Here is a 72,089-nt window from a genome sequence, read left to right on the forward strand (position 1 = left end):
ACACGTTAAGCTGTATTATCTTGTGACCAGTTTGGGCTGAACATTTATTCTTCAAAATTATTGAATTAAAGTTATTGTTTTCCTTGAAAATACAAAAGTGCTCTGATAATTCATTGACAAAGACATTTACAAGAATTTATAGGAATTCAAAAACTGTAATAATATTTTTTGCGATTCAACAAGAGACTGTTGACACTTCAGTACAACACTGAATTTTACAGACGTTATTGCCTAACATCTTGAATTTTCATCGGGATTTGAACAGAGATTCACTTTGAACGTTTCATTGATTGGACTTGTGCTTTTTAATTCTTGGATTATTTTTGGATTTTATTCGTAAGGCCGTAAGTTTAATTTTCTCATTTTTCATTTTATATTTTAGGGAAATAAATTATTTGTTAAATTCTACAAAGCTGGTTGTCATTACTCTTTTATGTTACTTATTTTAAGAGCATACACTCATAACAATGCCCACCAACTAAAGGCCAAAATATTGAGTATATCAAATGTTGTTTCTCCAGGAATGTCAACTTCCAGGTAAGAATCGTCTAAGGACAGAAGAAAGTTGGTGTTTAAAAAAGCGTTTTGTTTATCGCAATATCCAGATAAAATAAGACGACTTCTCAAAAGAGAAGACAACAAGCAAAATGTCAGTTTGTAATTTTCTATCAAAAAACTTGCAAATCAAACAATGAATCATACAATCATGTTAAAACATACAACCGCATAAGAACATGATGAGTTTTAAGGCTAAGTAAACAAAAACAACAACAAAAAAAAGCAATATATAGAAAGAAAACGCATATGGCATTAAAAGGTCGGGAAGGATTTTGTTAATCTATTTGAACAGAGGGATGCCTGAGGATATATCAGAATTAATTTCGAAGATTGGAAAGCTGAAGAACATTCAGTTAAAAATACTGATATTTGAAAGTTAAACCTGTAATCCTGCTAATGTGGCGTGTACCGCATCAAATGTGTGACAAACTAGACAGAAAACTAGATGAGCAAGGAAAAACCTAGACATTATTGAGAGGGTGCAAAGACCTATATCATGTATATCTCCAGTGGTTTATGTTCCAAACGAAAATAATACATACCGTTATGTGTCGACGTGAGAAGGGCCTACCATTACAAAAGATCAATGTTTTGGCATAAGTTGTTCCACTGAAATATAAGTCATGCAACATATTTTGCAGTCATGTGAAGGGGCACGCAATATTGTAGATGATATTATTGTAAATGAAGACTTGAAAATACTTGAAATCTTGAAGGAAGCAATTGGATGATATCTTCTTGTTTGTGACGCTCTCAACCAAAATCTGCAGGAATGACAAGAAGAACAAGTTGAATATGCAGAAGATAAAGACATTTTTTTATATAATTCTGTTACAAAGGTTACTGAAAGAGCTGCAGAAGTTACTGAAGATCTTTTTCCCTCACTAAAACAAACTGCTGAGCAAACTGAAAAGATAGAAAGAAGAACCAAACAGTCAAAAAAAAAAGAATTTTAGATCTTCCAGCTGGAATTGCTGCAGCCCAACCTCAACCTGCTCCTCAGCTTTAAGAAAATATACTTGAAGGTGCTGTTGTTGGAGAACCAGAACCAAAACCATAAAAAGAAAGAAAGAATTGTTTGATAAATTTACCCCAGAAACAATTAATACAGTAATACATGGAGTTCCTGGTAGTTTTCATAATGAAGTAACTATATCACCACCTGTCTTCATACGAGAGGAAATAAATTTATATTTATTTTTACCACATTTCACACAAATGCCTGTAAGTGCATATCTTTTATTTGTTGTCATTATTGTTGTTAATCCATTTGTGGGAGTGAATGCTCTATAACGAACACAATATAAATCCATATCAGTTATTATATTTGTATGACATAGATGTCATTGATTTCTCAGCGACACGAAAGCAAGAGCCAGTAAAACATCATCCAGCACTACCAAATCCTATCACATCTATTATCATAGGTCCATCTGGGTCTGGCAAAACGCAACTTTTACTTAATCTGATAATGAGATGGCTTAAGTGGGATAAGTTGTATTTATTAGCTCCGTCAGTTGATGATCAGAGATGCTACGATGTGCTGAAAGATTTTAATGAAAGTGCAAAATTATTGGACGATGATGGTAATGATATTATTAATTTTATCACCGATATTGATGAAGCTCCATCTGTAGGTGACCTCGATGGATGTATCACTAATCTTTTAGTATACGATGATGTAATGCTGGACAAACAATCAAATCCAGGTAGAATATTGTCTCAATGCATACACAAAACACGGATGTGATTTATGTTACTCAGCGATATACACAAATACCTAAAGTGATCAGAGATAACTGCAATATTTTAGTTGTGTTCAGTGGAGTCAATTCACATACTCTGCAAAATATTCATCAGACTTGGTGTTGTGGGGATATGGACATAATTAAGTTTAAAAACTTCTTTTTAAAAGCACAAACTACTCCACACGGATTTATAACAATACATTTACATGATCCTCGATCACGATATCGTATAGGTCTCGATAAAATCTTTAGTTGAGAGATTGATCTAATAATGATTTAATAACTCACACAGTTATAGCAGCAGAGAGGATGCAACCACAAATACGTGTCACGGTGGGTAAACAAAATTTTGAAAAACGCGAACGACAAAGATAAAGTCACAAAAAACGACCCAATTAGAGTAACTCTGGACTTTTGTTAGAGGCTTCTGTTTGACATTATTGACCTTTTATATTCATTTTTCGTCGGAAGCTTGATTTTTCAAGAATGGACCTTCCAGCAAGTGGTCTGTTCACCCTCTTTGCTGATACCATAAACCTTTTGCGCGAATCGAAAGTAGGTTCTATGAATGCAACCCTAAAGGTATAAAGACAGATACATTAAGGGTTCAAACAATATCGTGGATTATTTGTCGCGTCTGTTGTTTCAACGGGAAAGTTGATGGAAATGGATGTTGCCGAAGAATACATACGTCTTGTAGCTTCAACCAGTAAGGATGAATACGTATGAAAAATGATTAGGCATCGTACGATAGTCCTGAGCTGGGGGAAATTCGAGACAGGTTACAAGACAGTAAATGGCATAACGCAAAGAGTATTTACCCATTTTCAGTGAACTGAATGCTATAGACAACCTGGTACTATGTGGAACACGGATTGCAATTCCAAAATCTTCGCGTGAACAGATCCTTGAGTTGGCACATGAAAGTCACCCAGGTATTGTAAGCATGAAGTATTAGTTATGATCAAAAGTACTGTAGCCTAATATCAGCTAATAATTTGTGAATGTTTCTAAAGGTTGTTATGGGTTCCAGTTGGTGTCAAACATTAGTAAACTTGAACCAGTGATGCGAACTGAAGTATCAACAGTTAGCTTCTGATTTCCTGAGACCGCTTCCTTCCGGTGATTATATATTTTTAGTTATGGATGACTATTATGTTTTTTGAGACTGAGATTATTAAAATAAATAACTTCTGAGAATATAACATTGTTCTTATCCAAGATATATCTTACTCGTGGTTCACCAATTTATGTTGAAACTGTTAACAATCCTAAGTTAATAAATGAGCATTTCAACATTTATCTGAAAGAAAACTGTATTACTCACCATAAAAAAAACTCCATTGTAGCCACAGGATAATGGAGATGGTGAGTGATGAAAGTGCAGTATCTTAAATTGTATAAGAATTGCGCAAGCGGAACATCGTGATTAGATGTCAGATATTCAATTATATGTTTGTTTCTGTACAGACTTACACCTCGCTCCACGAGAAGCATTAGCCATGCCGATATCCACGACGGCCGTAAGATTGGTACAAAACTTATATGCTGATGCCTACGAAAGCTTGTGAACGTAATTTAAAGACAGTATACTGTTCTTAAACCTCATTATAAAGAAGTTCGCTCTCTACTCCATTCAACCCATATTCATTCAAGGTGCTGAGAAAAACGGCTATCGTGTCATTATAGAATCGAACGACAATATGAATGAAACATAACAAATGCGAAAAGATTCATAAAGATGAGACTGATCCGAGATTTGGCAATGAAGTTGATATTGATGATGAGATTTCGGTTAAAGTATAAACACGTGAGGAACAAATTCGTCATGAACCAACACAATCTGACCCATCTGTCTCATGATTGAATTTTCAAAGTGACAAGTTGTAGTCAACCCGACCTTCAAGGGTCATAAAATTACCGGAATAGTTTAAAGGTATGGTGATATTATTTGCATAGATCAATGATGAGTGAAATGAAGATCATTTATGGCATTCTTCTAGTATCTAGTCATACTTGTAAAAAGCAAAAACATGTTGTAGCTACTAGTTTTAGATAGTCAGTAATTTATATTGTTCGGGCTTTTACATAGTTTTCACAAATGCTTTATTTCGTGTCCTTCTAAACAGAATTCATGTAGAATCTGCTATGCTAATTTTCATAAATAAGTATTGCCTAATGGATATAAAATAACATCCTATCCGTCTGTATTGCGAATGCGTATTGAAAATATAATATAGCCGTTATCATGTCGGCTAAACTTCGATCTCACTTTGTGTTGGTTTAATCCGATTATATCGATTCAGTTCATAGAAAACCAGACGTTTTAAGGTTCCACGTCAACTAAACTTCCATCAATGTGCTAAGTGTTTTTCAATAGACTTTAATGCTAAAGTTTTGTGGAATAAATATAACGTATACTTCAGTTCAGCAATTGTGACACACAGGCCCCTTAAGAAGCTCAAAGAGGCACGGGTCACTTAAATAGTTTGAAGCCCTAAGCCATGTTTGTATTGTAATTTGGAAATTAATCGAATGCCAAAACAAACCTAAAACATTTAATTTATCAAGATTTAAAAGACAACTAAGTACACAGTGAAGTATAATTTTTCTTACAGAATTATTTATTTATAAAATACTTTTGGAGGCCCCCAAGGAGCAGCAGGGAGGGTGAACAGACCACTTTTTTTAAGGGTCTAAAATAAACCCTTGTTAAAAAAGACGATTAAATAACGTAAGTAACGTTAAAATCAAGATATTTTAATCACCGGTGGAGCCTTCTCTAATTGGGATAGTTCATTTTATTATTTTGCTTTTTTCATGTACTGAAATATAAATGTGTACTCGTATATTATGAAACTGAACCAACTCGGTGATCACAACCTCCCTGCTGCTCCAATGTTCTGCAGTAATTGAATCATTGATGATAAAATAATGCCACCAGCTAAAGAATCTTACACAGCTAGATTAGCTCGAGAGAGACTAGAGGCAATAAGGAAATTTCTTCCTGTTCGTGATACTGTCAGGCGAAAATTACAGGACAAGAAGCTCAAAATGAATTTGCAGAAGGTTCAGAACAATTATTTAAACCAATTGTCGAACCAACCAAGAAAATTGTTACAGCAACTGAGGTGGTTCAAAAAATTCTTGAGACATTACCTGCTGATATTGCTGGCTGTTTTCCACCACCCCAGCATCCTCCTCAACAACAACCTGAAGTACCACAACCTCTGCCGAGAGTTAGAGTCAACATCATGGATAAATTCAAGCCCGAAGGTATTTCCGCTCTCAAAGACCCAAAGCAAGTAATTAAAGTTACCGCGTTTGAATATCATGATAGTAATAAGTATGTAAAATCCGAATATGTTAAAACGATGAGATCTAGTGGTTGGATTAGATATGTATATAGCATCTCTACTGATACTCCGCAAATCAGATCTGAGCAAAATATTAATACTTTTGGCATCTTTAACCGGATGTAGATGAGCATATTAAACATGCAATACAGAAAAGGGGACAAAGATACAAAAAATTAAGCATCAACTTAAAAAAGCAAAATCAACAAGGAAACCAAAATAAATAAAGTCGAAACGTAAAGAGGTTGAACAAGCAAGGACACAAAAGGAAGAGGAAGATGTGGAATCTGAAAGAATTAGATGAAGGAGGGATTACGTTCACCAAGTAATTAAGAAGTAAAAATAGCAACTGGAAGTGGTCTTGTTACTCGAGGAAGTGGTTTAATTACTTGTCCTATCAATGTTTTTCTGACGTAGATATATTAGAAATTCTGATTGGAGGAAAACGTGCTGGAAATAATTCTTCAGAAATCATTAATGAAATATCTGATATTTGCCGAAGATTATTTACTGGCGGCATCATGGACATTAATGTTTATCGATCTCTCATTGATTAAATTGCTGATGATTATTAAAGCGATTAAGATTGCTGAGATTAGATAAATGAATAACAAATAAGATGATTATACATAATGCTCAACATTGACCGATCATGGTCAGAGTAGTAACAAAGCGATTTACGGTGATGGACTTGGTGATGTTGTTCAAGGTTTATTTGCGAGGATGTTCCCAAAAGCAATACCGATTGCAAAACAACTAGGTATGACATCTATTGATCTTGTTCGTCAGAAAAGTCCTGGGGCAGTTAGTAATGTTGCTGGTAAAGCGATGTCGGCAATCAAAGAAAGACTATAACGATTAATAAAACGAAATCACAACCAGTGAAACTGGCCAGCACTGAAGTTATGCCTGCAAATGTCAGTAAAATAATAAATCAAGCTGCAAATCAAAAACGATCAGAGTTGGCTGGTGAAGCAGAAAAAATATAAATACAAGTCTGGTAGGGGAAAGTGGAATTTCCCGAAATAGAATTTCATGATGTGGTCATAGTTTTAGACGATAATAAATATAATAAAATGTTTAAACGTATATCTGATACAGCGTTTGACATGGACGCACCAGTTCTCAAAGATGAATTGATATGTGATTATCAGTATTATTCTTATGAAGCACGACAGCCAGATCATCGTGGTCGAATCGAGTTACAAGTTCAAGATACAAATAGATACTTCTTACCTGCTAAAACATTTATTGAAGTAGAAGGAGGGCTTATAACAGATGTCCCTCTCAATACAGCATATGGAGCTGACATCAAAGTTGGTTTTGTTAATAATGGTATTATGGGGTTATTCAGAAGTGCTGAGTACATGATTGATGGAAAAAAATTGAAACAATTCAGGATAATGTTGACGTTGCAACAACGATATTAGGTCTAACAAGATATTCAGATGATTATACAAGATCAGGTGGTCCGTCAATGATGTTTGCTAAGGATAATTCTGATCATCCTGATGACAGACCGTATAATATAAGGCGACCAAGAAACAATGACGACACCGCTGATGCTGCTGTGTGGACGGTGGTTCATGAATCCAAATCAAATTACAACTGAGGATGTTCAACGCGTCAATTAATGCTACGAGGTGAACGTAAAAGATTTTCATGTGCAATTCCACTGTCACATATCTTTGGATTTTGTAGAAATGTTAGAAAGGTTACTTAAGGAGCCAAGCATACAATTGTACTCGTTAGAAAGAGTGATGATAATGATGCTATCTGGCGTGATGGTGGTGTTGCTGGTAAGGTAATATTATTTAAATTTTCATTGTGGATGCGACAATGACTCCATCGCTTGCTGAAGAATAAAAATTACTTTCTTTTATGGACTCAGGCGGTAAATCGATATTACCATGGCTGACAATGACAAGTGATAGTGTTCAAAGTGCTGTTGATGGATTATTTACATGGCATATTGCATCACAGCAAGGTGTTTCTGCACCGCGATATATATTTGTTGCTTTTCAAAATGTTGTACGATTAAACTCTCAACAAATAGTAAAATGATATTTGACAAATTTGGAGTTAAGAACACTAGGATATGTTATAAAGAGTCATTTATCGCAAGGATTAACTATTGCGGATACTAATATCTGGATTATTGATGACCGTATCGAATGGTCAAATTTAATTTATCTTGCAGCATCTAGAGGTAGAAGAATATCTCAGCTACGTAGGGTTATCATAAATTTTACAGAAGATTTCGAAGACAACAACGAAGTTTCTGTTGATGATATAATAAGAAAAAAATTAGTTATGAGCACTGCAATAAAAAAAATAAACGCAATTTTGATCTCGATGTTAAATTTATCATGAGGTTAAAACAACAACAGAATAATCATTGTACGAGCTGTAACACGGCAATGTTGTGGCAGTATTCGATTAATAATCCAAAACAATTTACCTTAGATAGAATTAGTAGTAGTCTTGGTGACACACGCGAAAATGTAATGCTGACCTGTCTTGAATGTAATCGACGTAAGGATTCTGACAATTGCGGTAGTTTACAAAAAGTGAATGCGGAGGTAATTTTGTATCTTCAGGAATTACTTGTAATTGTTCACGTACAAATCGACGTTGAGGAGCAGTTGAATCTAATCTGTATATTGCAGATCTACCCGTGGATCTTACCACGTTAGACATTTTATGTGCCGTGATACTTTAAATAGGACCAGTCGCTCTTTTTTTACCACCTTCAAGTTCACCAGGTTCATATAAATATCTCACAGTAAAATTACCTAATCCTGGTTGTTTTGAAACTTCATGTCGCTGTATTGGTATGTGTTTATTTTGTGTAATTGCATTAATAGGTTTCATGGCAGTTGTTCGAGTAATTTCATTATTTAACGCAGCTATCACACTTGGTAATCTTGCAACCTTTCGCGAGATCTTTTATCTTTCTGAATTATTTAATTCGCATATTGATATCCAAATAACCGCTTAGCAAGTGTTCGATTAAATCTTTCAACAATTGCCTGATCGCGATGAATTGCGGTATGTCCTCGTCTGAATTTTACATTATGTTTTTTCATCAATGACGATACTACACCAAGATATTCCTTGCCAGGATTAAGCTGTAGCAACTGTGGAGACCATTGACCACCACGTTGATAAATTCGTTCAAATGCAGATGCAAATTCAGTTGCTGTTTTAGTTGATAATGGTTCTGCTTCTTTATACCTACTTGCAACGTCAATGACAGTTAATGCGTATTTGTAGGTTGACTGACGTATACCAGTTTTGATAGTATCGTGTGGTAAAAACAAAATATCTGCTTGATGAACTTTATTAGGAGTGCTGACATTAAAATGTACGAATCGAATTCGTTTTGGTAGTGGTAGCTAAATTTGCCATATTGCCTGTCTTGCTAACCACGCTGCGGCAGCAGAACGTGTAACATTTGCTGCATCGGCGAGTTTACTAATCGCTGCTCTACCTTTCCAATATCCTCTTGGGCTAAACAAAAATCGATTCCATTATTTCAATAATCGGTTGATTAATTACTGGCTCCGAATAATAATTTACCTTTCATCGCAGATCTTATCAACCAATTAGATATTGATTCTTTTAAATATTTACTTTTTATGGAATTTAATGCATGAATCAACTTCACATCTGCAATATGTTGTTGTTGTAAATCTTTATTTTTATAAGCTATATCAAAAATATGACATGCTTTATCAATAGCGTTTATTGGATATTCACCAGGTCTTGCTTGATATTGTTCATCACGTCGGATATCAAGTCGGGTACCAGGACCACAATAATTATATCCAGGAAGGTGTTTTTCTCCAGGGTATTTAGCCCATGGAGTTCCTGGTAATTTTCCTAATGAAGTAGCGATATCACCACCGCGAGTGCAATTACTGGTAGAAATGCATTTATCTATTTTGTACCATATCGCACACATGTTCATATGTGAGTGAAGGTTTTATGTTTTGTTATTATTGTTGCTAGTCCACGCGTGGATGTAAATGCTCTACATCGAACACAACATAGATGCATATTATTTCGCATATTTGTATAACATGGATGTCATTGATTTCTCAGCGACACGAAAGCAAGAGCCAGTCAAACATCATCCAGTGCTACCAAACTATGTCTGAATGATAATAATCGGTCTGGAAGTGGTAAGACGCAATTGTTACTTAATTTGATAATGAGATGGCTCAAATGGGATAAGTTGCATTTATTAGCTCCGTCAGCTGATGATCAGAGATGCTACGATGTCCTTACAGATTTTAATGAAAATGCAAAAGTGTTGGACGAACATGGAGATGACATTATTAGTTTTATAACTGATATAGCTGAAGCACCATCCGTAGACGACATTGATGGATTTATTAATATGTATACGATGATGTAATGCTGGACAAACAATCAAATCCAGCTGGGATATTTTCTCGAGGAAGACACAAAAACACGAATGTGATTTATGTTACTCAGCGGTACACAAAAGTACCTAAAGTGGTCAGAGATAACTGCAATATTTTAGTTGTGTTTAATGGAGTGGATACACATACTCTGTGAAATATTCATCAGACTTGGTGTAGTGGGGACATGGACATGATTAAGTTTAAAAACTTCTTTTCAAAAGCGCAATCTACACCACACGGATTTATAACAATACATTTACGTGATACTCGATTACGATATCGTGTAAGTCTCGCTTATAGACAAGACACGGAACGTTTTTGTAATCCTGACAAAAACTCAATGCCCACCCCCTTCACTAACATGATTCTGCACTGCAAAGACAAAATGAGATCTGGGTCCCCAAAATACTAGCAGCCTGATCTGTTTTCTTTCTATAAATAGTCCCCTCTTCCAGTACAAAGTGCATACGTTGTTGTTGTTGTAAAATTACATCAACCGTACCATTATTGGGCCACTTCTTCCACATCCTGGTTAATTACGCAGTGCACACGAAAACAGGTAGAAAACACCCAGAGCGTAATAAGGAGAAAACGGGTACGTATATTAATTTTCTTTCATTTTCAAAGATGCCGTTCCTGTATATATAATTACGGAAATAGTTTTCCCTACATTCATCAAACACAAATTCTTAAAAGCAAACTGTATTAGCAAAATGAAATGTAAGGGGTAGAATGGGAGTAACGTCATTTCGTTAATGTATTACTTTTCTCTCATATCCAGAGAAGCCGAACTTGAATTTATGTGATATTATTTATGTTGCTTACGAATCAACAATTCTTAAAACAAATATTTGTTAAGAAAAGGAAATGTACTAATGTCAATTTCAACTCAGCTTCCAGCCATATTTGTTTGCATTTAGAGTTTAAAAAAAGTTCAAATCGGTCCACTGCGTCTTATCTTCAACGGTGAGGGGAAAATTTCTTCAAAAATAAAACCTCATGATATTATCATCGCTGGCAACATGAGAAACGCATTTACGCTGCTAAACAGCGTACCTGGTTTTCGTTTGTAGCTTCTGATAATGCTCTATGGGAGAGATGCGCGGTATTGCTGGTATACCGTGGTATTTAAATATGGTGGAACGTAGCACGGTACATATTTACTGTACTGGTACTTCGGTAGTTTCCGTCAGTAAGGAATGTACTCAAATTACCGAGTAAACTCGTTGCCAATGTTATTAAAAACATATTTTCATTTCTCGTGACTAAATAATTGCCAAAATTAGTACTTGCTTCTTTACCAAATATTGTTGTTGTCACGGATTGATTTAAAATATTAGAAACATAATTATATTTATTAACCTTTAATCACATTTGACAAGTATTAAATATGCCAACATGGCGGCCGGATCGGATGTCGTGAAAAATATCGGAAGCAAATCGGACTAGAAAGAAGAAGAAAATGTAATTTTTTAGTAGCATATGTTTATGTATTTAGTACATGTATTCCTTTGCAAGACCAAGAATCATCCTGGATTTTTTAGCATAGGTGTTCTGTTCTTTTGCAATCGTAATGCCTCAAATGCACTAGATAATTTCTCTTCTGCTGAGAGAATGTTGTTATATTTATTTTCTCTCTCTCTCTCTCTCTCTCTCACACACACACACACACACACACACACACACACACACACATAAACATCTAGTCCTGGGTGTAAGCGTCCCACTTAAAGCCTCCCAGCCATAATATCAATTGTGTAGCATGTAAATTGTAGGCTTCGCTGTCAAAACTTCCTATTTTAAGGGATATTGGTAATGAACAATTCAGTGTAGGTGGGTGGGGGATTTATTCAGATTGTGAAAATATGGCTAAACCTTATGGCAATATTGATATCCGGTTTGTTTCAGTTAAGTATCATGCACCTTTTAGCAGTAAGTGTGTACGGATAGCTTATGATAAAACCAAATTCCAAATACTTTTTTTGTTCGCAGTGTACAGTATTATGGAGTATATATGTTATGAAAATGAAATGCCACTGAACTGGAACAGCTATCAAATCTATTACATCAAAGAAATGAAAAGATTTCCGACTCTCTATTAAGTTTTTTGTTGATTAATACCACAATTGTTGTGTCAGTTACAATCAAGAAAATAAATGAAAAAAAGACATCAAATGTAAGTGTTTTAGATTTTTAGTGCATCATTAACAATTTTTTCAGTCATATCGCTATAATATCTGCAGTGTGACATTTTGTAGTGATATCAAGCACTGGGGCATGATGCCGCAGATATGTAGCATCATGCCTCACCCAGTCACATTATCCTGCCACCAGGCCGATCAGTCCTAACACTAACCTCTTAATACTAAGCGCCAAGCGAGGCAGCTGCTAGTACCATTTTTATAAGTCTCTGATATGACTTGGTCAAATGTCATTCATTCTTACCAGCATGTACAATACCAGTGCATTGTCTATTTACTGAAATGTATTGATTAGGGCTGAAAGCAGCCACAGGTTTTGTAGATACAAACAATGGAAGCAGACAGTGTTGCTTTACACAAGAGCAAATTTCACTGACTGGAGGATAGGGTTTCCCCCAAGGAATCTGCTGTTTTGAACCAGTCAACTGATTCCTTGAAACCATTTTATGTGCGACTATGATGGCTTTTCCACAGAATGCATCTGGATGGATTGTTTTCTTATAAAGCCTGTGCAAGATGAAAAGTTGAAAAAAATGTTATATTAAAAAAAGGTTTAAACCTAAACCTGACCTTAACATGGAAAATATGATAAATAAAGAAATGGAACTTCAAAAATTCTTGGCTGGAGAAGTTTCTGTAGCACGATGCCAACAAAGATCAAACAATTTCAGCTTGTAATGCATGTAAGAGATGGTCCTGATACCAACAAAAACCATTGGATTGTTTGCAGGACAGGTAATCACAAGGAAAGATGCACTGTTTACAAATCAAAAGGTGCAAAGCACAATACATGTTAATTAAAATGTTTCAGTGAAAAAGTCAAATCTGATAAAGATGTTGTGGGTGATTTTTAGATTGAGTGATCAATAAATACAATATGAGCCAAACTGAGTTTTACAAGAATCTGTTTAATTAATTAAAAAAATTCACAACTGAATTAGTTAAGTAGGGTTTTCAGTAAAAAACAGGAAAATAGTGAAGTAGTACAAGTTTTCCTCATTCAAAACTGGTGATGACAGCCATAACCCAAGGACCCAAAATAAATATTTTTAGTTCACATTTTTATGTAACACGAATATGTATATAATACATAATACATTGATATTGTATTGTTTCAAAATTAATAATTCACATTTTCACACTCTATTCAACAAAGTTTATATGGAGGAAACAAAAAGCTGATTAGTTCTTTAAGAAAAAAAAATACTTTTGTACTTATACTCAAAAATGCAACCAATAAAACTTTGTATCACAGAAAACACCAAATATATAATACAATACAATTCTAATGCATGTATGGTGCCCAGATGAAGCAAATTAAATGGGCTAATTTCGAACAGTTACAGACTTGTTTACCCATACATTTTCTTGTCAGTATTTTAAGCAGTGTCTGTCAGTATTTTCATTCAGTGTTTCTAGCATCTTAGCACATATCACCTATGAAACAGGGCACAAACTGTAGACACTATAAATACACTATAATTACCATTATGTAGTATTGCACGACATACTGATGATACACTATTTTGTTGTTGTTGTTGTAGGGTTTAACGCCATTTTTCAGCACAAGATAGGCTATACATGGCGGCCAGTATATATGGTGGAGGAAGAACCCGGGAAAACCCAGGAAAGAACCACCAACCCACGAGAAGCTACTGGCAAGCTTTCTCACATGCACACATTGGCTGAATCCGAGACTCAAACCCACGCAGACACAGGTGAGATGGCAGTGATCCATAACGGAGAGCGCTTTAGACCACTCGGCGCCCCACACTATTCTGTAAATAACTCCTAGTTTGTAAAGACATTGATATTCAGGCACCTCTGTGTTCTAAGCAAAATCTGCAGATATTGACCATTGAATTAAACATGTTTATATTACAGTGATAAAAACCCACAAAGGAATACCTCCACACACCCAAATTCATGCTGTTATTTACCTCTGTTACTTTCTCTAGAAAATCTGTTTTCTCAGCTTCATACATATCCATAACATTTAAAATAAAGCCAGATCTCTACATTTTGCACGCATAAGGAAGACTTAATACAAAACATTATGACATAAATTGTTACCACCACCCATCCTCTCAGAAAATAATAAGTTCATCTTGATATGTGAAGGCAATCTTATTTATTTCATAAAATCTGATATCAGCTTTGTTAACATTTACAGTAATGGATTGCTTCTAAATACCTTTTGCAATTTTGGAATCTGGGAACATATTTGTCATTGCTTCTGTTAACTTGTCAGCTGTGCTCAATGACAAATTCATATTTATGATCAACTCACAGAGAATCGCCTCTGCCCGTGTTATTTGCTTTTGAAATATGTGTTGATCACTGACTTCCTTTCCCTTCATCACTGACAAAACATTTATATTTCCCTTCACTAATGATTCCAATTTTGCATGATTTTCCGATTCCACATGCCGTGAACAGTCATTCCATCCACCATGTGCACAGGAAAAGTCTAAGTTCTCTTTCAGACGATGGTTTAAGACATGGCCACAGAGTATTATAGACTGGTAGAAAATGCTGCTTTCTATTTTTAGAATTTCTATTTTCATGCTAAAACTTTCTTATCATTGACAATTTTCTTTGTTTAAACAACCGGATGCGGAGAATGTTAAAATCAATGATGTGGCACAGACTGCAGACATGGGCACGGATTGAAGAGATGATACAACAAAACAAAATGGAATAAAAACCACTTACAAATTAATTCAAAAATATTAATAATAAATGCATCCTCAAATCGTATTTTCCAATCAATGACCATACCGAGGGACATTATTCTGTACAAATACGGTAAAATATGGATGGGTAAACAGGTCTGCAGTTATTTCAGATTTTGCAATAAATGCTTCAAGAAACATACAAATCATCTCCATTTTCTTTCTATAAGGAACATGTCTGCACAATTAATGGTTCAAAATAAAGTCTTCGTTAGTGAATTTCACAGGACAACCAGGACAGCAGAATACCTACAATGAAAGAACAGTTTCAACAGTTATAATGTTACTGCAAAAGGAAAAGTATATACATGTTACCCATGCTGCATTTCAAAAAAATATAATAGCTTATTATTTATAATAATTCTAGCATAGTGATGGAAAAATTGATCAAATCTAAATATCAGATTTTACCTTCACTGGTCAACTGTAAAAGCAGTAGTTACAAACATGGTTCCCATGCTTTTCAAAAGATAAATATGGCAAGTATTATAATCATTATGTCTTTAATTCGCTGACAAACTAGACAAAACTACACCATAGATGAAACATGACCCGGTACTTGCCATTTGTGTTACTAGTCAGATAAATTCAGCCATGTGTCTTGACATCACAACTCCAACAACGATATCAGAAGTCCAATAATTATCTGATATCAACAACATACTTCTTTTTAATGTTGTTGTACAAATATTAAATAATATTAAATGAAAGACAGATACAGAAAGAACATATAATTCTCAACATATTTAATTCAAGAACAATGACAAGAAACCCGTCAGTTTCGCAGCAATCAGGCCAGTCTTAAAAGTGAAAATTTTCATGAATTGCGCAGACAAAATGTCTTACTTTAGTCTTTGCAGTTTCCACTTCAGGAGATGAGTTGTCACCAGTGGTAATTTTAACAGCATGAGGAAGCTAAAACCCATTCATGCGTCGAAAGCATGGATCAAATGTGTACAGGGGAATGGTTGGGTTGATGAGAAGATGCTGCAATGGATTAAAGTGTTTTATCTCAAGAACACACTTTAATACATTTTAAATTTGAGTGCATTTGCTGGCATGTAATTTTTGAATGATTTAAAAGTTGTCCCACAACCTAAAACTTGGAAAAACATACAGTTCACCAAAATATTATTTTAAAAATTAATTTAAGCTGTCCCAATGTATACTGTAAATATGGTATATTCAATGTTTTTAAAAAGAATATTAAAATAAAATTGATGTTGATAGGTTTTTCACTAACCTGCCATGACAGAATTTTAAATCCACTTGCCGATTCAGCACAATGGTGGACACAGTCAGCCCAGGGGACATTCTCCCAAAACAAACTGCCAGTGTTCAGCTAAATAAAAACAAATTGTAATACATGAACATCTTGATCATTAATGGAGAAAAAAGATACATACATTGTCCATCTTATAGTTAAATCAATGTATGGCCACAATATTGAAGCCATGACTGATATCTGGATAGTTTGACAAAGGAATGTAGGACTAATATTGTTTTATTATATATATTTATATTTATTCACCAAGGCTATTCAATAGTTCCTTTTCAATTTAATTGGAAAAGACAATTCACGCCTCTATTAGAAAGTCTATTGAACTGGCCACCAAGTATATAATTTATGTAAAGCTATGTGTATGGCTACCACATACCTGAACTGCGAAATATACTAATTGTTGCAAATGATTGCATTTTACAGCAACACTTTTCCTTATCTGAGAAATCCCTTAATATAATCATAATATCCAAGAGTTCTGTTTATATCTCTAAATGTTTGCACAAAGACATACAGTAATACTGCAGGACACACACTTTGAAGTTTAACAGGAAACATGATTATCATATCTATAATTAACATCTGTAAAAACAAAAAAACATGCATTAAAATGGCCAACTGATTTGATAGAACAGAGACCTCTGGTAAGACAATGCTGTTACACCTTGCTAATGGAAAAAGGCAGACTTAATAAGTAGTTTTTTAGCATGATTATTTAAGTAATGTGATTATCCAAATACTTAATGCTAAATTCGGACCTATCTTAGCTTTTGCCCACTACATCTGGATGATCATGAAACCGGCTTAATTGCTTAAGCATGTTAGTCTTTCAGGTTTCTGCAGGTCACTGTTGTTAAAACTTGCACAATGTTACAGTCCTTTATCTCCTCCAGAAACAGACATTTTAAAATAGATATTGAGTAAATATAATGGGTAACAAATCCAATCGATGATCTTTTTCTGTTCTTCACTCAAACAAGCAAATCTTTTTACGTTATGTTCAAACTAGTTGGCAAAAAACTGTATTAGAAGTTTGAAAGTGGATTTCTTACATAATGTCACCTGTTTACTGTTTATTTCCTGCAGTGTTTTGTGTACATCTGCACAGTATCATCGACTGTCTTAACTTTGCAGCAGTCCTTGATTTGTTACCCATGTCTCTCGCAACCTTACATCCCTGTTTCAAAATCATTATGTCACCAACTGAATCAGCACCCTTTTTTTTAATACTGATAGTAAGTGCTGATTAAGAAATATTTGACAAATATTTGAGGAAAGCCATGACGGATATTGTTTTGAAGGCAAAGGCAAAGCAAAACTTGGTTACTATAATATACACTTTTTATACCATGTTGTAGTATTCTTGCAATATCCCATTTGTTTCTAACACCTTTTAATATTAAAAGGCATCAAGAATATAAAAAATGCACAGAGCGTAGTCATTTCATTCATTGATTTATAATTTTTAATCTGATCATCAATAGGGGTTCCCAAACAGTCAACTTATTGGCATTTTCAATCACTGCTTTGTGGCCTAGTGGTTATAGCGTCCGCCTCGGATGCAGGAGGTCGTGGGTTTGATTCCCAGCCGAGTCATACCAAAGACTTAAAAATGGTACTAACAGTTGCCTCGCTTGGCGCTCAGCATTAAGAGCTTAGTGTTAGGACTGGTCGGCCTGGTGTTAGGATAATGTGACTGGGTGGGATATCATGCTACATGTCTGCGGCATGATGCCCCAGTGCTAGACATCACTATAAACTGTCACACTGCAGACATTGTAGCGATATGACTGAAAAATCCAAATCAGACGCATTTTGATTTTGAATCTCTAGCAACATGGTCACCATCTCCTTAGGCCAGTCAATGTTCACAAGCAATGTATGTGATGTAGTTCCTCCTCTTTGAAATCAAATCATTCCGTAAATTTTGGATTTACATCTCTTTGAACAAATGTATACAATAGTTCTTTCTATTTATGTGTTCACTTTGTTTTAGAAATATTAAAACTAGAAATTGCAAATATTGGATATAGACACAGTTTTGGTTGAAATAGACTATTCTAGAAATAAGAAATGGACACCGAGCAGTCTGTTTGTTTACATCAGAAGCTCCTGTTTGCATTGAAATACCAATAATCGGACAGTGTTAGGGACCCCTTGGTGTCAATCAGGTTAGGAATTATAAAACATTGAATGAAATGACAAACTTTGTGAATTTTTTTATATTATTGATGCTTTTTGTTTTTAAAATTGGTAGAGGTTACAAACAAATGGGTAAAGATGCTAACAGATACACAGGTATTCATCCACTGATAATAACCCAGGTAAAATAATGTACAACCGGGTACCCATTAAAAAAAATAAGTTTTCCAAGTTCAAATCGAGACACAGAAAAACGATTTCAGTTTGAAGTTTGTGTTGTGTGCTCATTTATTCATCATCGAAGGGGCTCGTATGGTTCCTTACAATTTACTTATCATACATGTACTATATAACAATACAAGGGAGGACACTTCTCTCCTTTCTCATGCGACCTATTTAAGAAGCAATGCTGATATTTCAGATTGTGTGCCATTTTTCTTACAACCTAAACGCACCTGTTTTGAGTTCCAGATGACATCAACTCGTCAATACCTCTCGTCAACAGCAACAGTAAGTACTGATTAAGAAATATTTGATGAAATAAAATTAAAATAAAAAAAAAATAAAACAATGCACAATAGAAATGCCCAGTTTAATTAAATGCCATTATTGCCTCAAGTTTGTGGCCCTGGAGTGAGTGTTAGCTGTTCAAGTCAGGGATGCTGCTCATATGTTTACTGTACGTTTTTTTTAATACCAGGAAACCTAAGTCAGATATTTTTTGTTATGGCAAATGTAACACAAAAATGTGGTTACCATAACATACACTTCTTATATCATGTTAGGAAAAATTGAACAAACTATACAGAATGAAATTTTTCACTGAAATGTTTAAAATTAAGGGTAAAACAATCTGCTATTTTATAACACTGAGAAAACAATTCAAATAAAAATTCACATGTGTAAATGTGTAATTTTTGCGTGATTTTTTTATATGAAACAGTTCCAAGAAAACAGGCGGGTTTCTCGCATCGAAACAACGTCAGATTCATTCTATTTTTATACTACACACATAGTGAACCAGTCTAGATTGAAAATAAATGGTGCCAGTCATTAATAATAATAATAATAATCTTTAGAAGCTCTAAGTGCTTTACAACATTAGACAACACCTATAAGAAAAAAAAACATATAATAACATTATTACAAAAACAAATACCATGAAATTAGAAAAAAAATAAAAAATAAAAAATATGCTGAGAATATTTCAGGTAGGAAACATTATTAGGTCTTTAAGTTTGTTCTTGCAGTTGAAATAGTTGAAATAAGTGAGTTTTGAGAGCCCTTTTGAATGTGATCACTGTGTCTTTGTGTCTAAGTTTAGTGGGCAATTCATTCCACGTTGCTGGGCAATGGTATGCAAAAGAACGCTGTCCATATGACTTTGTTTTCATAGTGGGAATAATGAGTATACGATTATCAGAAGAGGAGCGTAAGTATCTTGCTGGTGTCTACACATGGGTGAGATCGGATAGGTATGTTGGACTAGAGTCAGACAGTGAAACGTAGCACAGAGAACAAATTTTGTGTTTGATTCTGGATCAAATGGATAGCCAATGTAGGATACAGAGCAGCAGGGAGGTGTGCTCTGATCGTGGTACTCTAAGTATGATCCGAGCAGCTGTGTTTTGAACTTTTTGAAGTTTCTGGAGTAGATATTGAGATGAACCAGACAGAATTGAGTTACAATAGTCCAGTCTTAAAAGTACTAATGAACACACAAGTGTTTTAGTGGCAATATAATTAACCCCCAAACTGGGATGAATAGATGTGACTGATGGATGTTATACGACTGAAAAATGTTAGGAGAGGGATTTTGTTAAACTTAAAAACATGTTGCACTGGACTGCCGTTGAGGGACGAACCATGGCAGGTCGAGTATAATACAACAATCACCATTTGGACTTTGCAACTATTCACAAAAGTTACTGTAGACATGTAGACTAGTTAAAGTGAGTGTTACGCATAAATAATCTATGAATTTCTTTTGTCTCTACTATTGTATTACGGTATTTACAGTATGTTTTCAGATGGCAACAAATAATTACTTTTTTTTGTCGTCCAAAGACATTAAATTCTTTAATTAGGTGTCTGAAAACATACAGGGGAAGATAAATTTGTGCCCCCCCCCCCCCATCCATAACGAAATTACCGTTAGCTCACATGATGACATGCTGCCATAAAGAAAAATAAGTACTTTGTCCAATACCATGGAAAGGATAATGAATGAAAAACAGGTGTGTGTGTGTGTGTGTGTGATTTGGATTTTTAACCTAGCTTTACAAAAAATTAAGTCATATCATTACGATGTCTGCAGTGTGACAGTTTAATAGCAATGTCTAGCAAAGGGGCATCATGCCGCTGACAGGTAGCATGATGTACAAACCAGTCACATTATCCTGACACCAGGCCGACCAATCCTAACACTAACCTCTTAATCCTGAGCGCCAAGCAAGGCAGCTGTTAGCATAAGATGTAAAAAAAAATTATAGTGGAGCAAGATCCGAAAATTACAAAGCATATAAATGTTATATTTGCCCCCCCCCCCCCCCAACGGTGTCCAAAAACAAACTGTAAATACAGTGTAACTACTAATCCAAATGAATTTAGACGATTTGAGACGAAACTTTTAACCGCTGATCCAGGTAAGTAGCAGACCCACTTATAACATGGGGTCAGTTGTAGAGCCCATTTTATTTTACAAGAAAGTACCAAAAATCTGACCGGTATTTGTTGAACAGAGGAAATTGTGATCAAAGTTGGTAATTGAAACCTGTTGGAATTGTTATCGATCTCTCAGTGGTTAGGCATCTTGACTATAAAAGTCATTTTTACATAAAAGCAAATAACTTAATTAGACAAAGCAATTTATTGACAGTTATTGCCAACGAGATTTTAAAATGAATATTCAGCCATTAAACAGACCAGCTAGCCCTACCTCCCTTAGAGGCTTTCACAGTGTCAAGCAAGGATGGCATCATTTCATATAGTTATTGAGGTCCCTCGAGAAATTACACCCTTGCCTATAGCGCAGTCTGTTTTTGGACCCGTGGTGCACGAGTTATCAAGGGAGTGGTGTATATTGCTCTTCTCATGCTCAGATTATGCTTTTTTGCTGCTTATATTAGTAATAATTATGCTTATACCTTTATAGGGTGTTAGCACATGTGAACCTACAACAAAGCAGTTCAGGTTAACATTTAATACAATTTTCATTTGACTGGGTACCCAGGTAACTGATTGATAGGACTGACAAGTTCCTGGTAGAAATTTCCCAAAATTTTGACCTCTCTACATATGGGCGGATATGCAAATAGTTTAGGAATAATTAATCTAATTGAAAACCATACATAATGAAATCTTTCATTTAAATATTTTAATCTAAGAGGAAAACAACTCTGTTGTAACATAATAAAAAAAATCTTTAAAAAACTTCACTAAGTATTGTATTGTCATTTTTGGGGGATAATTTTTGTAATTATTACTTATAAGTGTATTATTGCAGATAATATGTGTTTGAAAGAAATAAAATATATTAAAGATGCAAATAATATTAATACAGGGACATAAAAAAAACGATCCATTTATATAGCCTGGACTAAATGTCGCATCTTATGTCATGTGGCATGTATTTGGCGAATGGAGAACTTACCAATGGAGAACTTGCTTAGGGAAAACTAGCCCTAGAATGGATGGTGAATTCACTCCAGGCTGACTGAAGAGAGAGAGAGGGAGAGAGAGAGAGAGAGATAGAGTTAGAGAGCTTCTTTCCAGAAGTGAGAGAGCTTACTTGTATACTGATTAAGACTGTCAAATTTATACCTTAAGTGTTCGCAAAGAAATCAATTAGTTATCATTAATAATATCAATTCTCAAAGAAGATGAAATTGTCAATAAATACTGGCATAGTTATCACCAATTTGCTTCATGTACCAGTTGCATAAGCTCCAGCAGGTGAAGCTTAAAACGTAGGTAACATTGCATGTAGAAATAAGAAAGCGCTGGATTTTACACCTCAAAAGCATCTTACATAGTTGATTGAGGGGGTAGGGGTGCTGATGCACATCTGTGAAGTTAGTGGACAAACAGATGGAGTGAAGCTTTCAGATACTCATATTTAAGTTATTCTAAGCCAGGTTTGTTTCTATAAAAAAGGGTATTTGGTGATATAATTTCGTTATTACTAAAAATATGAGGCAAATATTAAATTCCTAAGAAAATAATTGGGATCATTTAAAATAAATAGTTAAATAGACAGTTACAATGTTTTTTTGGGATGGAGACAAAGCTTATGAGGTAAATTATCAGATATATGCTGAAATAAATGAGGCTGCACTTAAGTTGTTACTATCTAGGATACCACAAAGATTATTATGTTATCTTGTTTTTGGTAAGTTTCAAACAAACAAGTCTGATATAACACCACAAAATGGTGACATTACTATAGTACAAGTCACATGGGTCATGTATGCGCATTTACTCATTTTTAATTAAATATAAATTCTTTTAAAATTTAACCCTAATTTTATTTAACCAAAGTCTATTCAATCCTAGTTACTGAATGCTCTCCACCTTAACTGTGTCCATGAATCTTCCAGACAAATATCTATCGCTATGGACTTTTACAATGGTGGCCATGTACTGAACTTGGGTCAAAATAAGAACATGTCCAGTGTAATCATCACAATCGAGGGTAGTACGAATTTGTTTATCAATATGTGTAGCTTTCATTGTGACATCACGGTGCGCACCATTCAATCCAGATTATACTGGATCACACCTTTAGGTTCATTTTGTCAAAATATATACGTACTTTAATATTGATTTTGCCGCTGGGACCTCTTGGGGCATCGAAATAATGTCCTTCCAAAGGGATATGGATGTATAAGAGTCTAAATGAAGTGAATACTTGCTACTCAAAGGTATGTATAATCAAAGTATAAAAAATGGCACCAATTACGGAAATAGTTGGTGCTGAATGCCTACATGTCTTACGTGACTTGTACTATATAAACAAAATCAACAAAAGCAAAACGTTATTCTGCAATGACCAGCAATAATAGTCCAACATACACAGGGCATAAGTAAACACTTGCTATAGAAATGAACAGGTGTGTGTGTGTGTGTGTGTGTGTGTGGTATATTTGAATTTAAGTGTGATTAAGTCCTAAATGATGTATGTATGTGTATATGATATGTTTGCATCATGGCAGTTTATAGTGATGTCTAGCACTGGAGCATCATGCCTCAGACATGTAGCATGATGTATCTCGGTTATTCGGTAACTGAACAATTCAAGAGGCGATCATATAAAGCGGTATCCATCATTGGGCGATACCTCTAAATTAGTATCTATGATCTTCGGGACACTTTTCCTGACACTTGGAATGATGATTTCTCCAAGTGACAGGTTCTCCATGGAGCTAGTCCTACATGTAAGACCATGACGCTGACATTTATGTTTTGGGCGTCAGGACTAGCACTAAAACAAAACCAACTTGTGCAGTGTCTTACATTGTAGAACTATTCATAGGGCGAGTAATCCCAAGGCGAGTTCTCGACTATTCCTGCAGCACGAACCATGGATACAATGAAAAATTCAATAGCTAGTACTGCAAGTAGCTAACATAAAACCCAACCATAATCAACGTTTCATTTGTCAGGGACCAGACCCATGTGATAGAGACCCCAGTTCATGAAAATGATTTAATTTTTCAATTGAAAGGGATTAATCATTAGAAGATCCATGACAAACTAGTTGAGACATTACAAGATCCATGAAACATTCGTTGAGATATTGCACGATCCAATAAAACTAGTTGAGACGTTACAAGATCCATGAAAAATTTGTTGAGACATCTTGACATCAAAGATAAGATCTTTTAAGGAAAGAAATGCTAACTAGGGACATTTTACAGAATTGATCAAGTCATGAAGCATGAAAATAGATTACCCACGGTACGAATGGCCGTGGTGAATTGGAGGTGGTTAACAAACCGATGCAATAAGATGCCGGTTAAATACTGTTGGCATTTATAAGGAATTCATTGAAGATTCTTTCAAAACAAATTGATTAACATGCACGATTGAAAAATATGTACTGAACTAGCACCAGAAAAGTGTGTAGTGAATTGAACTGAATGGGCTTTGTATGTTTCTCTTTGCTTTTTTTTTTTCTTCTTAAATTTACAATTACTATAAGAAAATATTTCATTCATTTTGTACGACGAATGACTTAGTTTTACAAGCAGGGACATGTGTGTTATGGACAAGCTATAATGTCAAAATTATCGATGTTTTCTTTTCATCTTTTTTAAAGCAAACTTGTTCCAAATAACAAAACACAAAATGTCAACGTTTTTCCACCGAATGAACACATCCTTAACTCATTAAATTCTCCAATAAACCATTATCATATATGCTATTTTATACATGGAGAAAAGAAGGAATGTATACACAAACTAACCTTCTACGTTTAGTTTTCGTGAACTGAGTGTTATGCATCTTACGCATTTCCTAAACTGTTCTTATCCTGATATTTAAGTACGTATTTTCGATTGTTACGGTGGCAAAAGAACTACAACTTTAGAACTTCTATAATTCAAATGCCGTTTTAAAATATAAATAGAAATTGATATAAAACAATATCATCGAATTTACTATAATTCCAGATTAATGTTCAAGAATATTATTTTACAAACACTGTCTTTCTAATGAATTATAATTTAAATGAATAATTCCACCCAAGATGAAAAGGGAAGAATGAGCAATTTCTATTGAACAACAATATATAAGACACAAAAATAGAACAAGGATGAAGGTCAAAAGTTCATTTCTAGAACATTCTAAATTGCCAACAAGATAAGGTCTATAACTAAAACTATAATATAGAAAATTACAAACATCAGGTACGTCAGGTTTATCCATGTGCGAGTTGTAATGTCCTAGACTCATTTTCATTACAGTCAGTCGTAAGAGTGGCAAACGTATGTTACAGTTAAATCCTGTTTATGTCTTCGTAACAGACCCTACAACTGGAAATATTTCATGATTCAATTACTACCACCAATATATTATAAACACATCAGCAGTGAGTAGCCTAAAACTGTAGTTAGGGAATTTACTGGAAAGATAAATTGCACCTGTGATCAGTGGACTCATTTTGTAATTTTATGTGCATTTAATTTGCATTGTTTGTTATTGAGTTTTTATAAATATTTTTTATTTCATTACATGCTATTATAATATACCATTGTATGTTGGATCTGACCTTGTCCAAAACTGAATTTATTCCTGCTTGACCTGAATTGAATTATTTCTGTAAACAACTAATACATAGTTTAATTATTATCTATGTGTATGAGTTTAAAATCAGAAATATTATTAATAGAAGTAAATATGTTTATTTAGGTCTCGGTCTCGGTTTTGGATTTCCTTAGATTATTTCATATAATCCCGATTTGTTTCTTATAATAATTAATATTTTTGTTTTGTAAACATCAGGCTCATTCCAGATGGTTTTTCTTTCATTTTTTAAAATAGTTATATTTAAGAAATGCTAATTGTTTCTAAGGTCAAGGAGAGAAATATATAATATTTTAGCTGAGAGGATTGTTCAGTCTAAATTTAAGATCCAGCACTGTCAAGTTTTATTATATGTTGTGTCCAGTAGGCAATACATTTATTTCTTCAAATTATTGTATTAGAGTCATTGTTTTCTCTGGAAATACAAAAGTGTTTTGATAAAATTATTGGATAGAGACATTCACTGGAATTTATAGTCAATTCAAACCTCGAATTATATTAATGATGTTCAACAAAATACTGTTGGCACATCAACACTCTACAAGGTACCACAGACACGTCCTCTCCTTCAATTTTGCATTTATTCTGGACTGCTACTGAATATGTTTCAGGACCTTAGGACTTGTGTCTGCAATTCTAGGAATTTTTTGGTATTTAATTCGCAATTCCGAAAGTTCTTCTTTTTCATTTTCAGCTTGTGTTCTAGGGAAATAAAGAAATTATTGATTGATGCTTTTCACTCTTTTCTGTAACTTATTTTAAGAGCATCGACTCGTAACAGTTAGAACGCTTAATGAGTATACGAGCGGAGGAATTGAAGATTTGAGACTGCTCTTACCCTCCCAACCCATGATTCAGCAACAAGAATTACGAACACAGCAGCAAGAATTATTATGACAACAGAACACAGCAGTACAAAATGACAGAACAAATTAGCAGCATTTTTCTAATTATTGCAGCAACTATTGCAGCAACAACAAAAAGAACAATATAAATTATCAAGATGACGAAAATACAACAAAGACATATAGCATCAGGATCGGAAGAATTTGGAGAACAACAAAGCAAAACAAGAAAATAATTTCAGATGCGTCATTGGTAAGAGCAGGTGCTGTGCTTGTTCAGCAACAATGAAATAAACACAGAATGACAAGATTTGCAAGCCATAATTGCTTGATACTGAGAAATGGTATTCGCGAACTAACAAATGCTTTGTCTCTAGTATGGGCTTGAGAAACGTCCCATATGTGTGTATATATATATATATATATATATATATATATATATATATATATATATATATATATATATATATAGCTGAGTTAGACCATTACTAACCATAAACCTCTTGCACAAATCGAAAGACGGGTTCTGAGAATTTAACCCTACAGGTATAAAGACAGATAAAATATATTCTTTATCGCGTCTGTTGAAAGAGACAACTGGGAAGTTCATGGAGAGGGATATTACCTTAAAGTACATACGTCTTTTAGCTCAGGAAGCTACACGATTAGGGATGAATATGCATGAATATTATAAGGCACCGTAGGATGGTCCTTAGCTGGGGGAAATTCGAGACGGATTACCAGACAGTAAATGGTATAGTGCAAAGAGTATTTACTAATTCGCAGTGCAATGAATGCTGTAGGCGAACTGGTACTATGTGGAACACGAATTGCAATTGCAAAATATTTGCGTGAACAGATTCTTGAGTTGAGAAAGGTAAAGTAAGCACGAAACATCGCTTATGGCCAAAAGTATGGACATTAGTGAAGCTGAACCGATGACACGAACTATAATGTCAACCCGGCTGTATCAACATTTTGCCGCTGATACTCTGGGACCGCTTCCCGCCCGTGATTAGGTATTTGCAGTCGTACATATCTGTAGTCATGGGTGACTAGTCTACGTTGTTTGAGACTGAGTTTAACAAATGCCTAGAATATAACATCGTTGTTATCCAAGATACTTCTTACTCATGGTTTACCAATTTCTGTTGAAACTGATATAGGTCCTCAGATTATAAGTGAGCATTTTAACACCTGTAGCTGAAAACGGTATTGCTCACCGCAAACCAACCCCGTTGTGGCCACAAGCTAATGAATAGGTTGAGAGACGAAAGCGCAGTATCTTAAATTGTAAAAACATTGCGCAAGGAGCACATCGTGATCAGAAGTCAGATACGCAATCGTATTTGTTTATGTTCCATTAATGTTTTCAACATCAAACATTCAGTTAACCAACCCACCCATAAACATGGTCACATTTTAGACTGGATTCTTCACAGACCCGATGATAACATTTAACGGTCCTTCCTGGTATCCCATTACACTGCATCAGATCACCTCTGCATTATATGCCCTCTTGACGTATCAGTCCCTAACCCCAACTTTATCTGCTACTAAGAGATACCTCCGTATGATAAATATAATCAAACTAATGCACGACATCCAAGCTAGCCTAACAACTTGCTTACCTCCTACCGCAGAAAAGCTCGATAACTGCCTGCGTTCATTGTTTGACAAACATGCCCCAGCTACCAAGTGCAGAGTATCAATTCAAAAGTGTTCTCCATGGTATAGCAGTGTGAGGGACCAGCTTCGAACTGCTAAAAGAGACCGCCGTAAAGTTAAGAGGCTCTGGCTTTCCTCCAGACTCACTATTCATAAGTAAATATATGAAGCCGCTAAGAATAATGTCACAAATATAGTCCATGCAGCGAAATCAGCACACTACACTACCAAGATCATGTAAATTTCCAGCTGCAAAGAGCTCTTCGAGATTACTAACAAGCTAATGTCAAGGAACAAATCTACACCACTTCCAACTATCTTCTCTCCAGTCGACCTTCTGGACATGTTTGCAAATTTCTTCCGTGACAATGTACAAACCATTAGAGATAAGCTTGACACCACAATTTCAATTGATTCGTCGTCATCATAGAGTTGGGATACAGAATTTGAGCGGCAACCATTAGCATCATTTGAACCTGTCTCTATGGATTTCGTACGTTCAATCCTGATGAAGAGTAAACCAAAGTCATGTGAACTTGATCCAATTCCAACATCACTGCTGCTTGAGTGCTTAGATCCAGTATTGCCTACACTAACTGATGTTATTAATACCTCTCTCTCATCCAGTGAATTCCCATCATTTTTCAAAACTGCCAATGTAAATCCTTTGCTGAAGAAACCAACACTAGACCATAACGATTTAAAGAACTACCGCCCAGTTTCTAATCTTCCATTCATATAACAAATCTTCGAAAAGGTTGTTCTATCCCAGCTTGTATCTCATCTAAATTCAAACAGTCTTTTTAGCAATGTACAATCTGCATATCACCCTTGCCACAGTACTGAACCTACTCTTCTAAAAGTAGTTAATGACATGATTACAGTCCTCACCTTCCTTGATTTGTCTGCAGCATTTGACACAATAGACCATGATATATTACTTCACCATTTCCAGCATGTATTTGGCATTCATGATACAACCTTACTATGGTTCAAGTCATACTTGGTCAACAGGACACAAATTGTATCTGCAAATGGAATACACTCTAGCCCAGTTGATCTATGTTGTGGTGTTCCACAGGGGTCTGTTCTTGGACCTGTTCTCTTCATTCTGTACACTCACTCGCTCTCAAGTGTCATAGATCATCATCCAGTGTCTTACCAATTGTACGCTGATGACACCCAAATATACAAATCTAGCCACCCAACTTAAGTTGATGCTACCATCCAAGGTGTAGAGAGGTGCATTTCTGATGTGAAATCATGGATGACATATAACAATTGCAGATGCAGATGAATGATGATAAAACGGAGGCCATTCTGATCACAACACAAAGACTTTATCATTCATATCCTTTACCTCAAACAATAAATATCAGCAACATCAACATTAAATTCACACAATCAGGACGAAACCTAGGTGTTACTCTGGACAGTATTCTCACATTGCACCAACATGTCATGAACATATGCAAGGCTGCATATCTTGAGCTGAGACGCATCAGCTCAATTCGCAAATATCTTTAAGTTGATGCCACTAAAACACTTGTGTGTTCATTGGTACTTTCAAGACTGGAGTATTGTAATTCAGTTCTCTCTGGTTCATGTCAATATCTGCTCCAGAAACTTCAAAAAGTTCAAAACACAGCTGCTCGATACATACTCAGAGTACCACGATCATAGCACACCTCCCCGCTGCTCTGTACCCTACACTGGCTATCCATTCGATCCAGAATCAAACACAAAATTTGTTCTGTCTGCTACATTTCACTGTCAGACTCTAGTCCAACATACCTATCCGACCTCCCCCATGTGTAGACACCAGCAAGATACTTACGCTCCTATTCTGACAATCGTATACTCATTATTCCCATTATCAAAACAAAGTCATATGGACAGCGTTTGTTTTTGTTTTTTTTTTCTTTTTTTTTTTTGCATACCATTGCCCAGCAGCGTGGAATGAATTGCCCACTGAACTTAGACACAAAGACACAGTGATCACATTCAAGAGGGCTCTCAAAACTCACTTATTTCGACTGCAAGAACAAACTTAAAGACCTAATAATGTTTCCTACCTTAAATATTCTCAGCATGTTTTTTTTTTTTGTTCTCTGTGCTACGTTTCACTGTCAGATTCTAGTCCAACATACCTATCAGACCTCACCCATTTTTACACACCAGCAAGATACTTTTTTAAATATTTTTTTTCCAATTTCATGGTGTTTTTTTTTTTTGTAATCATAGCATTATATGTTTTTATCTTATAGGTGTTGTCTAATATTGTAAAGCGCTTAGAGCTTCTAAGATTAGGCGCTATACAAAGTCCGTATTATTATTATTATTATTATTATTATTATTTGGATAGTCATACATTTATATTTATTCGTGTTTTTATACCTTTTTCACTGCTTTGTTATTTCGTTTCCTTCTAAACAGAGGAAGTTATGTAGAATGTGTTACGCTAATTTTGATAAAGACCTATTGCTTAATGGATACAAAATAATGTGTTCTCCGTCAATATTGCAGATGAATATTGAAAAATATAATATAGACATTATCATGCCGGCGAAACTTCGATGGCTTTTTGTGTTAGTTTAATCCAATGGTATCGTTTCAGTTCGTAAGCCAAACGCTATAAGGTCGGACGTCAACTAAGATCTAATACAGTGCCAAGCATTTTCCATAAACCTCAATGTTGACTTTTTACGAAGCACAGGCCCATTCAGGGCTCAGAGAGGATCGGGTCATTTCGATTTGTTTGGGGCCTCTAAGCCCTGTTTATTTTATGATTTGGATATTTTTTGAATCCCAAAAGAGACCTATTTATTTAATTATAAAAATATTTAAAGGACAATTAACTGTACAACAAAATATATTTCTTATTTTAAGAATTATTTATTGAAACAAAACTTTTGAAAGCCAATTACGGTTGAGGCCCGGGCCATGCCTTCCTGCCACCCCTCCAATCTGAATGGGCATGGTGCCAAATTATATCACTATGAGCAACCTTAGATTCTTAATATGACAAGTAGAAAACCATATACATCACGGCGCTTTAGAGAGGACAACTCTACCGGAACCCAACATATATATCCAGTCAAAGGGATACATGTTCACGATAAGAATCCCTTTAGAAACCAAACGAGCATGAAAACACATTATCTATAAATGAATCAATACAGTCTTGCTTAAAGCCAGTAGACTGACAAAAGCTCCAGGTCCCCTCTTATATCTCTGTCTTTCTGTCTCATGATTCTGCACTGCAATGATAAAATAAGATCTGATTCACAAAATGCTAGGCGACAGATCTCGTTTTCTTTCTATAAATAGTTCTCACTTTAAGCACAAATTGCATAAATTGATCGTAGTGACTGAATGCATCGGAGATGTGTCTTGTTTACTATAGCTTGTCTTAAATCTACCGTGTACAAAAATCGAATAAATAATCTACGTGACACAAGGCTTGTAAAGTAAATCAACAGGAAGTTAAGGTAAACAAAACCGCAAAATTGAAGAAAAAATCTAAATATTAGCAATTAAACTTAGTAAAGAGACCACGAGAGATCTTGGGTTTTGTATATTTATGTATACATTGTATGTTGTGTTTTGTTATTGCTGCAATGGGCCTCTTCTTCGACATCCTGGTTAATTATGCAGTACACATGTGAACAGGTAGACGAAACACATAGTTGTAATAAGGAGACACTGGTAAGTGCATTAATTTTCTTTCATTTCCAAAGAAGCCGATCTTGTATTTATGTGATATTACCAAAGGAAAGAATTTTTCTTACATTCACCAGTCATCAAGTCTCAAAAGCAAACTGTAATAGCAAAATGAAATGAAAGTGGTAAGATGGAAATATTGTCATTTTGTTATTGTATTTCTGTTCTGTCATATCTTGAAATGCCGAACTTGTATGTATATGACATCATTTACGGAGATAATTTTGCTTACATTCACCGATCAACAATTCATAAAGAAAATATGTATTAGCAAAATGAAATGTAAGAGGTAGAATGGGATTATTGTCAATTCGATCTCGGTTTTCAGCCATATTTGTTTGTATTTAGTGTAATAAAAAAAAGTTCAAATCGGTCCATTGTGTTTAACACAATACGGTGAGGGGAACATCGCGTCAAAAATATTTTAAAAAAACATAATATTATCATCGCTAGCAACAGGCGAAACACATTTACGATGCTAAAGAGCGTACCGGGTTTTCGGCCGTGGGTTCTGATAATGCTTTATGGTAGAGGTGCGCGGTATTACCGGTATACTGCGGTATTTATTTCATTGTACTGGTACTGCAGTAGTTTCCTCAGTAAGAAATGTACGGAAATTCCCGAGTAAACTCGTACAAAATTACTGATACTAAAAACCTATTTTCATTTTTCATGATTAAATAATTGCCAAAATTATTACTTGCTTCTTTACGAAATACTTTTGCTGTCACGGTTTAATTTAAAATCTTAAAAAAATAATTATATTTTTTAACCTTTAATCACATTTGACACGTATCAAATATGCCAGCATTGCGGCCAAATGGGATGTCGTGAAAAATATTTGGGCAAAATCCAACTTTTAGAAATAAATAGGATGAAAAAAGAAGAAAAGGTCATTTATTTAATAGCATATGTTTATGTGTTTAATACATGTATTTCTTTGCAAGACCAGGAATCGTCAGAGGATTTTAGAGAACTGTTGTTTTCTGTTTGAATGCTACTTAATTTCTCAAATGCACTAAATAATTTATCTTTTGCTGAGTGAGTGTCCTTATGTTTATTGGCTTTCTCTCTCTCTCTCTCTCTCTCTCTCTCTGATAAACAGCTAGGCACGGGTTTAAGCGTCCCAGTTAAAGCTTCTCTGCCTATTACATCAGTAGTGTAGCTTGTAAATTGTAAGCTTCGCTGTAAACACTTCCTATTATAAGGGCTATTGGTAATGCTCAATTCAGTACAGGTGGGTGGGGGTTGGTACTCTGATTGTGAAGAAATTGCTAAAACGCATGGCAATAGTAATGTCCAATTTCTTTCAGTTAAGTATCATGTACCATTAAGCAGTGAGTGTGAAAGAATAACTTATAATAAAAAGAATTTCATACATTTGTATCAACAGACTTTGATGCAGTGTACAGCAATTTGGAGTCTGTATGTATATAAACGAAATGACAATGGCACGTATGAATAATCAATTTAGTGACAAGGAGAATTAAATTTTTAATAAAACTTTGAGAAATTGAATAGGAACTCTTTTTAGGCACATACTGTTTGCTTGTACAATTGTTTCTAGTCAGCCCTGACCAACCATGACCGTACTTCCTAAAACAAGGTACGAATGATTGTATTGGCCATAAGCAACATTTTATGATGACGACAGTAACACACATCTTCATGCAGTCTTGTAATTCGTAATAATAATGACGTCATTCTAGTCCCATTGCTTTTCTAAGTGATATTTGCCACGTGCATTGTCTGTAAGGCCCAATGCATATGAAAAGCGTAACGCTCGTTACATCTTGCTTAGTCTTCATAAAAAATGACACTTACAATGCAATAGCTCAATAATATTTCACTGCCTTGATCTACAGCGTGTAAAAAACAAAATCGTATTGCCTATTTTAACTCATATAATTATATTTTCCGCAAAACAGACTGTGCCTAAACATTTCAATGACAGTTATTACTATATTTCTTTAAACTCAGGACGTACTATACGTGATATTTGACTATACCGTACCCATCCACACGTTGAGCCAATAGCCCTTAATCAACAAGTTTTGTAATGTCAGAACAAAGCCCTTTAGCGGTTGTCAGCTGTAGTCTATTTAATCATCCACATTTCGGTATAATTTTTAGATGACAACATATACAACAGTTTACATAAACAAAGCGAATTAGCCTACTGCGAGTATAATTTATTGACAATTTAATTAGGGGGTTCCGATATTCTTTTGAGTATAGATAGTTTATTTCCTTTATCTAACTATAAATATTGAATATAATGGAGATAGTATGGTGTCATTCGTCTTTAAATCAGAGCAAGCTATTTTTAGAAGTTATTTGAGACCCGGAAATGGAAAAGAACCCACGATGTCCCTACCCCGGAAAATTACATTGCTGGTACACAATATAATTACGATATATTATGGTACATATCACAGTATATTCAAACATATCTTAACAACTGTGTCGTTGATTAAATGGTTCAGCAGTAAACAATTGTTGATAAACTTACTCAAAAGTACGCAAAATCCAAACTATTAATTGAGTGTTTAACTGCCTTTTATGAAAAATTGACAAGAAATGAGGATTTCATTAGACCAAAAAAGAAGATCAAATAATGTATATTACAGTGCTTAAGATTAGTATCGATGCAAATATGACTTTACTAAACTGAGGCATTCTTGCCTGAGTAGAAACAGGAAAGAAAACGTGCTGGAGACGACTTTTTAAAATACAATTAATTTGTAAGTCATTTATCTGATATATCTACTTAGACACTCAATGTATATTCTTCGTACCTTTCATAAACTGATGACTAAGTGAATCCATTAGCAATTCGATATGATCTCCTTCAGTAATGTTGAAAACTTTAAAATAACATTACTTAATCTTTCAAAGTAAATGGTATATTCCTGTATTTTTTCAGATCGACGATTCTGATTTTTCATTGGTGCAGCTGTATAAAAAAACATATATACCAACATGAGTGCCGGGAATAACTTTCTTCGTAAGTACGATGAATTCTGCAACAGGTGTCTAGGGTAACAAATTCTCCTGATTGTTATATTTTCATGTTAGAATTGCAAGAATTCCATCGGAAGGATACAAAACCAAATTAAAAATAGCAGTAAGAAGAAAGAGATAAAAAGTGATTCTCAATTTGCTGATAGTCAAATTGTCAATATAGAAAAACAGCGTACGTTTTTCACAAAATCGTTATCATTGGCAGGTGCCATATAGTGTTCACACTTGCAAGTTTTATTCATATAATGCCTAAATGGAATAAAAGTTAGCAGCTTTCTTTTGAAGAAAACAAAATTGGTATCTGCACAACCGTAATTCAAAGATTCTGTAATTGTAGAGTATAATATTGAGATAATTATTAGCTCTAGTTAAACATGTTAACTTGGATTTGAGTTCAGGACATTGGTTTTCCCCATGGGTATCCCTAGTGTACATAATATTTGCTATTTTCTTTATTAAAATTCAGGTAAAACGCCTGATCTTGTTGATAACGTATAATGTTCTAGAAATGATCCTGGTCCTCTTACAGTGTCGTAGATTACAATCTTATTGTTGTTTGCATTAGAATTACTCATTCCTACATCACACTAGTGGAATTAGTCCTTTAGCAGTGTTCAGTCTTAATCTGAGAGGGTTTATTCGTTTAAATTATTCATTGGCTTTACAAAGTGCTCATCGACACTTTTCGGACTCGGTCACTCTTTTGAGATAATTGTGGAATTCATTTAGAAACGTTTTGAATTAAACACATCAACACTATTCCAGACTATTGGTACATCAAGACATTCAAGATTGGACTTGATTCAAAACACCACTGATATTCATTCGGAATATTTTATAATTTTGGACTTGTGATAGAACCTTTAAGAATATCAGGGATTGAATTCACAATACTGTATGTTTTTTTTTTAAATTTTCACTTTGTATCGAAGAAAATAAATTATTTGCTGATTTTTACTGAACTTGAACTATGCCATTTTAATGCATCGGGACTCTTGGCAGACCAGAACACGCGTGGAACTGAACTTATTTTCGATTCTTTTGGACTCGATTATAACCTATTACGATTATTTTGGATTAAATTCATAATACTGTACGTTCCTCTTACATTAAGTTTCAAAAACTTGTTTATGTGGCTTATTTATGTTACTCAGTTTAGGCCATATACTTGTAATAATGTCACATTAAAACCAGTAAGAAAATAATGGTACAAGAAATATATTGTGTTTAGTGACTACATTTAAAACTTTTAAACAAATAATATGCCGTTCAAGGTAACATCTTCACTACACTGTAGTAGACCACGTATACCACGTGACTTTTTCGGCTCTTTCCACATTTTGAATAATTATTATCATTTCCAAAGAAAATTAAGCTCCCAAAAATCAACACCAACCGCATTTTGCAGAACTGTTCTCAAGATCCTTATTTTAATTATATATGGTATTTAATTTTATGAATCGAGCTTTTTCTAAATGATATTTTCCGAAAAGATTCCCATCCTCACTGTCGTGAGAATAATGACGAATATCAAAACTTGAGTATAGGTCCAAAAAACTATAACTTTTATTTATTCTCTTCAAACACTTTCATCTTTTAATAGGAGCAGAAATGGAAGTGAGTCCCGGATTACAGAATGCGATAGTGGTACATCACATCCTTCATATAGTTAGTCCAGTGTTGGTCATCATTTTCTATGTAGCAGCGTTGCCATTAGTTCCATGGCTATTGATGATTCTCATTTCGGTAAGAAACTACAGTCAGTGTTGTAACGTCAGTCACGGCAGTCGCCGTATTTAAATAGTAGTAGTAGTAGTAGCAGTAGTAATGTCAGTAGTGATGAACAGCTCCGGTGGCCTAAGTGGTTAGAGCGTCCGCCTGCGATGAGGGAGTTGCGTTCGAACCTCTGCCGAATCATACCAAAGACTTATAGAAATGGCGCTAGCAGCTGCCTAGACTGGCGCTAAGCATTAAAAGTCAGTGTTGAACCTGTAGAGGATAATGTGACTGGGCGGGACATGATGCTACATGTATGCGGCATGATGCTCCAGTTTTGTATGTATGTATGTATGTATGTATGTATGTATGTATGTTTTATTTACGAGCTGTTGTATGTATTGGTCAGAGACTGTATCAGAATTGAATCAGAAGATTATATGAAATTTATAACACCAATGAGAAATCCAATCAATCTTCAACTTTGTCAATTTTTGTTCTAGGCCGTCGTCCCTGTATTTTTGTTCATCATCTTCTGGATTGCATCGAAATGCAATTACGAGGACCTGCGTGCTATTCTTGTAAGTATTCATATGTTCCGTGTAAAGTTCCAGTAACGATAGCTTTATCCTTTATATATAATGCATATTCATTCCTCCATCATTAATTTAGATGAAACTGTCATTGTGGTTTAGATTTGCTGCCAAACAATTCCGAAGATTTCTACTACTAGTAAAAGCAAATATAGGGAAAACGTGTGCCGTTCACCGCAACCATGTCCACTATAACAAATACAAGGCATATACATTTTGAGTCAAAAATTTATATGTATAAGGAATTTCTGTATAAATTCCCACGAGACAGAGTAAAGATCTTTTTCAAAGTTAACTTGGAAAATAATAATACTCATGTATTTTTCTCTTGAAAAGCATATAATATCGTACATCAGTCTCACTATCTATCTCCATATATCGAACTCTTATAAAGCTATTTTAATTTTCATGCATTCATTTAAACAAATAGCATTTGAGTCTGCTAGCTATAGATGAGGAACCTTCAAATTTTCGAACATTAGCTGCATTTATTTTATCTTAGCGATAATGTAATAACTCTCTCCCTCTGTGGTACAGGTGAAGTCCCTTTTTGAATCCTTGATATATTGAATTAATAAAGAAAATGCTCATATATCCTTCGAAAAGAATTGACGAAATTCAATAGTGAATCCATTACTGCAATGACTGTTATTATTATTCATTTTCTTTATGCATCCTAAAGCATTTTGTACCCTCAATTTTTTTTTTTAAATTTATCTTTTGTCAATTAAGGAACCTCAAATCTTCCAACCGCTTCATCTAGTTTTATCTGATTTATGTTGTTATCGTATCTACTAAATAATGTATCATATCTTTCGTATTGGTTATTGTTTCCTTGATATAAAGTCGTTTTCCATGTTAAAAATGTTTTGTTATTTAGTCTCATTTTTCTGTCCATTTACGTTTGATGGTTAATTCAACCCTTCTACTTTCTAACTGCTTATTTCTTCGAGTTGAATGTTCACACTTTCAAGTATATCAAAAACTAAATGTGTTGACTTTGTTTTTAATACATTTTCCAAAATGTTCCATTTCCTTCAATATTTTATTTTATTCTTTTTCCACATTTCTTTCTTCTATCAGAGGAATGTTCTAAGCTGAGAGTCCCTATTTCTTACGAAGGATTTCGAATACTAATTAATAATCGAAAGTAATATTATTATTATTATTATTATTATCATTATTATTAGTTTTTTTTGTTATTGTTCTATACAGTATATTTATTTCTTTTAATTCTGTCTTTATCTTTTCAACATACAAGTGGTCCTTTAGCATTGAATTATTTAATCCCATTTAAATTCCCAAGGTTAGTTCGCTCAGTCAGTTAGATATTGATTTAGGGTTAAAATTTATGTAAATATTATACTAAGTGTTGAAGATAGGAAGTTATTTGTCGAAAGGGAATCAAGACATAGCATTAGTTGGGTTACATCTCTAACAGCTCCAAGATACTTGAACTTTTCTGTCAGACTCGAATGATAAGTTAGGAAATTCTGATAAGCTATTTCTGTATGAAGATATTGAAGCTAACCTCGGCCTCGAAGATTATTTCAACATTTTGTGTAACCATATTGATATATAAGCTTTGGCAAAACTCCAAAGTGTCATCTCATTATATGGGAATTTAAATTGTCATTAATGGAAACAATCATTATATAGAACTAAAATAATTGTATAGTATGTGTCAACTTGGGTATCAAAGAATACCATTTTCTTTCATTGTGCCCAGTGTATACTAACTTACCTTTAACCATTTTTAAAAAGAAATACTTCTGGAACAAACCATCCATGTATATGCAGCTTGAAACAGCTGGTTATAAGAAAACATTACGTTTAGGAGCTCCAGTTTTGAGGGAATCATTTAAAGAGAAAGAGACAGTCCAATTCAGTCATTTATTATAAGTTTATTTAAATTGTTCCATCCTTTCCTTTCCAGTTTTTGTTCGTCACCCAATCTGAATATCTGGTTAAGGTTAAACGTATATTTGATAACCATGCTGTAGAGAATAATCGATTAAATTGTATCGATTAAATTGTATCGATTAAAGTGTATTTAAATGTTCTTATGGATGTAAAGGAGTTCTGTTTTTTTTTTTTTTTTTTTTTTTGCTGTTCATTAAATTGCATGTGATGTACTTTATCTTATTACAGGTCCACTTTAACGCTTTCCTCAGTTCGCTGTGGTTCCTTGTATATTTTCCATTTTGCATCCTATGTTCGATGTTCACGGACGGAATGTTAATCATATTGGTCGCCATCATCACCGGCTTACTGAGTCTCAGCTCAGCGATTTTTGCAACTTACGGAATCTGGAAGTCTGCCCGAAATGTGGCTGTCAGTGCAAGATCTGCCAAAGACGAACACAATCATATGCTTGATCGCTTCCCGTCCCCATGGGAGGCACCAGTTACGTTTACCGACATTAATGACGTACGACTGCCTCAAGCCACTTATAATCAACCAAGGCTAACTGAGTGATAATGTTAACGTTTCACTGGCTAGGGGCCAAGTCTGTGTGATATAGGCCTTAATTCAAGCAAATGATTCAATTTTACATTTCAGAGGGCTTATATATCTGATCCATTTGTATTTATCTTTGATCATTTCTAAAGTTAGTTGAAAAAATAATTAGTCGGGACAATAGAAGACCCAAGCAAAACAAACTAGTTGAGACATTACAGTGTCTTTTAAAGAAGGAAAATGCTAATTAAGAAGTGTATTTAATATTTTACAGGATGGATTAAGTAATGAAGCATCACAATCGATTTCATACTGCATGAACGGCCGTAGTGAAGTGGAGGTCGTTAATATGTAACAAACCTTCAGCCTTCATGGCTTCGTGTATCCTGTCAAATATGAAATTCAATTTTTATCATTATAAATTGTTATCAAGTGAATAACGAATAATAACAAACAAATAAAAGATCTACATTTTAAACATTTTTTACAACTAATGTCAAAACACTTTAAAAGGACACATGAATGCATACGTTGTTATTCTTTAGTGATATGAATGAATAGCGTTTAGTTTCAGACGTAACATAATCCGATTTTAACCAATCAAAACCTTGTTACGTAGGCTTGATTAAAAGTTTCAATTATTAAGCTGTATGCATGTTTTGACTTTCAATGTTTAGCAGCAAAATATTAGAATTTACGTAAGCGGACAAACGTGAAGAAAAGGATTGCATCAGTACAAGAAATTAGCAGTCTTTTGACATATTGAATAATATCAAGGACTGATTTTAACCTTCTCTAAATTTAGGGTCGAAACACATATTTCGATGTAGCAAAGATTCCCAAACCACGCAGTTAGGTAACGAATTCCATGCGGTAGCATATCTCCTCCGTTGTTCAAATGTCAGAATACTTATACAAAATATCTCGAAATATCATATGGAACGAAGGAGTGGACAAAGCAACTTTTGCTATGTTGCTATAATTGCATATAAAAATGTCAGTTAGGATATATTTTTCATGGTATTATAGTTCAGAAGCACCTCAGAGTCAAATGAAACTTTAAATTGGGTTGTGTTCGATTTGTTTCAGAACATTAAATAGGCATACTTGATTAAAATGTAATGCATCCTTTGTTGATTATTTGTCATTGCATTCTCTAATTTGACATCTTTCGACACACTTTTCAACTTATACGGAGACCTGTTATGACTGGAAAATATCAACCATTGTTCAGTTTTTTAAACTTGATACCAAATGTCACATTATGTTTTCAGGGAAATATATATATGGATTGGAATATGAATTTCAATTTTTTTTATCGACATATCCTCAGCGTTATGAACTTAATGGTGCTTAAAATTCCGGTCACAAACCATTGATGTTCATAAGGAAGTCATTGACGATACTCGCATGCAAATTAATTTGTTGCACGATGGAAAAATATTTGCATTGAATGTGCAGTGTATGTTTTCTTTAAATGTATAATACAAATTTGGCATTCATGTTTAGACGACTAATGAGTGAGTGTTACAAGCAGAGACGTGTGTTATATGTGCAAGCTAGAATGTCAATTTTTTTGACGTTTTCGTTACATTTGTTTTCAAAAAGGAAAATTGTTTCTGGTAATGAAAAACATTCGGGCCAATTTTTCAGCAGTGAAATAATACACCCTAACCACATCAAATTTCCCACTGCACATTTCGCAAATAGTTGTATTCAAATTTGAAAAACATTCAGTCCAATGTTTCAGCAGTGAAATAATACACCCTAACCACATCAAATTTCCCACTGCACATTTCGCAAATAGTTGTATTTAAATTTAGAGTATTTTTGTCACTAAATATTAGGAATGAAGTGCATTTCCTGAACTGTTCTTTTCTTGTTAGTTAATTAAAACAAAATATAAAAACCTGCCTGGCACAAGAATTTTACATATTTTCATCTGCCATGGTTGCAATAGAAATACAACTTTAGAATTTTTATGATTCAAATAACATTTCAAACTATAAATATATTAGGCTGGAAAGGACGGTTATCGACAAAGATGATAATATTGTATGTAAACCCCTGTATGTAGTCTTAAGTACTAGTGTTGAAAACTACATCTGTCTCCATTTATTTACCTTGGTGTAGTGTTGATGTAAAATAGAGACTGTATCAAATAAGGTTCAATCATTATGAAGACAATAATCTTAAAACTCAATTTAGGTATACTGTACAGAGGAAGCTGTAATCTCCATTTGGGAATGTCTGTAATAGCTCATTACACCCCATAGTGGGAGCTGTAATCTCCATTTATGAATGTCTGTAATAGCTCACTACACCGCACAGAGCAGAGGTTCCCAAACCACGGCCCGCGGTCAACTTGTGGCCCGTCAGCTCTCAGAAAGTGGCCCGCGGGGTCTCTATATTTACTATCATGCATTTTAATAATTTCAAAAATTTATTGACTTTCAAATAAAGAAATAATAACTAGAAAAAAGTTGCAATAATGCGCGATCTACAGTATTCTAGAGTCTAGAATGTTATTTCTAAGAAATCGGTCATTTTGGTCGAGCACTCGGAGCTCCCTCGGCGTTCGATAATTCACTCTGCGCGTGGTTGTTGTGCTTGGATATAATTATCGAATGCGCCCGTTGAGTTAGCGAACGAAACTTTTGGAAATCCCCTTTTCCCAGCCTTGTCAACCAATCAGAGTGCGCAAGACGCCATGATGTCATCTGTTACAACTGTTGAGTAGTCTGCAGTTTCGTGTTGAAATTAGATTTTGCAAATAAAAATTTACCGTTAAAGCCGATAAGCATGAACGTGGATAACGTAGAATCAAACAATGCTAATAAGCGAAAACATGAGGACGTTGCTTGTCGTGAATTCAACGCAGATTGGACGGAGAAATTTATGTTTCTGCCTAGTCGTAGTGGTAAACCGGTTTGCTTAATCTGCGGATTTGATTTAAAACCGAAAATGACTGTAGTGCAGGACTGACACTGACTGCTTTTAAAGTTTTAGAATTTGGTTGATGAAAGTTAATATATTTAAGAATGATATTGCACGATTTTTATAGTTTTATAGACATTGATAAACATTTATAATTTTATAACGTTGTGGCCCGCTTAGTTACCGAAAATAGTAGATATGGCCCTCTACTTGAAAAGCTTGGAAACCACTGGCATAGAGGGAGCTGTAATCTCCATTCAGGAATGTCTGTAATAGCTCACTACACCCCACAGAGGGAGAGCTGTTATCTTCATTCATGACTGTCTTACTCGTAGGTGGAATGCAGCTCTATGTAACGTTTAAATCTGGAGCTAACCTGGTATTAAGTTATTAGTATTTCAAAGGCACTGCCTTCATTTTAAGATTAATACCAAACGTTCCACAAAGAGAACAAAATGCAGTCAGATAGTTGTTTCGTTCCCGTCCATCTCCAAGCAATGACTCTACTTGAACAATCGAATACGTCCTTCCTCCGCAGCCTTTTGTGACGCTTCCGTTGTAAACTGTCGGTTGGTGTTAACTTAAGCATATGACTTTACAAAAAGAAAGAACAATCGAAAACGTTCCTCCTCCGCAGCCTTTTGTGACGCTTCCGTTGTAAACTGTCAGTTGGTGTTAACTTAAGCATATGACTTTTAAGAAAGAAAGAAAAAATAACACACCTTAGAAATGAAATGCGAATTGCATTTCAAAAGCAGGTCACACGAAATTAAGACGCTTTATGATGAAACTCCTCGTTTGATAAAAGCATTGAGTTTTGCCGCTTTAACACTATACAAAAGGCAGCTAAAAAAGAAACTCAAAGTAAAGGACGTTTTTGGTTTGTTGGAAGAAAAACATTTTCAGCAGATTGCTTGGTGTTAATAATAAATAAATAAATAAATAAATAAATCACCAATTGAAACTGTATGAGACTATATGAAATTAAAATAAATTCCGTATTTGACAGGCAAGGCAAGATATGTCTTTATTGATTGGCTAAGTAAAATGATGCCAATTCACCCTGACAGAAATAAGGCTTATCACCAAAATATGTCTTTATCTTTGATAATTAACTCACATCTACTGTCTGTAAAATGTTATACTTGTACATTGATTGATTTGCTTTAAATGCATTTTTTTACACTCTTATATTTGTATGTTGATATATTTGCTTTAAAAGAATCTTGTTGCTCGTATTCATACCCATATTTACAATATAAGTGCACAATACTCATGCAATTCCTTTAGTGATTAAAGCATTTCATATTTGAGACTGATTTATGTTTACTTTCTATATGTTGTCTAAATAAAAACATTTTGCCCATTTGTGTTTGCTTGTAATATGATAAATCCCTATCACGCATAGAACTATTCACAGCACACGGATAGAAAGTAACTGTGCAGGAATATTTTAGGTGTGGGGTTTGAGAGGTAGGGTGGGGCAATCGAAAATTTGATTTCGAATATGGCCATTATACTCCTTCCAAAAAATTATTTAATTTGCCGGTCCGTCCATTTTTCTCTTATATGTATGTAAGTATGTATGTATGTATGCATGCATGTGTGTATCCAAGAGATGTACGTCCGCACATATGCATATTTATTTGTACGTATACAAATCTATGTATCTATCTTCCTACATACCTATAAAGCTAATTAGTTGGTGGCAGGAATCTATAGCTATTAACCATATACCCATCAAGAAAAATTTAAAATTGGCCAAGATAAAGGTACTTTGCCAGCTGTTGTAAAATGTGAAGAATTTCTTGAAATTTAGCTCTGTTTATTAGACGTTGGATCTTGATTGTTGCAATCATACATTCGTAACAACTAGCCTCATAATGTCAGTATAATGCAAACCTCATGCCTGCTTTTGTTTAATGTGTCTCAGCATAACATTGTCTGCTCTTTTTGATTCTCATCATTCTGCACGTGGTAACCATTACAATATAAATTAAACAAATCTCTCCTGCAAGCCACAAAGGTTGTTAACTGTAGATGGTAAGAGTTATTCAGTTGTTGTGCTGAAAGGAATGTTGGTAAGAGACGGAAATCATCATAGCATAAAACATAATGCATTCTAGTGGAAAGTTGATAATGTTGATAAACACGAAGTTGATAATGTTGATAAACACGAAGTTGTTAATATTGATAAACACGAAGTTAATGATGTTGATAAATACGAATTTGATAATGTTGATAAACACGAATTGGATAATGTTGATAAACACGAAGTTGATTTTGTTGATAAACACGAAGTTGATAATGTTGATAAACACGAAGTTGTTAATGTTGATAAGTACGAAGTTGATAACGTGGATAAACAAGAATTTGAAAATGTTGATAAACACGAATTTGATAATGTTGATAAACACGAAGTTGATACATTTTGATAAACACGAAGTTAATTGTTACTGACTGCTAAATAAAACGACAGAAAGCACATTTATATTGAGGCCCTTACATTATCCAAATCAGCATGCTGTATTCTTGGAATTACATATTGGTCCTGATTCCTTGGCAAGGCTATTCCTGAGTATTAGGCTCTGACGGTTAAAAGAAATTTTACCGTACTGCGTGGTCCATACGACATGTCTTCATTACATTTAATTCGCAGCATCGAGTATTTTATTTAATTAGCCAAATATGGTGTTATTATGTCATTTCTTGTATACTTTAGAACTGAACAAAATAATATGACTCAATGAGTGTGGGTAAGCTGTGAATTGCTTACCAAAGATCAACTGGCAAGAATAAGCTATTTAGATGTGATTCAGACAAGTTCCTCTCATTAATACTGCAAGTGTCCTCTCTCCATTAATACTGCAAGTGTCCTCTCTCTCTCTCTCTCTCTCTCTCTCTCTCTCCAATCCACTTAGAGGAATGCTTATTTATCAACTAGAAGGTAATCTATTAGCATATGAAACTTTAATTTCAAGAAGAAAAAATATACCTGGAGGCTGGCAACAGTCAAATGTCGCCTATAAATGGTTAACTAGTCTCTTGTTTGATTTGCCATCACATATGCACTGCATTTTTTTTTACCAGGGCTTGGCGGATAACCGTCTTTGCAATGAAACCACTCTACACCCTAATAAGGTAAGGTTGGCCTACGTTTAAATTACATACCATATTAAATCAAGAGAAACAAAGTATACAAAAAACGAGGTATTAAACTGCAAGTCATGTTCTGTCACCATCCCCAATCAGGAGAAAATAACAACCATAAAGCCAGACTATACTGTTAAAGTATGTGATTACACAGTATAATGTACAGATTTTAACACTATATGACAAGGTATTTGCCGGGACGTGTTATGTGTCATATATGAACTATTATAAGCCAACCTATTAAAAGAATAAAAACTTCATCCGATTCACTCAAGGAATCTTGTTCATACAGGATACTGTCTTACCACAAGGATAGTTAGTTCACCACATGCCAGGTTAAAGTACATGTACGTGGTTCTATTCAATTGTAAACATGTTGTTGTTACGAGTTAAACGCTATTTTTTAGCACGTAATAGACTACACATCGCGCATGGAATATTTGGTGGAGGAAGAAACCATGAAATCCCTTGACGACCGACCGACCCACGGGAAGCCATTGGCAATCGTTTTCACGTATTAAAACTGCAGAATGAAAGAGACCTAAGTCACCATGGGAATACTGGCAATAAAACATTTGTTTGTGACTATAGTCTGGACACGAGCTGATTGCATGACTAAAAATCTTTGAGAAAAAAATGTGAGTACCAGTATAGGGGTAGTAAGCGAATTTGTCTATGTGTCAAAGACAGAGAGACAGGCAGACAAACACACTCGAGACTAAATCGTCGCGTGTCTACAATGGCCGATAGCGGCCTCCAGAATACAAAATCAAAGTAAGATGAATTTGTACACATTTTCTACGTCACGGATCTACATATTAAAGTAATAGGGATTTGTACATGTACACATTTTGCTCAAAATGTGAACATGTACAAATTAATGTTACTTTGATGTTGTATTCTGTAGGCCGCTATCGGCCATCGTATGTGTCTCTGATTCTGACACGCTATTATCAAGTGTAGAAAGTCGGCAAATATGGAGGATATTATGCTCACCGTCAGCATGTGGAACACTGGACGTAGTAAGAGACATCTGAGCATATTGGACGCTGGACATTGACCTAGAGACACATTGCACAATAGGCTTAGACAGGACCAACACTGTGGCATAGGTCTGTCGTGTCAGGAGCTAAATGCAGATTGCGAAAAGAAGATAATGACAAAAGAATACACAGCAGTTGTTTCATACATTGCAAAATGGCACATTTATTAAATATACGATTTTCCAAACGCCCAACAAAAGCACAAACGTTCGCAGAGTTAAACAGAAAATGTGGGAGAGCCGAGAAAATCCTCCACGCTGTCCAACGCGAAAATAACGACTATATTACAGAAATACTCCCGTTAGCACAATATAATACAGACTGAAACCTTTCCGTTACTGCTATTAAGCGTTATATAGATCTTGCACTTCACGCCCAGGACAAACATGATTTAAAATGTCAATCTATAGGAGTAAATAAACTAACCTCTCTTATAAAGAGACTGTCGACAAATACTGATTTATCAACTGACGTAAGGTTATTCAAACAAACCATTCCTCTAAAAGCTAAACATCCAACAACTGGAATGCTATTTCTTTCGCCATATCCAATACTGCATATGTGTTGTATGCAGTATCGACACACGTGGTGGAATCGACACACAATTCAGCAACGTATCTGCCGCAACAACTACTCCAAGGTGACCATTGCTCCGGTGGCCAAGTGGTTATAGCATCCGCCTCGGATGTGGGAGGTCGTGGGTTCGAAACCCGGACGAGTCATACCAAAGACTTATACAATGTACTAACAGCTGCCTCGCTAGGCTCTCAGCATTAAGAGGCTAGTGTTAGGGCTGGTCGGCCTGATAACAGGATAATGTGACTGGATGGAACATGATGCTACATGTCTGCGGCATAATGCCCCGGTGCTAGACATCACTATAAACTGCCGTACTGCAGACATCGTAGCGAAATGACTGAAATATTGTTAAATTTACGTTAAAAATCCAAATCACACACACACACACACACACACACACACACACAAACACTCCAGCTGACCTGACCGAGTGAACTTTGTCAGATCAGACAGGAACTTCCATCGACGATAAGTGTAGAAAAATTATGTCCGTGCCAAATGTTCTATTGACTGGAAGGACATTTGCTATCTTAGCTGTAATTTCGAAACAAATAATTACTTTTAAATGGTATTAATGATCGAATTGTGCAATATTGATTCGACTCACGTTGGTTCTATATTTTCACCTTAAGACACTGGGAATCGTGTTAGCTAGAGGTAAAGGAAATGCAGAAAATTATCTATTCATCTTGACATAAAAAATTGATGTGATAAAAAGAATCTCTAACAGATATAGAGTTAATACTGAATTTATGAAATTGGTTGAATTATTCAACTAGTTTTATAAATGCAATCATTAACCATTGTAGGTTTTCTATGTATGGCTTTAAAATCGTGTGTTATTAATATAAGAAGACCATTGTAATAAAGCTGTGTGAACAACGACTGTGTCATATTATATTAAACTGACGGCGTCGGATTTAATACTTGATGCGAGAAACAAACTCTAGAAACAAACTACTGTCATATCATCGAATACTGACCATCTGCATATAGAATGTACCATACTATCCGTGATTAATGCTCACCTACTAAGACAAACGCAAATCAGCCTTCAATGATTATACTGCTCGCTTGAAGGCATGAGTAAATTAAACATCGTAAACCCTGATTTTCCCGCTTATTTATTATGGCACATCTGCAGCAAGGTTGTCCACTGTCGGACATGTGATATACCACAGAAGACACAGTTGTTGTTGTTGTTGTTGTAGGGCATAACGCCATTTTTCAGCATAAGATAGGCTATACATGGCGGCCAGGATAAATGGTGGAAAGAACCACCGACCCACGAAAAGTTACTGGCCCAGATAATACAGTAAATGTTTTGATTGTGCAATGACAGTTTGGGTATACAGATAGCGATGGTGCAGATTTACCAGTGGCGCAGATATAATGGTCACCTTCACCAGAGAAACTGTTTCTGGATCGCGGAAAAAATAAATAACCAGCGATTAGAACGTACTTGTGTAAAATTAATCAAAAATTTTACGCGCAAAAAATATCGATTGTATATGACAAAAAATATATTAACATAGCCAAAGCCGCTCATCATTGTAGAAAACATTTTTTATTGAGATAGTGTCAGTAAAAGTTTAAGAGAGATAACTCTGCTGGAACTCAACAGAAGTAAATACTATTCTGTCACAAGTGTAACACGTTCAAGCCGTGTATCACTTTTTAAAACCAAACAAGGCATGAAAAAAACAGTACGTAGATATGAATTAATATAATCTCACTTATAGTCAAAAGACTGAACTTTCTTCTAAGCATGACAACCCTCTCTCTCTCTCTCTCGATCTCTCATAATTCTGCACTCCAGAGAGACAATGAGATTCTCTTTTAGAAAAACAAGTAGCCACATCTCTTTGTCTGTCTATAAATAGTCCTCTTTCCAAATACTAGTAGCCACATCGCTTTGTCTGTCTATAAATAGTCCTCTTTTCAAGTACGACGTAATGAATCCTTACAGCTGATATTAGTGTTTTGTTTTACTGTAGCTCGTCTTACGTCTACCTTGTGATCAAGGGACTAAATCTGCTAGGTTATAATAGCCTCTGAAGGGACTCACCGGGTATTTGAGGTAAAGGAGAGGTAGAATTGATAATAGATGACATCAATGCGTATCGTCCATTCCGTGATTCTAAAACAAAATTGAGTAAAAAATTTTAAAAAGAACAAACAAATAAAACAGCTGAATATTAAAACACATGCAATCAAAATTAACGACAAGACTGAAGTTGGGTTTTATATTTTATTTCATATGTCTTGTTATTTTTGCTGTATAACCTAAACGTTATTGGGCCTCTTTCTCGCCATCCTAGTTGATTAGGTAGTACACATGTCAGCAGGTAGAAGAAACCTATTGCTGTGATATGTTGTTGTTGTTGTAGGGTTTAACACCATTTTTCAGCACACGATAGGCTATAGGCTATACAAGGCGGCCAGTATTAATGGTGGAGGAAGAACCATGAAAACCCCGGGAAGAACCACCGACCCACGAGAAGTTACTGGCAAGCTTTCTCACATACCCACATTGGCCGAATCGGAGACTCGAACCCACGCAGACAGAGGTGAGATGGCAATGATCCGTAACGGAGAGCGCTTTAGACCACTCGGCCACTCGGGGCCCCTGCTGTGATAAGAAGATACAGGTAAATGTATTAATTTTCTATCCTTTCAAGTGAAGCGAAACTTGTATTTATGTGATATTATTTATTTTGTCTACATTTGCCAAACACCTATTCTCAAAAACAAATATGTATTAGCAAAAGGAAATGTAAGGGGTAGAATGCGACCACTGTCACTTCGATCTCGGCTTCCAGCAATATTTGTTTGTATTTCGAGTCAGAAAGAAGTTCAAATCGGTCTATTGAATATTGTCCTAAACGGTGTGGCGAAATCCATCAACACTGCTAAACAGCGTCCGGGTTTTATTCCATGGCTTTTGAAATGATTCAAAGTTGTGGTGGGCGGTTTTACCGATATACGGCGGTAATTATTTCCATTGGTACGTAACACAGTACTTATTCACTGTACCGGTACTTCGGAAGATTCCGTCAGTAAGGAATGTACGGGGGATTCCCGAGTAATATCGTCGACAAATTAGTGATAATAAAATATTATTTTCAGTTTTCGTGACTAAATCGTTGCACAAATTATTGCTGTTCTTTATAAAATAGTTGTATTTGACATATATTAATTTAGAATATTAGAAATATAATTATATTTATTAACCTTTGGTCACGTTTGACACGGATCAAATATGCCAAAATGGTGGCCAAATGGGATGTTGTGAATGATATTTTGTCCAAGTTCAACTTTTGGAAACATTTCGTATTGAAATGAGAAGAGCATGTTAATGTGTTAAGAATATGCAGTCCTTGACAAGACCAAAACTCATCATAGGATTTCAAAAGAGCTGCTTTTTTCATTTTGAATTTTAGTTATTTTCTCAAATGCACTAAATATTACCTCATTTGTTGAGTGAGTGTGTTTATTTTTACTGTCTCTCGCCGATAAACGTCTTGCCCCTGGTGTTATCATCTCAATTAAAGTTCCCCTATCTATGATATCAATATAATAGCTAGTAAAATGTAGGCTTCAGCGTCAACACTTCCTATTTGTATCAACATGTCCTGTAATGTCATAGCACAATGCCTTTACAGGCTGTCAGCTATAGTGTAACTAATCATCATCTTTAAAAAGATCACGTGGACGTCGGCATCAGTGGAAGCTGTGAGTGATGTTAAGTCAACAAAAGCCAGATTTACGATAGTATTTCGTAACGGAATGGAATAAGTTTGCTGCGAAAGTTAATGTAAAGGTAAGTGCTATTTCATCTTGGAATAATCGGATCAATTCAAACTCAAGTTTTGACACTTTATTAATTCTTATGTATATTGGTTTTATCAAAGTCGGATGAAGCAGTGGGCTATTGTCATCTTAACGAGGTCATCTATTTTTGGAGCTCTGACTAAAGCAATAGGCAAGTCAAAAACAAAATTTAAAAATATGACAAGGTGTAACATTTGCATGTCTTGGTATCATGATACTTGTGTTGGTATTAGCAGAACAGACCCAGTGTGATTCTGGCTATGTACTCTATGTAGAAAAATGCCTAAAGACCTTAGAACGATTCAGGCTTCGGCAAATGAAATGCATGCTTATACAACGGTCATTTTAAACCAAAATACAACTTTTGTCAAACAGAATGGAATCAAACTTTGCAAACATAAACGGCCAAATATCCAGCATCACAAAACGCATGGCTGTGTACGACAAATCAACCTCACTACAACTTGAAGAAATCAAACAGTAAAGACTTTATGCCAAACTTGAAACAGATAAGAAGACAGCTTTATTGTTGAACAAAACACAAATGTAATCGAATTGATAAAAACTAATAAAAATACCCAATGTCAGGTAATGAAACGGCCAACAGCCAGACCGACAGGAGTCAACAAAGAACTGATAAACCATCACGAGCTAATGATAGATACGAACACCCTCAAACAGATCAAAATCGACCTAGTCGTTCTCTTCCAAAACCAACAAAGACACTGATAATAGGATCATCTCTCCTGAAAGGTATCAACACCAGAGGACTTTCACGTGAGGTACATGTGAAGCCATACCCTGGTGCCACCATTGACAGTCTCAAAAGAGAACTGAACAAACTTGACCTAAATAATTACCATACGATTATTGTACAAGTAGGTGAAAATGATGCCGATAGAGATCTGGAAATAAACCAGTTTTAAGTCAAATACATGTCCCTCATCAACCAGTTGCTAGCCCAGGTAGACAATGTCGTTATATCTGGCCTTATTCCAAGACGTGACGTGGATATGACGCAATATGATGACATGCTCATAAATGTTAGCAGCTCCTTCATCTCTCAATTTGCTTGATTTGTTTATTGTGTAAAACCGGCTTGGTGTATAATTTTAAAAGTTTACTGATTGCGGCCACCACCATCACCAATTAACATAGAATAAAGGAACAGGAAAACAAGAGCAAATAAATAATACCAAGAAGAGGAAACGATTAGCAACCCGCCAAGCCGTGAACAAAGCAATTGCACAGAACAAAGGAACTGTCGAACAAAGGAACGATAGGAGCACGTAACAGAAAACAAAGGAACAAAGGATAGACTTGGAGCGGAGGAGCAGATTGGGCGTTAGGATAAAAACAAAAGATAAGTCATCATTCAATGCTATATGCAATTTAAGTAGAAGAATGCAAACTGGGTCCAAACAAATGGCTGTATTCAATCCAAACACGCAAATACACAAGCCACCAAACAACCCTATCAATAAATCAGTAAAAATAATGAATGTATCACAACTCCAAACATCACCAAAAAAGCATGTAAAACAAGCAAGATTAACGCAAGTCGTACCAACTATAGCAAACTCCAATTAAACCAACATCACACTGAGACCCCAAATTCTGATCACAAACACAGACCAAACAAATCACAAACCAGTAGACATAACTAACACACCCCCACCTCACAACAGAAACTACTAGAAATACAAAACTACACTCCAGGGAACAAAATAAAGATAATGCCAATACTATCGCCAATCCTCTTCACTAAAACGGAAAAACCAAACAAATGAAAATATAGGCACTACTATTCCAAACCTAACAAATGAATTTGACAATAACCTACTTACATTAAACTCCCCACAATTAGACCACAAAACCATAACCAGATTCCCACAATTCACCACAAATGAAATAACCAATTCTAGAAACATGCAAACAAATCAACAACAGGAAATCAAGCACAAAAAACAATACATCAAAACGTTAGGAAAGAAACTATACACTCAAGCCAAACTCCTGGACCATCTGGGATAATAACAGCAAGGGAACGACCAACCTATGGGAACAAATCCAATGAATTAGACACTACCAAACTACCCAGCAGCACTCCAGATACAAACAAAACTGTCACCCCAAATATCCCCAAACCTAACACACACCCCAACACAGAATTGATACAGGAAGTAATGACCCTAACAACAGGAACTCTAATACATGATCTCAATAGCATAATGAGAACCCTCAAAACTATTTTCACCATACTAGCTGATTGGACCACAAGACTAACAGATAAAGACAACGTCAAAAATGAATAGTACAAAAATAATAAAATCACCATCTGGCAATGGAACTGCAGAGGAATCTTTAAAAACCTATCAGAACTGCAGAACAAACTGAATAATACGGCCGTAAAACCAGACGTAATCTGCCTACAGGAAACCCTCATAACACAAGAACACGAACGCCTGCGCAAACTACAAGGCTATATCCAGGGAATCTTTAAAAACAGACCCATGGGCAGAAACGGGGTGGACTAGCAATTATGTTTATAGATACACCAAACTACTATGAAATAATAGAAGTACCCCCTAACATAAACATCAATAATAGCATCGAAATAAATACATACGAGCCAGGGGGTATCTTCTGCCCTACCAACCTAATCTCACTAAAGGCAATCACTAATAACAACAACAACAATCTAATTACCTGTGGCGACTTCAACGCACACGGTGAATTATGGGGAGGTATAAAGAAAGATCAAAGAGGGAAAATGGTTGATAAATTGATAACTGAGAACAATTTGGTCATATTAAATGACGGGTCGAACACTAGATTAAACCCTGAGGATGGCACTCTCTCAGCCATAGACCTAACCATCACTACCCCAAAAGTGGGTCAAATCACAAATTGGTGGGTGGATCAAGAAGATACGTTAGGAAGTGACCATTTCCCCATCACAACCAATATTCAAACAAAAACTCAACACATTCCAAACGAAACCCCACCTAAATGGAGGTACCAACATGCCGACTGGGACCAATTCAATTATTACTAGCTAGAGTAAATCCAGATAACTTAGAAAGACCAAGTATTGACATGTATTATGATAACATAACAGACACAGTTATAGCCGCAGCTAACCGATGCATCCCAAAGACAACTAATATCCAAAATAAATACCCTGTACCATGATGGACTAAACAGTGCACAATAGCACATAAAGACAAAAAAGAGCCTTACATAAATATAAACGCACCAAAAATTCTATCTACTTCCAGCAATATAGAGATAAAGAAAAAGCACTAAAACAAACTATACAAACTGCTAAAATTAATCTATGGCAAACCTTTTGCTCTAAACTGAGCCTAAAATCAAACTCAAAACAAATATGAGACAAGATAAAAGCCATAAAAGGGAAAGCAACTACCTCAGTCCCAAAAATTAAAAATGCCATAACAAATAAAGATAAGGCAGACCTCCTAGCAAAGCATTTTTCGAACATGAGTAGCAACAACAATCACACCAGAAACTTTCAAAAACACAAAAAACTAATGTAGGAAACCCAGCCTCAAATGTTTCAAGACCAAGAAATAAAAGAATCTCACCTAAATAGCGACATCACAGTACATGAATGGGAGATAGCCCTACGATCCAAAAAAGAACATCCCATGGTAAGGATCAGTTAGTTTACATTACCTACAAAAAACTACCTATCAATATAACAATAGCCATAATCAAACTCTTTAATAGGATATGGGATAAACGCCAACTACTCACCAAGTGGAAACAGGCCATAGTAATACCAATTCCCAAGCTAGGTACAGATCCCAACAACATAAATTCGTACCGACCCATCTCCCTTACAAACAATATTTGCAAAATTATGGAGACAATAATCGCAAATAGGTTAAAACACCACCTAGAAACCAATAACCTACTCTCCATAAATCAATGTGGCTTTCCGAACAAACGGTCCACCACTGACCAACTTCTCAGATTGGAAACAGACATCAAACTCGCTTTTAACGCACATAGGAAAACCGATCGCAACCTCATAGCGGTTTTTCTAGACCTAGAAAAAGCGTTCGACCTAGTATGGACCAATGAACTAATGGCCAACTTAAACCAATTTGGAATAACTGGACGCTTGTTCAACTGGATTGGCGATTTCCTTACAGACAGGAAAATTACCACAAGAATAGGCAACACCCATTCGGAAGAATTTTCACTTGAAAATGGAACACCGCAAGGCAGGGTAATAAGTACCCCACTATTTAACCTAATGGTAAACGACCTTGCCCTTAATGCAGCCTCCACAAAAATAAATTTATCACAATTTGCAGATGATAGTGGCATATGAAGGAATGGAAATCCTGCCAGTAACAGTAGTTAAAGAAAAGCAGAGCCTCGACGACATAGGGAGATGGGCGGACAAATGGGGTTTCAAAGTATCTCATGAAAAAACTGGCAATTATGTTCACCCCAAACGAAATAACAACCCAGTCTATCCAAACTCCTATATACAAAATCAATTAATCAAATACGTAACAGTAGTAAAAGTCCTAGGAATGTTCTTTGACAAGCACCTCACATGGAAACAGCACATTGAACAACTCACCCAGAATTGTAACAAAGATCTCAGTTTACTCATGAACAGGGACTGACTGGGGATCCAACCAGGAAACCCTCTTCACGATATATAAAACCCTAATTAGATCAAAACTGGACTACGGTTGCCAATCATATAACTCGGCTAAGCAACCTGTACTACAAAAACGTGACACTATCCAAGGAAAAGCCTTATTATTATGCACAGGAACACTCCCATCAACATCATTAGAAGAACTACGAACACTAAGAGGAGAATTACCCTTAAAATTACGTAGGCAAGAACTGTTCCTCCGATACTACATTCGATTAGATACCCACCCAGACAACCATCTCACCAAAATAGCTATAAATAAGTGTGAAGTTGTCTTCAAACCCAAAATCAAACCCACCGCACCAAGTGGCAAAGTAATCCTTGAACTAAGACAAAAGATACCTCTACTAAAAAAAACAGGTAATAGACAATACAGACCAGAACAAATCATTATGGTTACAAAAACCACCAAGGATTAACACTGAAGCTACCAAATTGGGCAATAAAGAAGGACAGGAAAACTTACTAAAACCTGTACAGGTAAACGAAATCAACCAAAAATACCCGGACTATGTTAAAATATATACCGATGGATCAAAAACAAACAACCCACCAAGAACAGCAGCAGCATTAGACATTACTGAATTCAATATACAAACGGGATCCAGATTACCTGACTAATGCTCCATTTACACCACTGAATTTTGGGCAATACTTGAATCACTACAATGGATCAAAGACAACCAAATACCTAAAGCAGTCATAATAAGCGATTCCCTAAGCGTTATCAAATCGATCCAAAATCACAATACACACTCTAGGGAACAATTCCTCGACAGAGCATGCCAATTGATCGACGATATCACTACAGCATATCAATTAGTCGAGCTCATGTGGATACCGTCGCACATTGGAATCTCTGGCCACGAAACAGTAGACAAAGTTGCACAAACCAAACTAGGAGATCAAAACTCTATCAAGCTTAACTATAGCTCTACAGAAGCACTAAGCTTCGCACAAACATATATAGAACAAACATGGCAAGATTTTTGGAACTCCTCCACAAAAAATTAAAAAGCACCATGAAACCCAAAAAACCGTAGATAGGAACATACAGCTACCCAATTGTACCTATTTAGAACAGAAAACCATAAACTGGATAATAACTGGAAAACCAAACTAGCAAGCAGTTTTGGAAGGTTCATAGGACCCAAACCAGCATCCATTAACTGCTTTAACTGCCACAACACCGAAGATCTACACCACGTATTCAATATATGACCAAAATATCAACCCGCTCGGAAAATATTTATCAAAAACCAAAAACGAGATTGGATCACCACACACATACCCAGAGTTACTTATGGACTGTAATAAAAATAAACAATCAGCATATAAAAATATAAATAAATTCATAGACTCAGCAGGAATTAGGAACAAAATATAATTACTATCCCCACAAAACCAAAAGACCCAGTAACTAGCTAAATAAATTTAGAAGCCACCACATAAAAACCCATAACATATCATTCAATTTTATAAAAAATATTAATAAATAATTCATTTACGATGCACCTATCAAAAACTAAGGAAACCGCAAAATCGGATGTCCTAGATGTCCTAAACGAACCGTGTAATCGGCTAGGACTCCGGTCTCGTGCTAAATAAAGTATAAATAACATTCAATCTCTAAAAACATTAATAAATAAATAACTTAAAGAGGTAATATCTAAAATCTTATAAATAACATAATGTAGGAAGCACATCTTAAACACCTCGACTAGTAATACCATAATAACCTTGAAAATCTCTCTTCATACATGATTTCTACTTAGAGCTTCTATAAACAGCATAGAACATCTCCCCCCCCCCTTTTTTTAAGAACATTTTGAAGAAGAAAAAAAATCGACAAAAAAGAAACACCAGGCAAATGCAAAGAAACCAGCGATGTAAAGCAAGCGGGAGCGTTCCCGAGCTCTCCTTTCTACTAATGACAGCCAACCATTCAACTGAAAGGACCTTTATGGACCCACAGATTGAGGCCAAACTATCAGGGCTTCTTGAATCCATAAAAGTCTGGGGGAGGTGGCACCATTCCCTTCCCCAGGAACAATTAGCAGGCTGCGATGCAGTCAGAAAAAGTGGCACATGCACAATTGTGCGCACGCCACTATAATTAAACTCAACAACAAGAAGATCCTTCAACCTGCCATAAGTATCAAACCATGACAGGTTTTTGCTAGCGTCGGGTCAGCTACCATCTACTTTCTTTCTCTCTGACCTGATCCACCTGAAAGATGTGGTTACAGTAAACCTATTGAACAATATACATAGTGTTACTCCTGTACTCAAAACAACACTTGCCAACATAATATACAGAGTACATGGCATGGTTATCGAGGCAGACTCGAACGTTATACAAGGCCTTGGAAAAGTGACATTAAGATCATACAATAGTACGCATATGACACACGTGGCGTACCTAACTATAATTATAACCATTAGGTATGTCCATCCAGGTACAATGATTATGATACATATACCTCAATCAATAATAAGTATCATGTTTTTGGAGATATTTGTTCCGACTGTCTCTCTGTCCAAAGTACAAATTCTAATTGTATATGCCAAGGTTATGAGGTCTCTCCCTCGGATTCGGGAATAACTAATAAAGCTGTCTTCATTCCTATAATGACTGAGAAAAATGTAAACTGTACATACTTTGGTCTGAAAATGAAAGGTTTGCAACTTATCAATATCAATATAAGACACATCTTACCAAAGATCAATGAACCAAGACTAACGATACAAAATGAACCCAACCTTGCAGTAATTGGACTATGCGAAACGTTTCTAGATTGTAATGTACCTGACAGTGCTATCTCTATTAGCAACTTTTCCGAGGAAAGACGAGATTGACCACAAGGCATAGAAGGAGGGAGAGTAATGTACGTTTCAAATAACTTAACATACAAGAGAAGAACAGATTTCGAAAATTCTACTATCGAATCAATATGGATCGAGTTAAGTTTCCTCAATAGTAAATCAATCTATATCTGCTCAGCATACCGACTCCCAAACTCCCTCTCCTCATGGACTGACGAATTTGAACATGAGTTAGAGGCTGCTTTATCTTCCAACAATGAAGTAATTATCATGGGAGACTTTAATATTGACCTCCTCTCTGATAATAACACTAAATGGCTAAATATGATACAACTAAACGACCTTACACAGGTAATATATGCTCCAACAAGAGTAACAGCCTGAACTTCTACTCTGATCGACCACATCTATACTACCCATCCAACCAATCTCTACGAGATAAACGTACCATGTTTCCCAATTAGTGATCACTATCCTATATGTGCAACTGGTAAGCAACAGAGCGCAAAGAAAAACTACTTACACTTCTACATGCAATACAGATGTTTCAAAATCTTTGCTGAAAATAAATTTATCACTGAACTATCACAAAACATTAACACAATATATTTCCCTAACATAAATCCAGATTATGACTTGCCTATCTGGAATCACTGTTTTCTTACTATCCTAAATAAACACGCCCCTATAGGCATTAAAAGAAGTAAACGATCAAAACAACCAGAATAGTATACTAATGAGATCGCAGAGGCACAACGCAAACGAAACTACTACCATAAATATAAAGACTTTACAAACTATCGTTTGTGGCGGAACAAAGTCAAAGCAATCATTGTAAAACACAAACGCTCCTTTTTCAAAGAAGCCATCACATCAAACGCCGATAATAGATCCATCTGCAATCACGAAATCTAACTTCAAAGAAACCTACGCCTCTAGCTCCATGTAAAATTTTAGTTGATGGTACTGATTACACTAATGAGCTCGATATTGCAAACCAGCTGAACCATTTTTTTTACTAATATCTCCCAAACGCTTGACAGGACTAATAATACAGAGCCTAATTTAGACAAACTTACTAAATTTGTGAATGAAAGGGCACCCAATCATGTTGATTTCAACATTCTCTTAATAACAATAAATGACACTTTAAATATTCAAAATAAACTTGACACAAACAAATCAGCTGGTCTCGATGGAATTCACCACAAAACTCTGAAAATGTCGGCTTTATCAATCTCAGAGTCGTTGAAAGAAATAATTAACTGTAGTATCACTTCCTGCAAATTCCCGGAATCATTGAAGTTAGCAAAAGTATTCGCAATTCCGAAGGGAAATGAAAAGAATGACCCATCCAACTATCGACCCATATCTGTTATATCCGTACTTTCAAACATTATTGAAAAACATGTCAGAAAGCCTATTTTCAGATATCTTGACAAGTACCAACTCCTCCATAGATCACAATCAGGTTTTCGAAAGAGTCATTCATGTCAGACTGCAATGACAAAACTTATAGACCAATGGCTACTAGCAGTAGAATCAGGCGAACTTACTGGGGCAATCTTCATTGATTTTAAAAAAGCATTCGATTTGGTTGACCATTCGGTGCTCATTAAACAACTTTCAGCCTACAAGTTTTCTCCAGACTCAGTTGCCTGGTTCACGTCCTATCTCACAGACAGACACCAGGTTGTTTGCATGGGTAAATATATATCGGAACCAAGTTATATCTTAAGTAGTGTTCCTCAAGGATCAATATTAGGGCCTCTTCTTTTTCTACTATATATCAATGACTTAGCCTTATATCAAGCGCACGCTAAGACAGATCTTTTCGCTGACGATTCTACATTGCATTTATCTGGTAAATCTCTAGACTCCATTAAAAATAAACGTCAAATAGACCTCAACAATATATCAATTTTGTGTGATCAAAACAAAATGCATATTAACATCTCTAAAACGAAATGTATGATAATTGGAACAAGGCAGCGTCTATCTACTAACATGGATTTACTTCTAACTCGAAATGGCTTAGACGTATCTATTGTCAAAAATCAAAAACTTCTTGGTATCTACATTGATCGTGCTGGAATACGCATATCGATCACCTATGTGCAATGGTAGTCAAAAGAATAACTCTGTTAAAATTACTTTCGAAATTTCTACCTCCACAATCACTTGAAATTTATTTTTCGGGTTATGTACTACCACTGATAGTTTACGGCTGTATCATATGAGGAAACACATCAAATTATAATCTGTCCAGAACTGATAGACTCCAGAAAAGGCAGCCCGAATAATACCGAAACTTCCTGTTATGACTCCCACAAATGTTTTGTTTTCATGTCTGCAATGGCTACCTATACAAAAACGTGTTAATTATTTTAAAGAAATCATGCCATACAAGTCTTTAAACGGTCTTTCTCCAGATTATATCTTTAACATAATTAAACTAAGATCATATATATATATATATATATATATATATATATATATATATATATATATATATATATATATATATATATATATATATATGTGTGTGTGTGTGTGTGTGTGTGTGTGTGTGTGTGTGCGACGATACCTGGTTATGTGCATGTTTTTTTGTGTGTTAAATAAAAAAATTAACATAGCCGATTACAAAAACTGAGGACAACATGGCAGATGAGTTAGCCATGACTAAATGTGTTATCCTCGTTAAAGATAGTTTATTATTATTATTATTATTATTATTATCCTTTACGTAGCGTTAAAATAACAACGTATGCAACAGTCAGCATGCACGCAGTAAAATTCGTCTACTGTAAGTTACATTTACTGACCAGCAGAGACACTTTATTTCCCTTTATCTCAAGTCAATTAAATTAGTTTCGTTCAACTAATATAATGGATATAATATTGTACCATTTTGCTTTGAGTCAGAAAATTTGTAGCTATTTGAGAGCTGGAAATATAAAACATAAAAGGATGCCACAGCCCTAGAAAATTAGAATTGGATTGCTGTACCCTAATACAATGGTGCTATAACATGGTACGAATCACAGTATTTTGAAAATAACGTGGAATAAATTATTTGCACAGGTAATGTATCATGATAACACTTGTTTCGTCCAGTAAAAGCTTCAACAGTAAACAATCGTTTAAGATTCTAACTGATTTAAATAGTAGACAGTCTTAATTCGTCTCATCAGTTTGTCTTTTTCATCAAATATCTGGCCTAAACGCGATAAACCTAATCAAAAGCACGTAATATGACGCAAAAATAAAAAGAATTAAATTGAGTGCTTAGCTGCCATTTTGAAAAGTTGAAAAAGAAAGAGGGTTTTAGTTATATGAAAATAAATTAAGACTAAATATTGTATATTACTTTGGTTAATATTATCATCGATGCAAAAGGAGTCATCTAATCTGAAATATTTATACCTGAGTCGAGGAATGTTAATAAAATGGCTTTTAAATATTAAAATGGGATGAAGACATGCATCTAATTTCACAAGTCTTATACGTCGACATAGACGAATCAACATTTCTTCTTTGTATCTTTCAGAAACTGCCGTTAATTTCATAGGTCATTTATCTCATACGTCATCTGGAGACTCACTGCTCTTCGTACCTTTCATAAACATTTGACGCAGGGGTATCCATTAGCGATTAGATTTTATCTCTTTCCGCTATGTTAGAAACTTTTAAAATAGCTTTAGTTAATATTTGAAAGTTATATACATATTTCTGTGTCTTTACAGATCTTAGAGTCTAATTTATTCATTCGAGAAATTCTGTTTAAACATATACCAGCATGAATGCCCAGACTGACCTTCTTCGTAAGTATTATTATTTATGCAACCGGTTGCTATTGTAACTAATTCTCATAGTTGCTATACTTTCTTGTAAGAATTTAGTATTAAGTATTTTGTCTTTATCATGGTTTCATTTAATCCATGCAAAGAATAAAAACAAATCAAGAAGAAGTAAAAAGAACACAAAAGAGGAAGAGAAAAATGTGACCACCTTTTTCTGATAATCAAATTGTATAGATGAATGCATAGTATCAAAAGAATCTTGCTGGGTTTAATAAAGACACTATAACAGTATTGCATTCACCCTTGATCTTTTATGCAATATGTTTCCATTGTGATTCTGAGTTATCATATCTGCTATGCGCTAGCTTTGTTAAACTTTTGATAAAAGATATCTTTTCATCTCTGGATTGTATCATTCGAGTCGCTTTTTTAACATAAAATGTGTGGGAAGTGCCTGTAGATAATTTCCTAAGTGATTCCCATCATGACGATGACGACTACGATGATGAGGAGGATGACTAATATTAAAATAAGACTAAAAGGTTCTAAAACTATTTAATAGTTTTCCTTCTTGTCTTTAAATACATGCATTTGTTTAATAGAAGCCGAAATGGAAGTGAGTCCCAGAGTACAGAATGCGATAGTGGTACATCACATACTTCAGGTGGTTAGTACAGTGGTTGCCATCATCATTTATGGAGCAGCATGCCAACCATTTTTTAAAATGCCATTGCCATTTCTCATTTTGGTAAGAAACTACTGTGAATGTAAGTCAAATGAATCGCCATATTTAACGATTATTATTATAGTGGTAGTAATACCAATAGTATTAGCAGTAGCACCAGTAGCAGCAGAATTACCTCCACATGTAGGACCACAGCAAAAACATTTTAGAGATCATGAATACGACGACAACAATAACACTACTACTGTTGCAGTTACCACTATTACTACAAATACTACTACTAATATTCCTAATGAGACAATTATGCTAATGCCACTACATCAAATACTACTACTACTGTTGATGCTACTACTACTGCTAGCACCACCACCACTACTTATACACGCACTTCAGTCTTCAACATCATAATATTACTGACAAACTTAAAACCACAACTATAGTAGTCAAAGTTATTCAATAGGGACTAAAGCAACAATATATGTAACTACTTTAGTCATCAACCCCGAGACACATATAAGTCAAAAGTATTAGTTATTGCCATTATAAATGTCATTTATTACCGTCATAAGAATCGTTAATTACCATCAGAAGTATTATTGGGTACACTGACACCCGTCCTAGCCTCTACCCCAATTATAAATTTAGCCCTCACGCAACCAAAACATGCCTAGCAATTTAAATTTTGTTCGCGGGTGTACAAACTCACAAGGGGGTAGAGTTTTGTACGGACGCTAGTGACCCAAAAAGGTTTCCAAAAATGATTAAAATTCCAACCCTTCATACTACTACGAGTAATAAAACATACTTACACTGTTGTGAATGTAGAAACGAAATTCCACACAGTGTACTTACTCAGGCAAGCCTGTATTAGCGATGAATGCACACTGCTAGCAGACCCAGACAAATGGATGTGCTTATATCAGCCTCTGCTCTGCTGTGTGTGGATTTTCTTCACAGTGTGTTATAGTCTCTATATTATGGTCATGCACACTGATACGTTTGTACTGGCAGAAAGAAATATATAGCTGAGGTGAGTCCAGTTGTGAATATGCTTGATTTGAAGAAGTGTATGCGGTGGCTTATATACAAATGTTGAGTGGGAGCGCAACATGATTCCAAAGGTATGCTGAAGGAATTGATTAAAATTTCAAACAGTGCCGTAAATATGCCAAATGAATGGAATGTTAAGAATGGAATCGATAAATTGAAATCGCTTCCTCTTTTGAATGTATCATACAGGTTCATTATAGAACGCATATGACTCAAACAATTCCCGAAACAAATACGAATTCTGTGGCAGAATATGTCATTATGAGTACTGTAAAATACACACGTAGATATAACGTGATGGCCTGAAATGTGGCATCGAGATCAAATCATGTAATCAATTATGTCAACCTTGTGGATCTGTTCGTGAAGTTTATTCAAATCAAAATCACAAACACTCGTCGCTGCCTAAACTCAAACAAATACGACAAGAGCATAAAAAAGTAATCAATAACAAGGACTGAAGCGATTGCAGTTTCTGATCCTGACAAAATACCTAAATAAAATTTGCCATCGATACAAGTTTTCAATTAAAAAGACGCTTCCGCCTCCCATCCGTATATATATATATATATATATATATATATATATATATATATATATATATATATATATATATATATATGTGTGTGTGTGTGTATACGGTATCTCAGCTAAAACAACTTGCAAGGCATCATGGAATATACATACCAACTCGTTAGAAAAAGGCTGCCGTACTTGAATTTAATTGAGATCAATATTTGTACTGAATCCACAATTACCACCACCACCTGCTACCACCACCACCTGCTACCATTGCGGCAGCAACAGCAGCAACGATGACAAATAAAATAACGGTACAGTAACTAAAATAATTTGCACGTGAACATGGTATCGGAATACCCAAGGTGCAAGAAAAACTGACATCGTTGCGGTAGTAGACAAGTCTATCATTTGCTATCGATGCTGCAACGGCAATGTTCATGCAAAACTAGAACAATCACAAGGGATCTATTAGCAAATATGATTTCCTACAATCGCAGTGGTGCTACAAACGTTTGGTCTTGCTGGGGCTAAAGCATACATTGTCCATAGGTACATCTAGTTATGCGAGTTAAGAGTGACATGCCATAATCATGAACCGAAAAGCAGCAGCGCCGTCAGTGATTTCGCAACTGTGCATTGGGTTGGAAGCATTGTTGTAAAATAAATCGAGATGGAATTGCTCACTGATATCGATCACCATCTGCTGTTCATCGAGTGATCACTTTGTGTTACAATATCCAAGGCGAGTTATAGATACGCTCGTGCCAACATCCCAAACGTAAACGGATATGACCCCACTAACCCATCAGTAACACCATTTTATCTAGATAGCAATTACCTTTAAGGTTGGACCTAGATGCAGCCACTTCCGGTTGGTGGATTTCAGTGGATCGGTCCTGCGCACATTGATCTATAAAAACAAACGCATGATCAAAAACATCAACACTGACCACGGATACGTTTTCGATATTGACTTGGAATATTTCGAGCATTTACATGAGGCACAGAACTGCTGTCATTGCCGGGTTTATGGTTTTCCTCTCCTTATCAATATGTGATATTAGGTGCACGTGCGAAATCTGCAGTTTTATTAGCAATTGGGTATGAGTGTAACCAAGATTTCACTGAGTGCTTGATGTTCGCCAGCAAACTTGGATGGCTCTGTATATTTAGATGAATACGGATCTAAGCAAAAAGGAAATCAATGAAATTGAAAAGAAAGAACTTTTTCAAGTTCAAGGTCAATGCTATGTTGGGAAAAACCATAGAGAATCAGTGCAAACAAATCTGAGTCGATCTTATTCGTGATGATAATGAGCAAGACATTTTTCGAAGACTCGTTGCTGATCCGGCCTTTGAGCCCAGAAAAAGCTTTGGTGGTGACTTACTGACGTTCACAGCAAAAATTAAAAACCTAAACTGACAAAACCAATTTTTGGTACAAGTTGGCTGGATTTGTCGAAGCTTTGTATGTACGAATTTTAGTGCGATAAGATCAAACCGCTTTTTTGGCATCGGGTAAAGATGCTGCACACCGACGGATGGTGTGAACAAGGACATGGTGAATGAGTTTGATACCAGCGTTCATCCGAAAGGACATCTATTATTTAGTGCTGCGAATGAAAGAGTGGTTAACAAGTTCAAAGATGAATGCCCGGGTAAACTGATTGAAGAGTATGTGGGACTGCAACACAAAATTTATTTGATTATGGACCGCAGAGCTCTGGCACGAACATCAAAGCCAACGGTGTTCCAGAGGTGATTGTGTAGAAAGATCTTAAACACGAACTATACTAGAATGTCTCCGGGACCGTTCTGAATTCGCACTGCACATATAATCTGATCCAAGAACCATCACATGGGGCTATACCGATGTACTAAAGTGAGTTTGTCCCCACTTGATAACAAACGATGGATACTCCCCGGTGGAATTCCTAGTTTCGCGTTTGATCATCATGTTATTGCGAGCTAACTTACAATTGATACTGGTTAATGACGCGTTGACACAAGTCCTGGTGACATTTCCGTATTTACTGAAACGACTTGCAATTCCTCTCGCACAAATTCTCGGCTAGGAGGTATTGCTCTACTCGGTGTCAGCCCCAAACGGTAACGGGTAGGTTCTCTTGGAGTATTATACCGTTTCAAGATCGCGAATACCTCGGGCCATACCGGGAAAGTAGCGAGACGTTGTTGTCAGACTTCTAACTCTCCAGGTGCATAAAGATAACGAACAAATCTATACCCCAGTGGTTGAAACGGTGCTGGCTGAGAAATTATTTTCTGAGTAACAGTAATTAATTTTGCCGAATCGCATTCGATGGTTTTATATCAGTCTTGCGTGTGACTTTATTATTCACTGCTGATATGATCAATAGAGTAGTGCTAACCATTCCTTGCCTTATAAACAATTCATGTGCTTACTGATGACCGAATAACCGTTCCTTAAGAGTGCGGTTAAATCGTTCCACAATAGGTTGATCACGATGTTCACTGACATGCCAGACACGTACTCGCACATGATGTTTGAACAGCGTCACATCCGCATATCTGAAAAAATACTGTGCCAGGATCCGCTTGAAACACTCGTGGCTATGTGAGTGGTCATCGTGCATAAATACGCTCTAGTGCATCTGCGATATTTGCAGAATCTTTTGACGTCAATGGTTCCACTTCTTTGTATCTGCTAACCACATCCACAACGGTGATCGTGGATTTCTTGGTACTTAATCGGCGTTGTTACACAATCATGTAAATTAGTCTTTTTAACCTCATTTGATGTTTCGGCATCGAACCAACCCCGTGAAATCTTTCTTAGTAAATAAATTTGCAACGGTGCTTGTTTGACCAACCATGTTAGAGTAATCACATGAGTGACCCCCATCTGCACTGGGCAACTGTTCCACGTCTCTTCCTCTCTCCAGTATCCACGCGGACTGTAGTATATTTTGGTCAATGTCCGTCTTTTGTGTACATTATTTGTTTCTTTTCTTTATATTAGCAGAATAATGCTTGTAATGAGTGCCACCAGGTGCAATCTTGGCTTTCATATCCCCTTTAACAAAACATCGTGCGATTCATTCTTCCAGTGTTGCCATAATCGCGTTGATGTCATGGATCAGACCCATATCGGGACGTTGACGTTCACAGATATCACTGGATGCTTAATACGCAACCGCGCAGCAACAGCACGACTTACAGGTGCTTCACCAGGCCTTGGTTAGTCATTAAAATCGAGTCGTAGATCAAGCCGCGTACCAGGACGACAATAATTGTATCATGAAGGTGTTTTGCACCCTGATATTTACTCCATGGCGTCCCTGGTAAGTTTGTCAATGCAGCCGTGATATCACACCCGCCAAAGTTTTTAAAAACTATAAACTTTTTGGCTCTACATCAAGTACAATTTCCAGTAATCACAGATCGCCCATTACGTGTTTGAACTCGAGTTTTTGGATTTCTGGTACTTGTTTTCGCGCGACATTGCACAGAATATGAATAAATAATTGTATAATACAGCAGAGGGGCAATCATTAAATGGCATCACGCAAAATAATTCCCTGATGGTCTAGGTGAGAGCAAAGACTTACCGTCATCGATATATCCGCACAATCAGTACCTAAACCATTAAAACATGGTGAACGAACCGTTTTTACAAACTCTTTCGTGCGCTAATCTTTGATCCTGGTGGATCTGGGAAAACACAACTTTTGCTGAGTATTGTTTTACGATGGTTTTTATGCGAGATGTACTTATAATGATGGTGCCACGAACGTGTAAATTTGGCATCGTCAGTCTGGATTCATCAACCGGCCCAGGCACTCACTGAGTCGCATACGTGGTAACATCTCAACATAGTTTCTATTTTGACTCGTATGGACATGCACCACCAGTTGAAATTGTTAATTATTTTTCCGTGGCACTGGTGGATAAAAACCTTTTTATTCAAATTTCCATTACAAATTCAGTTGAATGGTCCCATATGTGGTCATCTTGTCACTGAAGCGTTGTGTACACTGGAACTGTCACCAACATCGCAAACAATTTCTGATTTCACATTAATGTATGTTTGATATTACACAACAAAGTATATCAACACTTACAGACGTTATTCTGCTCGGCGACACCAGCTGATGTGGACATAAGCCGATTTGCCACTAAAGCGGACTTGTCTGAGTCTAATACTCGCGCTGTTGTTGGAGTCGATCAAAGTGAGCTTGTGATTTATGAAGACCAAAATGGCAAACTGAAAGCGTCAAACGCAGACGTTCAAGATATTATTCTCAAGTTAAAGATATAATTTATGTTTTAAAAAATCTGAATGACCTCACTGAAGACGGAGGAATCACGTTTATCAAAGATTGCTGACACAGCTAATTTTGAAATAATACAGTACGTGTAAGAAGACATTGCACATGAATTCGCACCACAACACGTAGTAAGGCTTTGGTCGCAAATATGGGAATATTAGTCAAAGAAGGAAATATTTGCTTATGGCCGACTATGTTTTGCTCCTGGTATGTATGCCTTTGATAGACCTAAGCCTCACACCTGAGGTGGGTGGTGCAATGCGCACTTATTAATAAATAATCGGTCAAATTGTAACTCTTATTCATCAACATCAGAAATCGTCAAGTATTTTCACCCAAATTCATTTGCAAAATTATTAGTTACTGGAGATCAAATTCAGTTACCAGCATAACACGTTCATCCAAAAAGTCATCTAAACGTCTTTTGGCGTTTGTGTTTAAGATTAGATTTTATCATTATTATATAAATAATGGAATCTGAACGTGGTGATGAATATGCAGAATTTACTACAAACCGGGTGATCGATCAACTGGCAGTGGATATTAACATCGATAACAATTTCGTTCCACTTATAGATGAATATCTGCTTGAAAATGGTGTTACCAGATCCTCGTATGAACTGTCATAAAATCTCGTCAAAGGTCAGATAGAAGTTGGTCGCTAGAATCACCCTGATGTACCACAACCAACTCAAGGCCAACTGCAGCAACATATGCTAAACATATCCAGGATTGTTTCTAAAATGATGATGTGGTATTAACCGATGTATCAACCTCAGATGCATTCCATGTTAATTATGTTACGCCACCATTGACTCTGGTAGCAGTGAAAGACAAACCTGGTCGACTGAAATTCAACAAGAACTCACTTGTTGCGGTAACAGTTATTGGACATACACCATCGTTAGATGTAAAAGGTGCTTTCGTAATCAGTGTGTTTGCAGGTGAAAAAGGTGAAAAACAATTAGATCGCACTATCGCAGAGGCGGATATTTTCTATAATTATATAATAGTTGTATCAGTAGAAAAGTTAGTTTGTAAAAAGGGCGTATGTATGCCGCGCCTGCGCGCAATGATAAAACCAGACAAGGTTTGCATGTCGTGCAATTAAATTGCGCGATTGTGTTATTAATAGAAGAACAATGACGGACTTTCATTCTTACCGACTGTCACGTTGCCTGGCGGCGATTCGGTAAGTCAAGAACAAAGGATTTGGTTAGAAGCTATGTATATATGTTAGACCCCGCGGCTATAGTGGTCCTGTTCGGAATTGTCACGAGAGACCAGCTTGTCAAAAATCACATGTGGACGTTGACAGCATTGTTTAAGAACAAAGGACCCTTATTGGCGTCGTAAACATCACCACGTTGATAGACGGCCACAGAATTGTCTGCTAAGTTGAATAGAACAGAGTAGAATCGATATCCAATCGGAATTGAGAGAGGGTGTGGTCAGCATTTCAACCCGAATTTAACTGACTACGGTAGACTAGAAACCCCCAGTCATTGTGAAACGTTGTGCTGAGGCGTTGTAGCAATAACTCCGAGAAGGCACTCGTGATTTGGCGGGAAAACTTAGGAAATTCTAAGGAAAGACAAAGTTTCGTGAAGGTCAGTGAGTTATTTGCTCGATTGTTGCAGAATATAACGATATTGTAATTATAATTATGTGCAGTATGTTTACTTCATTTCTAAAATCGTTAGTACGTATAAATTACCTTTATAGTGTTTAATTTATATGCGTATTTGAGAAATGAGCTATGATTATGTAAAGAATTATGTAGATCGCGAGCTCGTAGTTAGAATTAATATTGTCATTCGCTATTTGGTTATTTCGTAGTAAACTAGTGCATTTATTCATGTGATACTCGAGATTTTGCAACTGTTGAATTGAATTGTAACTTTAGAATTTAGGATTTTGACGCAATTATTGATGTCTATATGATAAGAAGTTGATACAGTGCTTTTATTAAAACGTTATTTACCAAACAGGAGCGTATGGGTATTTCGATGTTCATGAATGCGTGACCGAGCAATGTAATAGCCTTTATATGATGATTGAGTGTTGGTTTAGTGTGAGACGAGATGGCTAAGGAAATATGCTAACGTCCTTGTGATTTCACAGGAAGCTTGTAGGGGAGAGACGGAATAGAGACTAGTGGAGAAGTCGATTGTGAATCGAAGTCTATTCTGAGCAGAGTCAAGGAGGACTCGAGGAGGAGAAATTAGAAAAGGGGCAGTCAAGGAGAAAGAGTTAGGAGGGAAGTCGGACGGAGAGAAGGAATTGGCGGGATAGGAGAGATACAGATGAGTAGAAAACAAGGACAGGTGGAAAGGTGATCTCACACAAATCATAGGATGCAATAGGCTATCACTCGGTCGAGAAGGAGAAGAGTGATTGGGAATTATTATCATATGAATATCGAATTGTATTAAATTGTTATTCTTTTGAATTTCGCCTTTGTGTTCTCAATAATTTAACTGTCGGTAGTGCTGACTGGTGGCTCGGAGCTTTACCTCTCTATATCACTAATTTCACTTCCTACAACATCGAGCCTGGGTGGGACTTCCATAATAATTTAAATAATATATTGGGAGCGCCCCACCCCATCCCTACCAAGCTCCACACCGACGTGAAAAAATAATCGAAGCGGAACAACACCTGCAACAAGCAATTACCAAAAGAACCGTAAAATACAAACGCGCTTGTTTGTTCGAAGATACTATTGCAATCTTGCTGCGGCAGCAACTTCTAGTCTTGGTGTGACGAACACAACAGCCATTGTAGGTGCACCAATCGGTATTATTATAGGGAGTTATACTGATAGTATTGCCGGTGCTAGCAAATTAATTT

General features: G+C 35.6%; 2 protein-coding genes across 4 annotated transcripts in view; both read left to right on the top strand.

Annotated features, from left to right (window-relative positions):
* The first annotated feature begins 10,598 nt into the window (after nt 1–10,598).
* On the top strand, nt 10,599–44,039 carry LOC149799081 (uncharacterized). Of its 3 annotated transcripts, XM_089958067.1 has the most exons (6): nt 10,599–10,690; nt 18,877–18,965; nt 34,923–35,003; nt 36,624–36,766; nt 37,240–37,317; nt 39,481–44,039. In XM_089958067.1, the coding sequence occupies exons 3-6, from the start codon at nt 34,979–34,981 to the stop codon at nt 39,805–39,807; spliced, it is 573 nt and encodes a 190-aa protein (XP_089814193.1). In that variant the 5' UTR covers nt 10,599–10,690; nt 18,877–18,965; nt 34,923–34,978; the 3' UTR covers nt 39,808–44,039. The 3 variants fall into 3 exon arrangements, with proteins under 3 accessions (XP_089814193.1, XP_089814194.1, XP_089814192.1); XM_089958068.1 differs by lacking the exons at nt 10,599–10,690; nt 18,877–18,965 and adding an exon at nt 31,742–31,764; XM_089958066.1 differs by lacking the exons at nt 10,599–10,690; nt 18,877–18,965 and adding an exon at nt 31,827–31,981.
* A 7,123-nt stretch (nt 44,040–51,162) lies between these two features.
* LOC149799082 (uncharacterized) overlaps nt 51,163–72,089 on the top strand; it is a 27,985-nt gene continuing 7,058 nt past the window's right edge. The window contains exons 1-3 of the mRNA XM_089958069.1: nt 51,163–51,324; nt 62,613–62,690; nt 63,272–63,417. Of these exons, the coding sequence (XP_089814195.1) occupies nt 62,666–62,690; nt 63,272–63,417 (171 nt within the window). The 5' untranslated portion in view covers nt 51,163–51,324; nt 62,613–62,665. The remainder of the gene's footprint in view (nt 51,325–62,612; nt 62,691–63,271; nt 63,418–72,089) is intronic.

Source organism: Sinohyriopsis cumingii, chromosome 5, assembly GCF_028554795.1.
Source record: "Sinohyriopsis cumingii isolate HCF-2022 chromosome 5, ASM2855479v2, whole genome shotgun sequence".
Taxonomy (NCBI): Eukaryota; Metazoa; Mollusca; class Bivalvia; order Unionida; family Unionidae; genus Sinohyriopsis; species Sinohyriopsis cumingii.

Coding starts and splice junctions, on each gene's coding strand:
- LOC149799081 (XM_089958067.1), top strand. CDS start 34,979: ATGAGTGCCGGGAATAACTTTCTTC. Junction 35,004..36,623: donor TGCCGGGAATAACTTTCTTC/GTAAGTACGATG, acceptor ATCTTTTAATAG/GAGCAGAAATGGAAGTGAGT. Junction 36,767..37,239: donor TATTGATGATTCTCATTTCG/GTAAGAAACTAC, acceptor TTTTTGTTCTAG/GCCGTCGTCCCTGTATTTTT.